This window comes from Pan paniscus, chromosome X (assembly GCF_029289425.2).
Source record: "Pan paniscus chromosome X, NHGRI_mPanPan1-v2.0_pri, whole genome shotgun sequence".
Lineage (NCBI taxonomy): Eukaryota > Metazoa > Chordata > Mammalia > Primates > Hominidae > Pan > Pan paniscus.
This window is the reverse complement of record NC_073272.2, coordinates 44,810,395-44,882,483: the sequence shown is the minus strand read 5'-3', so window position 1 is coordinate 44,882,483 and position 72,089 is coordinate 44,810,395. Positions and strand designations below refer to the sequence as shown.

Sequence of the window (72,089 nt, the reverse complement as noted above, 5' to 3'; positions counted from 1 at the left end):
CAGAGGGAGAAGGCCAACCTGCAGTGCCAGCCTAACAAAGATTTGGGGCAACCCTATGGTGGCACTCTGCAGTTAAAATAGCTCTTCAGAGTTGTTCCTTTTTGGGTAGAGAGGTCTGGACATTGCCATCTCCATTTGGATCAGGGTAGTGGGGGAAATTTGTGGCTACCTTTGGCTGACACATCTTTGACATCTCTCCCAGAAGCTGAGGCAAATCTTTCCCTGAGGTAGGATCTAGGTAGAGCATAAAGGGATCTCCCTCCTTAGTTATACATTTTTGTGGAACTAAATTGACGAATCTGGATGGAAATTAACAATATTGTTAAATTTATCACATTTAATGGAGCTCATATTGTAACTGGTCTAGGAACTAAGTTCATATAATTTTAGAATAAATAGTCTCAAGAATGCATAGACAAAAAGGAAGAAACAAAAAAACTGTGCCTAAAAGGGAACAATTAAGTTTTAGGTATATGGGTGAACTTTAGGTTACTATGATAAGAAACAAATAAATGAACATTGATACATTGGTATAAGGCCAGTTTTAAGAAACTATTCTAAATGATGACTTTAAAGCAAAATTAAAATATTTTTAATCTTTTCTGATAAATATGAGAGGATTATAAAGGTTCTTTTATTACTTTTAGTTATAGTAAGTCATGGGCAAATTAAACTGTTTTGATAGATTTGTTTTAAAAGATAGTTACATGTTTTCTTTCTTACTTTGTCACAGTGTAGAATATAATATAAAGTACTTTATATATACAGTACTTGATTTTATTTTCTTACAAAAGTGTCTGGTTAACTGGAACTTTTCTATACTTGTCTTATGGGGTCAGATAAATAATCATTACTGATACAAAAATTTTAGGACATGTAAATTTAAACATGGATGTTCAACTAAATTGATTTACAGTAACTAATATCCTTATGATTTTTTGCTATTGTTGTTCTTGTAAACTCCAAGCACAGTTTCAAATTATGTGAACCTAAGAATTACTTAACTTGTACCAGGTGAAATTTCAGGGTGTTATACTTTTCTGGGAAGTTTTTTTAATATCAACAGTGACTACACTGTTATTTAATTAACTTACAGCTAAATAAGGATCTTGAAATTATAATTTATTTATTTATTTAGAGACGGAGTTCTCTCTCCATCACCCAGGCTGGAGTGCAATGGCGCGATCTCGGCTCGCTGCAACCTCCGCCTCCCCAGTTCAAGTGATTCTCCTGCCTCAGTCTCCCAAGTAGCTGGGACTACAGGTGTGTGCTACCACGCCCGGCTGATTTTTATATTTTTAGTAGAGACGGGATTTCACCATGTTGGCCAAGCTGGTCTCGAACTCCTGACCTCAGGTGATCCACCTGCCTTGGCCTCCCAAAGTGCTGGGATTACAGGCGTGAGCCACTGCACCCGGCCAGCAATTATAATTTAAAGTCTTCTCTAAGTATTATATTGGTGTCATTAAAAAATAATCTTAGGTTATCTGGAAAATTGTTAAAGAAATCTAAGTGAATAAAGATGAAAACAGCAAAAGTAATTGGTCACCAAACAATAGTTTTCATTTATGTATTCTCATTTATATTTAAATATAGTTGACACTATAGAAAAAAATTCTTATGTGTTTAGAAAAGTTAAAAGCTACAGCTTACATTTTTAAATTAAGTTATAATCTGTTATTTTTTAGTGTGATTGTATATGAATTTTTTTTATTAACAAATTTTATATTTAAGTGAGAGAAGACACTGGTAGCTCAGAAGACAAAATAAAAGGGTCTTTAGAGTAATGTCTGTTCTAAATGTGAGACAATAAAAAGTTATCATTTGCTTTCAGCATATTCTACCCAGATGGCAAATGATTTTTGCCTCACCCACCCTGACTGTGCATTCTCAAAAGAGTCTGTTAATTTTTAGGTTTCTATCTACTTTTGGGAATTCCATGACTAGAGACAACTCTAAGCAAAGTGACATAAAGAACTAAATTCCTGAATGTTTATTATGAAACAATTCTGTTATGGTTGTTACATGGTGTTGCTACTCTCTGGAAGTTTCTTATCCTCACATTGTACTCCCATCTGAAAACTATTATGACATCACCTTCCTTCGAGTTCAGACCTCAAATTTAGAAAAATACAACCAAAAAGTAATCTAGAAATGATTTAAAGTGTACAGAAGGATGTGCATAGGTTATGGTTGAATACCATGCCACTTCATAGTAGAGGCCCAAGCATCTGTAGATTTTATTATCCATGGTGGGTCATGGAACCAAGCTAGTGACATCTTTATTTTACATTAGTCTGAGAAGGTGAAGGACAGTGACCCTGAGAGAAGGGAGACAAATGAAGAGAGCTCTATAATTATCTTCAGAGAATTTCTAGTCCATGACACAGAGAGGGGGATCACGAAGAGTCCACAGATGCACTGAATTTAAGAGGAGCTGAGAATCTTGGAGAACAAAGTGGCCTAGAGTTGGTAGGACAGAGTGCCAGAAAGGATAGGGCTGTAAGAGAACTCTAGGAAAAGAATTCCAGTGCAGAGTGTTCCCCACTGAGTATCAATTAGTACGTGTGTGAGAAAATTACCTGAGGATGGAGAAAGAATCAGATGAAAGGATTAGAGAAAAAAAATGCTCCCAAAGGGCCAGAAATAGTGCTTTACCTCAAGATTCATAGGATTTAAGCTGGGTGCAGTGGCTCATTCCTATAACCCAAGTGCTTTGGGGAGGTGGAGGTGGGAAGATTGCTTGAGGCCAGGAGTTCAAGACCAGATTGGGCAACATAGCAAGACCCTGTTGTTACTAATTAAGTAAAGAAATAAGTAAGTAAGCAAATAAATGAATAAATAAGTAACTAAGATTCATAGGGGGTTAAATACAGTACACAGAAGGGTCTAACCTCAATAATGGGCAGTAGTCCTAAACTGACCAGTGTTCCAGGCCCACCTAACAAATCTGAAAGCAGAATCTGAAATGACCAAAATGTTTCCAAGTAACTTAACTCTATGAAGAGAAAAATTTTCAAGAAGATTTATAGGAATACAAAGATATCCAGCACCCGGCAAGGTAAAATTAACAATTTATGACATCCAATAAAAAAAAGACAAGTCATACAAAGAAGGAAGAAAATAAGGTTGTATTCACATTACAATAGGACCCAAAAGAACAATGTGCTTAGGAATAAATTTAACAAAAGAAGTGCAAAACTTGTATTCTGAAAACTACAAAATATTGTTAAAAGAAGTTAAAGAAGACCTAAATAGATGAAAAAACTCTATGTTCATGGATAAAAAGACTTAATATTATTAACATAGACATACTTCCCAAATCGATTACAGATCCACACAATTACTAGCAACATTTCACCAGGCTTCTTTGCAGAAATTGAAGAGCTGATTCTAAAATCAATGAGGAAATTCACAGGGCCCAGTATAGCTAAAATAAATAAATAAATAAAAACTTGACAAATAAAAACAAATTTGGAGAATTCACACTTTCTGATTTCAAAACTTACCACAAAACTCCAGTAATCAAGACAGCATGGTACTGGCAAAAAGATAGAAATATAGATAAACTAAATAGAATTGAGGGTCCAGAAATAAACTCTCACATTTATGGTCAAAAGATGCCAAGACAATGCAATAGGGGAAAATAGTTCTTGAATAAATGGTGGTGGGATAATTGAATATTCACACATAAAAGAAGGAAGAAGAACACTCTCCTAAATCCACACAAGAAAATTAAATCTGGTCTTAGACCTAAATTAAAATTATACAACTTTTAGAAGAAAATATAGGAGCAAATCTTCATGACCTTAGGCTAGGCAAAAATTTTTAGACATGAAAACAAAAGTACAAGCAACAAAAGAAAACATAGATAAAATGGACATCATCAAAATGTAAAACTTTAGTCCCTGAAAGAATACTATGAAGAAAATGAAAAGGCAACCACAAATGGGAGGAAATATTTTCAAATCGTATATTTGATAATGGATTTGTATTCAGGATACTTACCATTCAATGATAAAAAGATAAATAACTCAATTGAAAAATGGACAAATTATATGAACAAATAGTTTTCTGAAAAGATACATAAATGGCCAACAAACACATGAAAAGATACTCAACATTATTAGCCATTAGGGAAATGCAAATCAAAACCACAATGAGATACTACTTTATACTTACTAGCATGGCTATAATAAAAAAGACAGATAACAAGAAGTCTTGGGTAGGATGCAAATATTGATCTCCACAAAAGATGAAGAATCATCAGAATGGTGACTACATGGGTAAATATGTAACACCTTTTCCTCATTATTTAAATCTCTTTAAAGGATAATTTACTCTTCAAAAATAATAAGAATGTAGCCTGAGATTTATAGCATAAATTAAAGCAAAATATATGAAAACCTAAGTACCAAGGTCAGCAGGGGAGAAATAGATGTGTACTACTCTGAAAGGTGGAAAGAAGTCAGACAAGCTAGCAACTTCAGGATCAAAGGAGTGATTAGTGGTGAATCGTGTGTGTGTGTGTGTGTGTGTGTGTGTGTGTGTGTGTGTTTGACACATATTTTCCAAACCGGGCACTGGAGAAGCCAGCAACTCAGAAACATCAATAGGCAAACACCAAGGGAAAACAACAACAACAACAACAACAAGAAATCCTACTTTCTATAGTCTATCTAGCCTAAGAGCCAGGAGAGGAGCAACCTAGATGGATAGATAGAAAATATTTATTATTAGAAAATAGCTCCTCTACCAAAATACCACAGAAAAAAATGTGGCTTAACCTCCAACACTGCCAGAAATGGTTAAATGAGCAAGTGTAGACTTCCTCTCATGTGAGAGTCTTCTCTGTCCCTGCGTCTTCAGAGATAAGAATGTTCTTTTCCTTATCTCTGAAGATAAGAGAGGGCACCTTTGGAATGTTGGTCTTATAACCTGCTTCAGGGACAGCTCAGAAAATCCTTCCTAGGTTTTATAATCTGCCTCAGGGGAGAAGGACAAGGGAAGGCTTGAGAGACCTTCCTGCTCCTGCTACTTTCTCAAATGCCAAGGTGCCACATTTTGGGGTAGTCCTGTGCCCCATAACGTTATTATATTGATGCAAATGAGGAAGAAAGGAGCAGACCTGATAACTTTGTAATATAGTGTTTTGACTGTAAGGATAAAGGCAAAAAGTACCGTGTACAAACACTGTGCTTTAGTTGGTAAACTTGTCTAGCATGGGATATGGATTAGCAATTCTGAAACTATGTAAGCACTACAGTGAACAAATAAGTGTACTGTAGAATAGGGATTGGCATACTATGGACTGTGGGCCAAATTTAGCTTATTTTTCTATGGCCCACAAAAAAACTTTTTTTTTCATTATTGAATGGCTAAAAAAATCAATAGAAAAATTATACTTTATAATACATGAAAATTATTAAAAAATTCAAAGCTGAGGAGTTGTGATAGAGACATTATGGCCCCCAAAGCCTAAAATATTTACTTTTACAGGAAAAACTATCTCTTTACATGAAAAGTTTGCTGACCCTTATAGTAGATAATAAGAGCCAGAATTCTCAGTGTCATGGAAATAAGTTATAAATAAGCAAAAAGGGAGGACCAGAATATACCCTGTGTTGCTGGATTAGAGTTGGAGACATCAGTATAAATTCATATTTAATATACATATAGATAGATACAGAAAGGTAGATAAATATGTATACATGGGTTAGCATACATACATATATTTCCCAGCTCTATTGAGAGGGCTGTATTGTATTAATTCAGCCCAGCTCCCATTCCTACTATCTGTATTAAATATAAAATTTGACTAAGCAAGAAATTCAATTAATAAATTTAGCACAAAAATATATTCAGATATTTTTCTAACAAAACCAGTTCCTTTATGATTGTTTCCTTCAAAAGCAGAATCTGAGAAAGAAAAATTGAACCAGACTTGGTCTAAGAAAAATATTTTAACCTAATATATTTCAAAATCTTTTGAAAAATAATTCACATCTCTCATAAAATGCTTAGGCAATTTCCTTTTTCATTTACTTTTCTTCTTCTTCAACTTTTATTTTAGGTTCGGGGGTACATATGCAGATTTGTTACATCGGTAAATTTTGTGTCACTGGGGTTTGGTATACAAATGATTTCATTACCCAGGTAGTGAGCCTAGTACCTGATAGGTAGATTTTCAACCCTCACCCTCCTCCTAACCTCCACCCTCAAGTACACCCTGGTGTCTATTGTTCCCCTCTTTGTGTTCATGTGAACTCAATGTTTACCTTCCAATTATAAGTGAGAATGTGCAGTATTTGGTTTTCTGTTCCTGTGTTAGTTTGCTTAGAATAATGGCCTCCAGCTCCATCCATATTGCTGCAAAGGACAGGATTGCTTTTTTTAATGGTTGTGTAGTATTCCATGGTGTATATGTACCATATTTTCTTTATCCATTTCACTACTGATGGGCATCTAGGTTGATTCCATGTATTTTCTATTGTGAACAGTGCTGCAGTGAACATATGAGTACATATGTCTTTTTGGTAAAACAATGTATATTCCTTTGGGTATATATCCAGTAATGGTATTGCTGGTTCAAATGATATTTCTTTTTGAAGTTCTTTGAGAATTCTCCAAACCGCTTTCTATAGTGGCTGAAATAATTTACATTCCTACCAGTATATAAGTGTATAAGTGTTCCTTTTTCTCCACAATCTCACCAATATCTGTTATTTTCTGACTTTTTAATAATAGCCATTCTGACTGGTGTGACATGGTATCTCATTGTAGTTTGATTTGAATTTCTCTAATGATTAGTGATGTGGAGAATTATTTTCATGTGTTTGTTGGCTGCATGTATGTCTTCTTTTGAGAAGTGTCTGTTCATGTACTTTGCCCATTTTTAATAGGGTTGTTTGTTTTTTTCTTACTGATTTAAGTTGCTTATAGATTATGGATATTAGACCTTCGTCATATGCATAGTTTGCAAATTTTTTTCCCATTCTGTAGGTTGTCTGTTTAGTCTGTTGAAAGTTTCTTTTGTTGTGCAGAAGCTGTTTAGTTTAATTAGGTCCAAATTGTCTATTTTTGTTTTTGTTGCAATTGCTTTTGGCATCTTCATCATGAAATCTTTGCCAAGTCCTATGTCCAGAATGATATTTCCTAGGTTTTTTTCCTAGGGTTTCTATAGTTTTAGGTCTTACATTTAAGTCTTCAATCCATCTTCAGTTAATTTTTGTATGTGGTGAAAGAAAGGGGTCCAGTTTTAATATTCTGCATATGGCTAGCTAGTTATCCCAGCATCAGTTATTGAATAGGGAGTCCTTTCCCCATTGTTTGTTATTGTCAACTTTGTAAAAAATCAAATGGTTGTAGATGTGCAGCTTTATTTCTGGGATTTATAACCTGTTCAATTGGTCTATGTGTCTATTTTTGTACCAATTCCGTGCTATTATGGTTACTGTGGCCTTGTAGTACAGTTTGAACTTGGATAATGTGATTCCTCCAGCTTTGTTCTTTTTGCTTAGGATTGCCTTTGCTATTTGAGCTATTTTTGGTTACATGTGAATTTTGAATAGTTTTTTTTCTAATTCTGTAAAATGACATTGGCAGTTTGATAGGAATAGCATTGAATCTATAACTTGCTTTGGGCAGCATGGCCATTTTAACAATGTTGATTCTTCCTATCCATGAGCATAGAAATTTTTCTCATTTGTTTGTGTCCTCTGATTTCTTTGAGTAGTGTTTTGTAATTTTTATTATAGAGATCATTGACTTCCCTGGTTAGCTGTATTCTTAGGTATTTTATTTTTTTGTGGCTATTGTGAATGGCACTGCATTCTTGATTTGGCTCTCAGATTGGACAATGTTGGTGTATAGAAATACTAATGATTTTTATGCAGATTTTGTATACTGAAACTTTACTGAAGTTGTTTATCAGTTCTAGGAGCCTTTGGGCAGAGACTATGGAGTCTTCTCTGTATAGAATCATATCATCTGCAAAAAGAGATAGTTTGACTTCATCTCTTCCTATCTGGATGCCTTTTATTTCTTTCTCTTGCCTTATTGCTCTGGCTATGACTTCCAGTACTATACTGAATAGAAGTGCTGAGACTGGATATTTTTTTCTTGTTCCAGTTCTAAGGAGGAATGTTTCTAGCTTTTGCCTATTCAGTATGATGTTGGCTGTGGGTTCATCATAGATGGCTCTTATTATTTTGAGGTATGTTCCTTCGATGCTGAGTTTGTTGAGGGTTTTTAACATGAAATGATGTTGAATTTTATTGAAAACCTTTTCTGCATTTATTGAGATGATCATGTGGGTTTTGTTTTTAGTCCCCTATATGTGATTAATCACATTTATTAACTTGTCTATGTTGAAACAACCTTTCATCTCAGAGATAAAGCCTACTTGTTCATAGTGGAATAGCTTTTGGATGTGCTGCTGGATTAGATTTGCTAGTATTTTGTCCAGGAGTTTTGCATTTATATTCATCAGGGATAGTGATCTGAAGTTTTCTTTTTTCATTGTGTTTCTGCCAGGTTTTGGTATCAGGATGATTCTGGCCTCATAGAATGCGTTCAACAGGAGTCCCTCCTCCTCAATTTTTTGGAATAGTTTCAGTAGGATTGGTACCAGCCCTTCTTTATGCCTCTGGTAGAATTTGGCTGTGAATCCATCTGTTCTGGGGCTTTTTCTGGTTGGTAGGTTTTTTTTATTACTGATTCAATTTTGGAACTGGTTATTGATCTTTTCAGGGTTTCAATTTTTTTTTTTCCTGGTTCAATCTTGGGAGACTGTATGTTACCAGGAATTTATTCATTTCTTGTAGGTTTTCTAGTTTGTGTTTTATGGAGGTGTTTGTAATAGCCTCTGAGGGCTTTTTTTTTTTTGTATTTCTGTAAGGTTGATGGTAATGTCCCCTTTGTCTTTTCTTATTGTGTTTATTTGGATCTCTCTTTTTTCCCTTATTCATGTACATGGCAGTCTATCAATCTTATTTATTGTTCCTAAGAACCAACTCTTAGTTTCATTGACCCTTTGTATGGGTTTTAATGTCTCAATTTCATTCACTTCATCTCCGACTTTGGTTATTTCTTTTCTTCTGCTATCTTTGGCTAGCTCTTGTTTTTCTAGTTCCTCTAGGTGTGACATGAGGTTTTTAATTTGATACGTTTCTAACTTCTTGATGTAGGTGGTTAGTGCTATAAACTTTCCTCTTAACTCTGCTTTAGCTATGGCCCAGAGATTCTGGTATGTTGTATCTTTGTTTTTATTAGTATCAAAGATTTTTTTAAAATTTCTGTGTTAATTTCATTGTTTACTGAAAAGTCATTCATAAACAGGTTGATTAATTTACATGTACTTGTATGGTTTTGAGAGATCTACTGGTATTGATTTCTATTTTTATTGCACTGTGGTCTGAGAGTGCGGTTGGCATGATTACAGTTTTTAAAAATTAGTTGAGAATTGCTTTATGGCCAAGTGTGCAGGCAATCTTAAAGTATGTGCTGTGTGCAGATGAGAATGTATACTCTATTGTTGTTGAGTGGTGTATTCTGTACATGTCTGTTAAGTCCATTTGGTCAGGCATTGAGTTTAGGTCCTGAATATTTTTGTTTGTTTTATTTCTTGTTGATCCAACACTGTCAATGGGGTGTTGAAGTCTCCCACTATTATTGTGTTGTTCACTAATAACAACACAATAATAGTAGGAAGGTTTTCTTAGGTCTCTAATAACTTATTTTATGAATATATGTGTTCCAGTATTGGTGCATATATATTTAGGATAGTTAAGACTTCTTGTTGAATTGAACCTTTTATCATTATGTAATGCCCTTCTTTGTCCTTTTTTATTGTTGTTGGTTTAATGTCTGTTTTATTTGATATAAGAATATCAACTCCTGCTCTTTTCTGTTTTCAATTTGCTTGATAGATCTTTCTACATCTGTTGAGCTTATGGATGTCATTGCATGTGAGATGGGTCTCTTGAAGACAGCATACAGTTGTGTCTTGTTTCTTTATCCAACTTGCCACTCCATGTCTTTTAAGTGGGGCATTCATCCCATCTACATTCAGGGTTGATATTAATATATCAAGATTTGAACCTGTCATCATGCTGTTAGCTGGTTGTTATGTGGACTTGATTGTACAGTTGCCTTTATAACATCAGTGGGCTATCTACATAAGTGTGTTTTTGTGGCGGCAGGTGTTCGTCTTTTTTTCTATGTGTAGCACTCCCTTAAGGACTTCTTGTAAGGCAGGCCTGGTGGTAAAGGACTCCCTTAGTATTTGCTTGTCTAAAAAGGATTTTATTTCTCCTTCAATTACGAAGCTTTGTTTGACTGGATAAGAAATTCTTGGTTAGAATTTTTTTTAATTATGCTGAATGTAGGCTCCCAATCTCTTCTGGCTTCTAGTGTTTTTGTTGAAAGGTCCACCGTTAGCCTGATGGGGTTTCCTTTGTAAGTGACCTGCTACTTCTCTCTAGCTGCCTTTAGGATTTTTTCTTTCACATTGACTTTGGAGAATCTGATGACTATGTGTCTTGGGTATGGTCATCTTTTGTGTTATCTCACAAGGGTTCTCTGAATTTCTTGAATTTGTATGTTGACCTCTCTAGCAAGGTTGGAAAGTTTTCCATGGACAATATCCTCAAATATGTTTTCTAAGCTGCTTGCTCTCTCTCTCCATCTTTTTCAGGAATGCCAATGAGTCATAGGTTTGATCTCTTTATAGAATGCCATATTTCTTGGAGGTTTTGTTCATTTTTAAAAATTATTTTTTCTTTATTTTTGTTTGCCTGCATTGATTCAAAGGGGCAGCCTTCAAGCTCTGAAATTCTTTCCTCAGCTTGGTCTATTCTGTTATTAATGCTTCCATTTTCATTCTGTAATGCCTGTAGTGAGTTTTTCACTTCAAGAAGTTCAGTTTGATTCTTTTTAAAAATCAAACTGGCTATGTTGTCTTTCAACTCTTGGACCATATTACTGTGTTCCTTGGATCGGGTTTCAACTTTCTCCTGTATGTTGATAAGCTTCCTTGCAATCCAGATTCTGAATTCTATGTCTGCCATTTCAGCCATTTCAGTCTGGCTAAGAACCATTGCTAGGGAACAAGTGTGGTCATTTTTTTGTCACGAGAAGACACTCTGGCTTTTTGAGTTGCCAGAGTTCTTGAACTGGCTCTTCCTCATCTGTGTGGGCTGATGCTCATTTCATCTTTGAAGCTACTGTTTTTTGGATGAAAATTTTTGCTTTCTTATTTTTTAATGTTCCTGAGGGTTTGACTATAGTATACTTTAGGTTTAGTTGTTTGGCTTCATTTCTAACTGCTTCCAGAGAGCCAAGTCTCAGCTCAGCACTCTGGCTATGTGCTCTATCCCTGAGGGGCTGGAAACAGGCCTGCAGCTTTATTCTCTTGCCCATTGAGTTAAGCACCTGATACATTGGAAGGGCCAAGGTGTTCCCAGTCTGCTGACAGTGATGCTCTGATGGGGGCTGCTGGCAAGAGTCCTCTGGAGGGATGGCAATAGACCCCTGCATGCATGCATGTCAGTGAGGCAGTGAGAGGTCCCCATGTGTATGCATGCCACCAGGGCAGTGGCAGGTCTCTGTGTGTGTGTGTGTGTGTGTGCATGCGTGCACTGGCAGGATGTGGAAGGGGTCCCTGTGTGCATGTGCCCTGGAAGAGATGATAGCGGGTCCTGTGGGGCTCCTGCATGTGCATGCTTGTGGGGTGGTGGGGATCCCTACCCATGTGTGTGCTGGTGAGGGAGCAGGGAGATGCTGTGGATAAGTGTGTGCTGGTGGGGAAGTGCTGCTGGTGGTGCAAAAAAATGCTGGCAGGGTGAAATGTGCAGGTGAGTGAGTGCTTGTGGGAGTCTATCTGTAAAAGCACATGGATGGTTAGGCGGGGTTTGCTGGCAAAAGAGCTGTGGCAGTGGCTGCTGGCAAACTGAGGCTGCCCTGCAAGCAGGTGCTGCAAGGCAAGGACCCTGGGAGAGGCCAGCAGACAGTGGGTTACTCAGGTCAGACTGCCTCCATCCCATGGGCAAGACAACCCTCCTCTGTTTGGATGCAGCTGGTAACAGACTAGAGCCACCTAGAAGAATATGGTGAGCCTTGAGTGATGAGTGCCCATGGTTGTGCTGCATTGCAGCCAGCCATTCCTGCACCAAACCCTCTGGACTCCACACAGGCTGGAGTTCTGTCTCTGCCAACTCTTAAGGCAGTTCTCTCTGCTGGACCAGATGTCCAAGGGGGTCATGGGGTCTCCTGGACCTGGGATCTTGGAAGTTCATGGCAAGAGTGGGCCACTCTATGCCTATTTCGCTTATCCCTTCTCTAGGCGCCACTTAGTGTCAGAAACATGTCCTGGTGCTTGGCAACCTTGTGCAGGGTTCCCAGCTTCCTTCACTTTCAGCCTGGGGCCTGCATCTTCCCTCTGTCCACACTCAATGACTTAGTTTTGAAGATCTATTTGGAGTGTGTTTGTCTACCTGATGATCTTGTCTCTCTTGGTGGGTGCATCTAGTAAGCCATCTTGGCTCTCTCCCTGCCCCACAATTTTCTGATAAACCTAAATGAGATTCACAACTGCTAGGAAATTCTTCATCTTACGTTTCCATATCAGTCCATCAGTCAGGGGGGTAAAGCTCTTTAACCAGAGGTCCTCTATCACTTGTTTGCTTGCACTTTTATTTTATCCTACTGAACAGTGATTTCCTAGCCATGTCTTTTTTTCATACAAATATTTTTAAGAGAGAAATCTTTGAATTGGCTTGCATAGAATCTTAGAGGAAGCATGATGTAGAACTTTGGCACATGCTTGTAAATTAAATAATTTTTCAAGTAGTGGAGATGCATGAACGAGGCAGTCAAAGAAGAGAGACTACGTACAAAAGAAATACAAGACCTAATATATTAACATGTCAGTATATCTACCACTTCCCCACTGCCCTCATGCCCTTGCTCCCAAGTGGAAAATTTTTCTCTTCTCTGAAATTTTCTACTTTCTTTTTTTTTCCATGGACAGGAATCATTACTCCTCTGAATGCATGGACCCTGTGGAAAGAAAATTAATTTATTTACATATTCCCAAGGAAGCCCAAATGCCTGCTGTTCATTTGCTGAATGAATACATTTTGTAAAAATGGTATAGATAGTGAAGATACTATATGGCTGTATGGCTCATCACAGAACGAACATTGAAGCAGCATATTTTCTAAGATTATACTTCCCCTCCTTCATACATGCTTTTCATGTACATTATTCAAAGAGAGGTAGGACGAGGAGTCCTTCTTTCAGTAGCCCAATCTTCTTGCAGGAGTTTCCCAGCTAATCAGAATTTCAAGGAACACCTACAATGCCTCTGCTCTTTGCTCTTTTGAAGAGTTTTAACTGCTTACATTATTCCTCCACCACAGAGAAAACTCTTAGATTATATTAGACGAAAGCATAATTTTAGACAGATATTTGAAAACAATTTTACCTCCACAAAAGAAAAAGAAAAACCTCAATGGTAGCCAGTAGAGGTAGCAGAAAAAGCATAATGCAACACTTCACCAATTTTATTAATCTATTCAATAAATATCTGTTGAGTACAGATGCTCTTCGACTCATGATCAGGTTATGTGCAGATAAACCACATCTTAAGTCAAGGAGTATAAAGAATGTGTATGGCTTTCATATCGTCGTAAAGTTGTAAAGTTGAAAAATTGTAAGTTGAACCCATTGTAAGTTGGGAACTGTCCATAATACTCTGTAATGTCCATAATACTCTGTGTGGGGAATCAAGCAAGAAAATAGTTCTGCCCTCAAAATACTTATGGCCCATTTCCACAATCTAAAATTGAAAAGCACGTATGATATTAATATTAAATAGTCCAATTAAATAAACTTCATCAGCATGAAAATACCAAAAGAACTGTATTTTTCTGGGCCAAATGTTGTACAAATATATCACTATTGTAAGGGACAAAAAGTAATAACTTTTCCTTACTCATTGCTAAATTCATGACTGTGTATTAGTCTGTTCTCACATTCCTATAAAGAACTACCTGAAACTGGGTAACTTATAAAGAAAAGAAGTTTAATTGACTCAAAGTTCTGCAGGCTGTACAGGTAGCATGGCTGGGAGCCCTCAGGTTACAATCATGGTGGAAGGTGAAGGGGAAGCAAGCGTTGTCCTCACATGGCAGATCAGGGAGAGAGAGAGAACAAAGGGGGAAGTGCTTCACTTTTTCAAACAACCAGATCTGATGAGAACTCACTCACTATTATGAAAACAGCAAAGAGAAAATCTGCCCCCATGATCCAATGACCTCCCACTAGATCTCTCTCACAACACTGAGGATTACAATTCAACATGTGATTTGGGTGGTGACGCAGAGCCAAACCTTATCATTCCCTTCCTGGCCCCTCTCAAATCTTATGTCCTTCTCACATTTCAGAACACAGTCGTGCCTTCCCAACAGTCCCTCAAAGTCTTAACTCATCCCAGCAATAACTCAAAAGTCCAACACCAAAATCTCATCTGAGACAAGGCAAGTCCCTTCCACCTATGAGCTTGTAAAATAAAAAACAAGTTAGTTACTTCCAAGATACAATGGGATACAGGTATTGCGTAAATTCTCCTGTTCCAAAAGGGAGAAATTGGCCAAAACAAAGGGGCTACAGGACCCATGCAAGTCCAAAACCCAACAGGGAAATCATTAAATCTTAAAGCTCTGAAATTATCTCCTTTGACTCTATGTCTCAAATCCAGGCCACACTGATAAAAGGGGTGGGCTCCTAAGGCTTTGGGCATCCATACCTCTGTGGTTTTGCAGGGTATAGCTCTCTCAGATGCTTTCATGGGCTAGCATTGAGTGCCTTCATCTTTTCCAGGTGCATGATGCAAGCTGTAGGTGGATTTACCATTCTGGGGTCAGGAGAACAGCGGCCCTCTCCTCACAGCTCCACTAGGCAGTGCCCCAGTGGGGACTTTGTGTGGGGGCTCCGACCCCACATTTCCCTTCCCCAGTGACCTAGTAGAGGTTGTCCATGAGGACTCTGCCCCTGCAGCAGACTTCTGCCTGGACATCCAGACTTTCAATATATGCTCTGAAATCTAGGCACAGGCTCCCAAGTTTCAACTCTTGCCCTTTGTGTACCCACAGGCCCAAGGCTACATGGAAGCCACCAAGTCTTGGGGCTTGCACCTTTGGAAGCAATGTCTTAAGCTGTACCTTGGCCCTTTTTAGCCATGGCTGGAGCTGGAGCTGCCATAATGCAGAATACCATGTTTGCCTGCACAGAGCAGAGGGGCCTGTGCATTTTTTTCTTCTAGGCCTCCAGGTCTGTGTTAAGAGGAATTAAGAGGAACCATTTTTTTCTTCTAGGAAACCATTTTTTTTCTTCTAGGCCTCCAGGCATGTGATGAGAGGATCTGCCATAAAAATCTCTGAAATGTCATAGAGGCATTTTCCCCATTGTCTTGGCTATTAACATTTGGTTCCTCTTTGCTTATGCAAATTTTTGCAGCAGGCTTGAATGCCTCCCCAGAAAATGTTTGTTTTTTTTTTTCTACCACGTGGTCAGGCTGCAAATTTTCCAAATTTTCATGCTCTGCTTTGCTTTTTAATAAAAATTCCAATTTCAGACCATCTTTTCACAAATGCACATGAATGTATGCTATTAGAAGGAGTCAAGTCACATCTTGAATGCTTTGCTGCTTATAAATTTCTCCCACCAGATACCCTAAATCATCTCTCTCAAGTTCAAATCTCCACAGATCCCTAGAGCAGGGCACAATGCCAGAAGTTTATTTGCTAAAGCATAGCAAAAGTGACTTTTTCTTCAGTTCCCAATAAGTTCCTCATGTCAATCTGAGACCTCAGCCTGGATTTTACTGTCTGTATCACTATCAGCATTTTGGTCACAACAATTTAACAAGTCTCTAGGAATACCAAACTCTCTTTCATCTTCCTGTCTTCTTCTGAGTCCTCCAAACTGTTCCAACCTCTGCTGGTTACCCAGTATCAAAGTCACTTCTACGTTTTCAGATATCTTTATAGCAATGCCCTACCTCTCTGGTACCAATTTTCTGTATTAATCCATTCTCACATTGCTATAACAAACTACCTGAGACAGGGTAATTTATAAAGAAAAGGGTTTTATTTGACTCACAGTTCTGCAGGCTGTACAGGTAGCATGGCTGGAAGGCCTCAGTAAACTTACAATCATGGCAGAAGGCAAATAAGAAGCAAGCACTGTCCTCATATGGTGGAGCAGGAGAGATAGTGAAGGGGGAATTGCTACACACTTTCAAGCAACTAGATCTCATGAGAACTCACTCACTATGACGAGAACAGCAAAGGGAAATGTATTAGTCCATTCTCACACTGCTATGAAGAAATACCTGAAACTGGGTAATTTATAAAGGAAAGAGGTTCTATTGACTCGTGGTTCTGCATGGCTGGGGAGACCTCAGTAAACTTATAATCATGGTAGAAGGGGAAGGAAACATGTCCTTCTTCACATGGTGACAGGAGAGAGAAATGCCAAGCAAAGCAGGGGAGAGCCCCTTAGAAAACCATTAGATCTCATGAGAGTTCACTCACTATCACAAGAACACCATAGGATAATGAATTTATTTAGTAAGAGTTTTACATGACACAAAGCCTTCAGAAATGAAAAACCAACCCCCAAGGAGGTACAAAAGCTTATAAACCATCTTTTAAAAAATAATTTTTATTTTTATATTTTTAGATACAAAATTTCTCTGCTGACTGAACCACAGTTACTGCTTCTATTCACATTTCATTGGCCCAGGCAGGTAGAGGACCGCAGCTAATTTCAAGGACAATGGGACAATGCAATTCTATCAGATACCTCAAAGGAGGAGAACTGAACTATTTGTTTACAGCCTTAATAATACACTTTCCAAAGCATATTTCAGAAAAGCTAGAAAACTGAAAGTCTCCTAAAACCATTAAAGTAATATCAGTGACAAGAAATTTGAAGAATTCAGTTTCAGGTGTCTTCAATGGGAAGTTTTAACAAATAGTCAACAAATAATTTTTTTTTTCATCTGTTACAAATTCATCACAATATAACTGGCTAGCCATATGCAAAGGATTAAAACTGGACCCCATAATTATACCATATACAAAAATTAACTCAAGATGGATTAAAGACTTAAATGTAAAACCCAAAACTATAGAAACCCTAGAAGAAAATCTAGGCAATATAATTCAGGACATAGGCACAGGCAAAGATTTCATGATGAAAACACCAAAAGCAATTGCAACAAAAGCAAAAATTGATGAATGAGATCTAATTAAACTAAAGAGCTTCTGCACAGCAAAAGAAACTATCAACAGAGAAATCAAACAACCTATAGAATGGGAGAAAATTTTTGCAAACTATGCATCCAACAAAGGTATAGTAGCCAGCATCTATAAGGAACTGAAACAAATTCACAAGAAAAACAAACAGCTCCATTAATATGTGGGCAAAGGACATGAACAGACAAAAGAAGACATACATGCCCCCAACAATCATATGACAAAAATGCTCAACATCACTGATTAAAGAATGCAAATCAAAACCACAATAAGATACCATGTCACAGCAGTCAGAATGGCTATTATAAAAAGTTAATAAATGACAAATGTTGGCAAGGTTGTGGAGAAAAAAAAGAACACTTATACACTGTTGGTAGTAGTTTAAATTAACTCAACCATTGTGGAAGACAGTGTGGTGATTCCTCAAAGACCTAAAGACAGAAATATCATTTGACCCAGCAATTCCATTACTGGGTATATACCCAAAGGAATATAAATTATCTTACCAGAAAGACACATGCACACAGAATTTTGTTGCAGCACTATTCACTATAGCAAAAACATGGAATCAACCTAAATACCTATCGATGATAGACTGGATAAAGAAAATGTGGTGCATATACACCATGGAATACTATGAAGCCATAAAAAGGAATGGAATCTTGTCCTTTGCAGAGGCATGGATGGAGCTGGAGGCCATTATCCTTAGCAAACTAATGCAGGAACAGAAAACCAAACACTACATGTTCTCACTTACAAGTGGGAGCTAAATGATAAGAACACATGGACATATAGAGGGGAACAACACACACTGGGGTCTATTGGAGGGTGGAGGGTGGGAGGAGGGAAAGGTTCAGGAAAAATAACTGATGAGTACTAGGCTTAATACCTGGGTGATGAAGTAATCTGTACAGCAAACCCCCATGACATAAGTTTACCTATATGACAAATCTGCACATGTACCCCTCAACTTCAATGTTAAAAAAATTATGCCAATAAAACAAATGGGGGAATATACTCTGAATTACCTTATAAGGCTAGTATAACCTTGATTTCTAAGATAATTCAAAGGAAATACAAGAAATAATAATTAAAGGTAAATCTTATTCATTAATATAGATACAAATATCCTGGACAAAATATTACATTCGATCAAACAATATTTGAAAATACACTACATCAGCCTATAGTGTTTATATCCCAGGAATGAAAGTACAGTAAAACATGAGAAACCAATTTATATAATCCACCACATTAACATATTAAAAAGGATATATATGTATATATACACACACATATATTGTATATATACTCACCTCGATAGATTTGGAAAAATCAATGCTATTTAACATCCATTATCTTTTTTTAATCATCTTTACTGAACAAGAGCAAATGCATTTTTGAAACATTTTTACTGAATAAGAGCAAACCTAAATCATACTCAATGGTAAATTCAGGTTCCAACTTTATCCTTGGTATCAGAAGTAAGACAAGGATATCTCCTATCATTACATCCATCCTTTATTTTATCAGATGCCTTGGTCAGTGAAACAGAACAAGAAAAAGAAATAAAAGCTATTGGTCTAGGAAAGGAAGAATCATACTATCATTTTTCATGGATGACACAATGTACATTTAGGAAATCAAGAAAAGGATTAGAAACAGCTGCAGTATGCAGCACTTGCAGAAAGAAATTAAAAGGGGTTAGTGAATCCAGCATCTTCAACTGAAATACCCAGGTTCTCACTTTGGGACTGACCAGGCAAACAACTCGACCCACAGAGAATGAAGAAAAGCAGGGAGCAGGGTGATGGCCCACCTGGGAGTGGCACAGAGCCAAAGGAACCCCCACCCAAGCCAAGGGAAGCAGTGACTGATAGTGCAACCCCACCTGAGAAACCACACTTTTCCCACAGATCTTTGCCACCTGCAGGTCAGGAGACCCCCTCAAGAGCTCATGCCACCAGGGCCTTGGGTCAGATACACAGAGCTGTGTGGAGTCTCAGCAGAGCAGCTGCTTAGGCATACACAAAGACACAGGAGTTTTACATACTCTGGCCCTGGGATCCCTGGCAAGGTGGGAAATCTGTCCATACATATCCCTAGAAAGGGGGCTGAATCCAGGGAGCCAAGCAGCATCTTTCTCTGGGCCCCACTTCCATGACATGTCATAAGTTAAGACCCACTGGCTTGGAATTCCAGCCAGCCAATGGGAACAAGCTGGAATCGCCTGAGATGGGCCTGAGTTCCCGGGGGAGGGGCAGCTGCCATCTCTGTGGTTTGGTAGTCTCAGCTGTTCCAGCCTGCTAGCTTTGGAGAATACAAATGGTCCAGATGAGGAAGAGGCCCTTACAATGCAGTACAGCTGTTTTGCCAGATTGTGGCCAGACTGCTTCTTTAAATGGGACCTCAATCCATTCCTCCTCACTGGGCAAGACCTCCCTGTGGGGGCTTCAGCCACTCCAGCCAGGGTTCTATGGACAGAGTTCTTATCTCTGGGACAGAGCTCCCAGCACGAGGGGCCGCCACTACCTGCAATTTGGCTACCTCAGCCATTCCAGCCTGCTGGCATTGGAGAATACAAATGGTCTGGATGAGGAAGGGTCCCCCAAAACATGGTACACTTGCTCTACCAAAAAGCAGCCAGACTGCTTCTTCAAGTGGGTTTCTGATCTTGTTCTTCCTGACTGGATGAGACCTCTCAATTGGGGTGTCCAGCCACCTCCTACAGGTGCGTTCAGGGTGGTGACAGATCAGTACACCCCTGGGACAAGGTTTCTAGAGGAAGGAGCTGGCTACCACCTTTGCAGTTTCACAGCCTTCACTGGTGAAACCTCCAGGTATGGGAAAAACCAAGGCAACTAGGGTCTGGAGTGAACTCCTAGCAAACAACAGCAGCCCTACAGTAGAGTGACCTGACAGTTAAAAAATAAACAAACAAACAGAAAACAACAATATCAACAAAAAAGACCCCACAGAAACCTCACTCAAAGGTCAACAACCTTAAAGAACAAAGGTAAATAAGTTCACAAAGATGAGAAAGAATCAATGCAAAAACACTGAAAAATAAAAAAGCCAGAGTGCTTCTTCTCCTCCAAATGATGACAACACCTCTCCAGCAAGGCTACAGAGCTGGGGTTGAGGCTAAAAAGACTGAATTGACAGAAGTAAGCTTCAGAAGGTGGGCAATAACAAACTTTGCTGAGCTAAAGGAGCATGTTGTAACCCAATGCAAAGAAGCCAAGAATCATGATAAAACAATACAGGAGCTGATAGCCAGAATAGCCAGTTAAGAGAAAAACATAACCGACTTGATAGAGCTGAAAAACATGAGAACTTCACAATGCAATCACAAGTTTCAATAGCAGAATAGATCAAGTGGAGGAAAGAGTCTTGGAGCTTGAAGACTATCTTTCTGAAATAGGACAAGCAGACAAAAATAATTTTAAAAAAATGAATGAAAAGGAATGAACAAAACCTCTGAGAAATATGGGATTATGTAAAGAGACCAAACCTACTACTCACTGGGGTACACCAAGGAGACTTGAAAAATGGAATCAAGTTGAACTTCCCCAACCTAGAAATACAGGCCAACATTCAAATTCAGGAAATACAGAGAACCCAAGTAAGAAACTCCATGAAAAGATCAATCCCAAGACAGATAATCTGCAGATTTTCCAAGGTCAAAATGAAAGAAAAAAAAATGTTAAGGCAATTCAGAAAGAAAGGCCAGGTCACCTACAAAGGGAAACCCATCAGACTAATAGCAGACCTCTCAGTGGAAGCCCTACAAGAAGACAGGGGGCCAATATTCAACATTCTTAAAGAAAAGTATTTCCAATGCAGAATTTAATATCTGGCAAAACTAATCTTCATAAGCAAAGGAGAAATAAGATCCTTTTCAGACAAGCAAATGTTTAGGAAATTCATCACCATTAGGCCTGCCTTGCAAAAGCTCCTGAAGGAAGCACTAAATATGGAAAGGAAAAACCATTACCAGCCACTACAAAAACACACTGAAGCACACAGACCAGTGACACAGTGAAGCAGCCACATAAGCAAGTTGGCAAAATAACCAGCTAGCATCAGGATGACAATTAAATTTACACATAACAATGCTAACCTTAAATGTAAATGTTCTAAATGCCCCAATTAAAAGACACAGAATGGCAAGCTGGATAAAGAGCCAAGACCCAGTGGTATACTGTCTTCAAGAGACCCATCTCACATGCAAAGACACACATAGGCTGAAAATAAAGAGATGAAGGAAAATTTACCAAGAAAATGGAAAACAGAAAAAAGCAGGGGTTGCAATCCTGGTTTTTGACAAAAGAGAATTTGAACCAACAAAGATCAAAAAAGACAAACAAGGGCATTACATAATGGTAAAGGGTTCAATTCAACAAGAAGAGCTAGCTATCCTAAATATGCACTCAATACAGGAGCATTCAGATTCATAAAGCAAGTTCTTAGAGACCTGCAAAGAGACTTTGACACCCACAAAATAATAGTGGAAAACTTCAACACCTCACTGACAATATCAGGCAGATCACTGAGAGAGAAAATTAACAAAGATATTCAGGACACAAACTTAGCTCTGGATCAAGTGGATCTGATAGATATCTACAGAACTCTCCACCCAAAAGCAACAGAATATACATTCTCATAGCCACATGGCATCTGCTGTGAAATTGATTGCATAATTGGAAGTAAAACACTCCTCGATGAATGCAAAAGAACTGAAATAACAGTCTTTCAGACAACACAATCAAATTAGAACTCAAGATTAAGAAATTCACACAAAACTACAAAACTGCATGGAAACTGAACAACCTGCTCCTGAATTACCACTGAGTAAATAAAGAAATTAAGACAGAAATCAAAAAGTTCTTTGAAACTAATGAGAACAAAGAGATGATGTACCAGAATATCTGGGACACAACTAAAGCAGTGTTAAGAGAAAAATTAATAGCGCTAAAATGCCCACATCAAAAAGCTAGAAAAGTCTCAAGTTAACAACCTCACATTTCAACTAAAACAGCTAGAGAACCAAGAGCAAACAAACCCCAAAGCTAGCAGAAGACAAGATCAGAACTGAACTGAGGTAGATAGAGACATAAAAAACTGTTCAAAAAATCAACAAATCCAGGAGCTGTTTTTTTTTTGAAAAAAAAAATCAATAAAATAGACCATTAGCTAGACTAATAAAGAAGAAATGAGAGAAGAATCAAATAAATGCAATCAGAAATGATAAAGGAGATATCACCACTGACCCCACAGAAATACAAACAAGCATTAGAGAATACTAAAAACACCTCTGTGCACATAAACTAGAACATCTAGAGGACATGGGTAAATTCCTGGACACATACAACCTCCCCAGACTGAACCAGGAAGAAATTAAATCCCTGAATAGACCAATAATGAGTTCTGAAATTAAAGCAGTAATAAATAGCCTACCAACCAAAAAAACAAAAACAAAAACAAACAAACAAACCAAAAAAGCCCAGGACCTGACATATTCACAGCTGAATTCTGTCAGAGGTACAAAGATGATCTGATACCATACCTACTGACATGATTTCAAAAAAATGAAAAGAAGGGACTCCTCCATAACTCATTCTATGAGGCCAGCATCATCCTGATATCAAAATATGTCACAGATATAACGAAAAAAGATTTTAGACCAATATCCTCGATGAATATTGATGCAAAAATCCTCAATAAAATACTGGCAAACTTAATCCAGCAGCACATCAAAAAGCTTATACACCATGATCAGGTTGGCTTCACCCCCAGGATGCCAAGTTGGTTCAACATATGCAAATGAATAAATGTGATTCATCACATTAAACAGAACTAAAGCAATAATCACATTATCTCAATAGATGCAGAAAAGGCCTTCAATAAAATTCAACCTATCTTCATGTTAAAAACTTTCAATAAACTAGGTATCGAAGGAACAGACCTCAAAATAATAAGACCCATATATGACAAACCCATAGCCAATATCATATTGAATGGGAAAAAGCTGGTATCATTCCCCTTGAAAACCAGCACAAGACAAATATACCCACTCTCACCACTCCTATTCAATATAGTATTGGAAGTTCTTGTCAGGGCAATCAGGCAAAAGAAGGAAATAAAGGGTATTCAAATGGGGAGAGTGGAAGTCAAATCTTCGTTTGCAGATGACATGATTCTATATGTAGAAAACCCCATCATCTCAGCCCAAAAGCTTCTTAAGCTAATAAGTAACTTCAGCAAAGTCTCAAGATACAAAATCAATGTTCAAAAATCGCTAACATTCCTATACACAAACAACAGGCAAGCAGAGAGCCAAATCATGAATGAATTCTCATCCACAATGGCTACAAAAAGAATAAAATACCTAGGAATACAGCTAACAAGGAAATTGAAGAACTTCTTCAAGGAGAACTACAAACCACTGCTCACAGAAATCAGAGAGGATACAGTCAAATGGAGAAACTATCCATGGTCATGGATAGGAAAAATCAATATTATGAAAATGGCCATACTGCCCAAAGTAATTTATAGATTCAATGTTATTCCCATTAAACTACCATCAACATTCTTCACAGAATTAGAAAAAAACTATTTAAAAATTCATATAGATCAAAAAATGAGCCCAAATAGCCAAGATAATCCTAAGCAATAAGAACAAAGCTGACGGCATCATGCTACCTGACTTCAAACTATACTGCAAGGTTACTATAACCCAAACAGCATGGTACTGGCACAAGAACAGATACATAGACCGATGGAACAGAATAGAGAACTCAGAAATAAAACTGCAAACTTACAACCATCTGATCTTTGCCCGTGACAAAAACAAGCAATGGGGAAAGTACTCCCTATTTAATAAATGGTGCTGAGAGAGCTGGCTAGCCATATGCAGAAAATTGAAACTGGACCCCTTCCTTACTCCATATACAAAAATTAATTCAAGATGGATTAAAGACTGAAATGTAAAACCCCAAACTATAAAAACCCTAGAAGAAAATCTAGGCAATATCATTCAGGACAGAAGAATGGGCAAACATTTCATAACCAACATGCCAAAAGCAATTGCAACAAAAGCAAAAATTGACAAATGGAATGTAATTAAACTAAAGAGCTTCTGCACAACAAAAGAAATTATCATCAGAGTGCAGAGACAACCTACAAAATGGGAGAAAATTTTTGCAATGTATCCATCTGACAAAGGTCTAATATCTAGAGTCTACAAGGAAATTAAATTTACAAGAAAAAAAAACAACCTCATTAAAAAGTGGGCAAAGGACACAAACAGACACTTCTCAAAAGAAGACATAAATGTGGCCAACGAACATTAAGAAAAGCTCAACATCACTGATCATTAAAGAAATGCAAATCAAAACCACAATGAGATACCATCTCACACTAGTCAGAATGGTGATTATTAAAAAGTCAAAAACAACAGATGCTGGAGAGGCTGTGGAGAAAAAGGAATGCTTTTACACTGTTGGTGGGAGTGTAAATTAGTTCAACTTTTTTTTTTTTTTTTTTTTTTGAGACAGAGTCTCGCTCTGTCACCCAAGCTGGAGCGCAGTGGCGATCTTGGCTCACTGCAAAGTCCGCCTCCTGGGTTCACGCCACTCTCCTGCCTCAGCCTCCTGAGTAACTGGGACTACAGGCACCTGACACCATGCCCGGCTAATTTTTTGTATTTTTAGTAGAGACAGGGTTTCACCGTGTTAGCAGGATTGTCTCAATCTCCTGATCTCGTGATCTGCCTGCCTTGGCCTCCCAAAGTGCTGGGATTACAGGCATGAGCCACCACACCTGGCCAATTAGTTCAACTATTGTGCAAAACTGTTGTGCAAAAACAGGGTGGCAATTCCTCAAAGACCTAGAGACAGAAATACCATTCGACCCAGCAATCCCATTACTGGGTATATACCCCAAGGAATATAAATCATTCTATTATAAAAATATATGCACGTATATGTTCATTGCAGCACTGTTCACAATAACAAAGACATGGAATCAACCTGAATGCCCAGAATTGATAGATTGGATAAAGAAAATGTGGTACATACACACCATGGAATACTATGCACCCATAAAAAGAAATGAGAGCATGTCCTTTGCAGGGACATGTATGGAATTGGAAGCCATTTTCCTCAGCAAACTAATGCAGGAACAGAAAACCAAACACCACATTTTCTTACTTATAAGTGGGAGCTGAATGACGAGATCACATGGACACATAATGAGGAACACCACCACTGGGGCCTGTCGAAGGTGGGAGTTATGGGGAGGGAGAGCATTAGGAAAAATAGTTTATGCATGCTAGGCTTAATACCTAGGTGATGGGATAATCTGTGCAGCAAACCACCATGGCATACGTTTACCTACGTAACAAACCTGCATATCCTGCACATGTACCCCAGAGCTTAAAGGTTGAAGGAAAAAACAAGAAAGAAAATCAAGAAGAATCTACAGCTAAATTATTAGAATTAAGAGTTTAGAAAGTTTGTAGAATACAAATGTATATAAAAAATTGCATTTCTATTTACCTGTGTAGGGAAGGGAAACTATCTTTTTCTTCTACCCTTCTGAGTTCTTGATTGTGGCGTCTGTAACAGAAGACAGAGAAAAGCATATAAAAGACAAAAGAGAAGCATACACATTTTAAAAATATAAGCTTTACATGCTGTGAGAGCTTTAATAAGGAAATGAAGACCCAAATAAGTGATTAAACCTGAGTGTTTTTAACACTGTATTTGATGAAGAGTGGAGAGTCACAAAGAAATATAAGACAAAGGGGGTATGAGCTAAGGGTAATAAAGTGGAGGACACAGCAAAAATTTAGTTCATATTTCCCTCTGTGTCCTTTTGTCTTCACAAATAAGAATGATTCTTTCCTTAGAATATAGGGAGGTGAAGGGGGAAAATAACCCCATAGCCTTTTTTTTTTTTTTTGAGACGGAGTCTTGCTCTGTCCACCAGGCTGGAGTGCAGTGGTGCGATCTCAGCTTGCTGCAGCCTTCGCCTTCTGGGTTCAAGTGATTCCCCTGCTTTAGACTCCCAAGTAGCTGGGGCTACAGGTGCATGCCACCACACCCAGTTAATTTTTCATATTTTTTAAATAGAGATGGGGTTTCACCATGTTGGCCAGGATGGTCTCGATCTCCTGACCTCGTGATCCGCCGGCCTTGGCCTCCCAAAGTGCTGGGATTATAGGCGTGAGCCACCATGCCTGGTCCCCCATAGTTTCTTAGTTGGAATGGACCCCTATAACAAAAAACAGATTAACGGGAGAAAAACAAATGGAAGTATGTCTTTAAATTACAGCTTATATAGCATCTTCAATAAAGAACAGTAAATTTTTAGAGAAGTGACAAGACAAACGAAAAGGACTTTGACAGTAACTTGGGGGAAGGCAAATAAATGGCAGTTAAAGGCGAATTAATAAAGCTTGTTAATGTAGATTTCTCTAGTACCATCTACAGGCCAATGAGGGTCTAAAGCTGTTCTGGCAGTTAACCCTTTTCTTCCTGGCAGAAGGCAAGGATGCCTTTAGTCTTTGTAAATGTTTATCCTGCTTTTAAGCAAATAGAGGGAGAGCAGAGAGCTTTCCTGCATCCGCTTCTTCTTAATCATCTTCAGCTCAACAATTCTTCATATTTTGGGGTGACATATTCTGTTCTTCCACAGAGGGTTCCTCTCACAGGAGGGTTTTGTGACCTGCTTCAGGAAACAGTCAGAAAGTCCATACCACATATGCCAGTTCTCAAGTTTTTTCAGCTTAAAATATTCAGTAAGACAAAATGTCAAATTTTGGAGTAACATGTCCTGAACTACATGATGAGCAATATTTAGATAATAAATATTATTACAGTAATATAATGGAATATCACTCAAAAATAAAAAGAATAAACTCCTGAAACATGAAACAACATTGCCGAATCTCAAAAATGTTATCCTGAGTGAAAGAAGCTAAATCCAAGAGTGCCATATTAGTTATATATTGCTGCATAATATTACCCAGACATTCAGTGACTTAAAGCAACATTTATTATCTCAGTTTCTCTGGGTCAGGAGTCTAGGAGCGGCTTAGCTGGATGGTTCTAGCTCAGTGTCTCTCATAAAGTTGCAATGAAGGTTCATCTAGAGCTTTCAGTCATCCGAGACATGATGGGGTGAAGGATCTGCTTCCATTTTTAATTACATATATGGCTATTGGCAGTAGGCTTCAGTTCCTTGCCACATGTGCCTCCCCATGGGGCTTCTCAGGGCATAGCTTCACCAAGAACAAGTGATCCAAGAGAGTGAGAGTGAAAGAGACTGAGATGGAAGCAACTGTGTTTTAATAACCTAATCTCAGGAGTGATATACAATCACTTCTGCTGTATGTGATTGGTCACACAGACCAACACTGGTACAATGTCGGAAGGGGCTACACAAAGATATGAATACCAGAAGCCAGGGATAATTTTGGATCATCTTGGATACTGGCGATCCCAAGGGCATAGTGTATGATTATATTTATATAAAATTCTTAAACAGGCAAAACTAATCTAAAGCTGGTGAAAGCTAACAGATTAGTGGTTGCACAGTGATAGTAGTTAAGGGTGAATGTTTGAAAAGGGGCATAAGAGAAGTTCTGAATTTCTATAGAATATTTATATAAAAATGGGATAGTGGTTACATGGGCGCATATACTTGTCAAAACTCATTGAATAAAACATTTAAAATGGATTCATCTTATTTACTTATTTATTTATTTTTTGAGACGAGGTCTTACTCTGTCGCCCAGGCTGGAGTGCAGTGGCACAATCTCAGCTCACTGCAACCTCCGCCTCCTGGGTTCAAGTGATTCTCTTGCCTCAGCCTCCTGAGTAGCTGGGATTACAGGCGCGTGCCACCACGCCGGGCTGATTTTTATATTTTTAGTAGACACAGGGTTTCACCATGTTGGCCAGGCTGGTGTTGAACTCCTGACCTCAGGTAATCCACCCACCTCAGCCTCCCAACATGCTGGGATTACAGGCTTGAGCCACCATGCCCAGCTGATGCATCTTATTATATAAATTATATCTCAAAAGTTGATTTTTTAAAAAATAGAAAATGGAATTCAAATAAAGATACCACTTATAATAGCATACAAATCAAAGCACTTAGAGATATAGAAAAATAGAATTCAAATAAAGATACTATTTACAGGCTAGGTGCAGTGGCTCACACCTGTAATCCCAGTACTTTGGGAGGCTGAGGTGAGATCAGGAGTTCAAGACTAGCCTGAACAACATGGTGAAACCTTGTCTCTACTAAAAATACAAAAAGTAGCTTGGGCGTGGTGGTGCATGCCTGTAGTCCCAGCTACTTGGGAGGCTGAGGTGGGAGGATCACTTGAACTCAGAAGGTAGAGGCTGCAGTGAGCCAAGATTGCACCACTGGACTCTCAGCCTGGGCAACAGAGTGAGACCCTGTCTCAAAATAATATATACTATTTACAATTGCATAAAAATCAAGGCACTCAGAAATATATTTGATAACCTAATCAGTAATCAAGGAAATAAACATTAAACATCACAATATTCAACAGATTAACACACACTGAAAGTCTGACAATTCAGACTGGTGATGACATGGAGCAACAGGAATTCCCAGGTACTGCTGGAGGGAGGATAAATTGGTCTAGCCACTTTTGAAACAATTTTGGCATTCTCTAGTAAAACTGAAATTGTATCCGACTACTGGTGATATACCTGAGAGAAATTCTTTCATGTGTGCACTTGAATACAGAGTATTTAAGCAGTATTGTTCATAAAGCCAATAACTGGAAACAATCTACATGTACTCAATAGTACACTAGACAAACAAATTGTGTTGCATCCAGAAAATACAAAAAGGAAAACCAGGGGAGAATGGCTATATCCAACTGTCACAAGCATTGTTAAGCTAAAGAAGACAGTCACAAAAGACACTAACAATATGACTTTATTCATGTAAAAGTTCAAAAGCAAGGCAAGCCAAACTATGTCATGCAGTTTGAATCCATACTTAAGTTGAAAATCTGTAAAGAAAATGAAGAAAATAATCATCACAGATGGCTAGACCATGGTTGTCACTGGGAGAATGAGAGAAGAATGTGATGGCAAGGGGGACCATAGTAGGGTACTTTGGTGTAGGCATTGTTTGATTATTATTATTAACACAGGTGGTAAAAATAACAGAACTCAGGTGTCCTACTAGTTTTAAACAAGTGTTTGATACTTAATTACTTTATAAACTTTATGTATTTTTCTTATTACCCTTGACTCCATCTCCCTTTTGTTTTTTTTCCAAGCAGTTAAATGAGGCACAAGGTGGTAACTAGCAGTGCATACTCACACAGACCTGCTGCTCCTGTTGCCACTGACATGCCCACAAAGTCTGAGCAGAGGTGGCTGTGCCCAGCCCTCATCTTCAAAATCACTGAGGCCTCCTCTAATAGCATCCTTGTGAGGTGCTGCCTCAGGGCCCTCAATCTTGGACTGTGATTTAGTGAGCATTTTCTGAACACAACATATTTTGTCTCCTAGGTTAAAGGGGGTGGCTTTAGATAAACAGATTATAAATTGTGACAGAAAGAGTGCCTAGGATTGCTAGAAGAGATAAGCCAGCAATGCCATGCTATCTGGCATCACCAACAAAAATGCTGGAACTAACATGGTTGATGTCTTATCACACCAATGTCCTTACATATTAACTCTTTCTTTCTCCTGTAATAGTGCCTCCTCATAATGAGGCTTATGCGTGAGTTCCTGGGAGCTGGACTGGAGGACTGAGTCAGGACTGAAATAACTGACTTTGTTTTTGGAAACAATCTACATGTACTCAATGGTACACTAGACAAACAAATTGTGTTGCATCCAGAAAGTATAGAAAGGTAAACGAAGGGAGAATGGCTATATCCAACTGTCACAAACAATGTTAAGCTAAAGAAGACGGTCACAAAAGATACCAACAATATGATTTTATTCTTGGATTGTGATAAGATTGTCCTTTTCCCTCAGATCCTGTCCACTGCCCTTGGCCATATTCTATCCATCTGACTCTTTTTCCCTGATGGAAAGTCCTTCCCAGGAGGCAAATCAAACTCTCACATAAGGAGATATTTCTCTGACTGCCTCCTCAGGATTCCAGACATTCCCAAGCATGTATAAATCCTAGAAAGAAAAGAGGAGCTGAGGACAAAACTTGGGTTCATTTTGCCAAGTTATAACAATTCTACTTGGACACTGTGATGGTGAGGTGCAGTGTTTATAGCCCACCTAGATTATTGTTTTTGATTGTAGCAGCCTATGGGGAAGGTTGCTGTAGAAGCAGACCTATATATTTTTTTCAGATTTCGTCAGAAATGAATACATACATGAGGGTCGTGGCAGAGAGACTTGAGGAAATATGGTATTATTAATGGAAATTTCTGAATGCATAGTGAAAGGCTTAATAAATAGACTAAATTTTTCCTGATGTTTAAAACATATTGTCTAAAATAATAATTTTGGCAAGTTCAATTTTGCAGTATTATCAAAGATAAAGTTTTGCCTTCAATTAAGCCAGGGTCACAAGTCAATCAGATTTCAAGTTAAAAAGGAAAAAATAGTCTATATTGGATCCACCCTGCCAGATTACTGAGGACCAAGGACATTGAAGTCCAGGCTGAGATGTGGTAACCCAGGAGTTTGGGCTAAGTGTGGGGGCTATGGTGCAGAAGACTAAAGCAGGCTGTCTAAGCTTGGGGAGGCGGTAAACCAAAAAGCTGTACTTTCTATCCTAATGAAATCAATTGGAAGGTACCTGGCATAGGGATGTCACTAAGTATACTGCTGAGTCTCTTTTAGCATTTCAGAGCATCGTTTTTCCAGTTACTGTGTGTTTTTCCTTCAAATCACACAGCTGTGTTTCTCTTTGAAGGCCCACTCTTGGGCTACTGGGTTTGCTTTGCCTCAACAGCAAAAAGTTTGAAGTGCCTGGGAGTTCACAAACTGCCCTTTTACCCCCACCCTAAAGCCAGTGACCCTTATTCCAGGACTGGCTGGTGCAGGAGTTATAAAGCCCAGCTACTTTCCTTGAAACAGCTCTAACTCTGAGCTGTGATTTACGCAGGATTAGGCTGAGGTAAGGACCTGGCCTAAAACCACACAATTGCTTGCTTCTTCCTCTTTCCTCTCCTGTTTTTCTCACTCTTTTACAAGATTCTCCTGGCAGCACTTCCTTCATAAACAACTTGCACCTGAATCCTCATCTTGCGGTCTGTTTCTGGGTAACTGACAATGATCATCAAAAATTTGTATATACAAATATATGGATAGTGGAAAGCCACTACTTCCACTCACAAAGAAACTTCAAGTATGCAGGTTCCCTTCTTTGAAATTCTTGTCCTAAAAGAGAAAATAAATGTTATTTAAAAAGAAAAGTTGGATGGATATTGAAATAAGCAAATTACATTTCATCTTATTGCATGTATGTTCAGGGTTGCTGAAAATCACATTTCATAACTGGATTAGTAGAGGAAGTAGAAGAAAAATAAGACTCAGTGCTTATCTATTAATAAATGCATATATACGAGGAACTGCTTGAAAACAATCAACTTCGAATCAGGTTCAAATTGGCTGCTGCTGAGAGTGGAAATGAAATTCACCCTCTGAGCCAGTGTACAAAATGTTCTACTTCTAGCTTGAATCATAAGAAAAAAGAAAAGGAAACTCTCTTTTCTTTTCCCTTTTAGAATTGGCTTAAAAGATAAAATACTGTTCTGCTAAGTAAATTCATAGATATACTGATCAGATTTCTGTTTATTTTCAATCCCTGTGCAACAACATTTGACATAAATTGACTTCATGTTCCGCTGCACAGCAAGATTTGTTGTTCATTCTGAATTAACATTATTCTGTAGCATGCATTGTTGCCATTCAGAAGCCAAATCAGGAAGTCAAAATGGCAACACTAATCAACTTTGAAGCTTTTTCAAATTGCATGTTTTGGAAACCCTATACATTTATAACATCATCCGAATTTGAAAAGGTAATCAAACTTCTTCATCATTTCTTGTTGGATACATGCTAGTTTGGCATTAGGACTGTACAATTTTTCTCAGAAAATTCCATTCTGAGAAATCTTTTTGTAGTGGCCATTTGAAAGATCTCTTTGCAGCCCATGGAACAAAAAATTACCTGTTTTAATGGAAACTCTTTCCTCTTAATGACAACATGGATGCTTATACAATGTTATTCCATCTCCTAGGTATACTTCAAGGACCAGGGTAATCCAGTCAGAATCTATACTCTGAGAATCTGGAATAGGAGCTAAGATAATTTTGTGTCAGTCTGTACTGAACTCTGAAAGAGAAAAGGTGTAAAATCTTGGGCACATGGCTGTTGTTAATTAATGCATTAGGTTCCTAGGGCTGCTGTAAGAAAAGTACCAAAAGCTTGGTGGCTTAAAACAATAGAAATTTATTCTCTCACAGTTCTGGAAGCCAGAAGTCTAAAGTCATGGCCCTGCTCTGAGTTTTCTCTCATCCTTCCTTGCTTCTCCTAGCTTCTGGTGTTTGCCAGCAGTCCTTGTCATTCCTTAACTCGTGGATGCAGTACTCTAGTTACAGGGCCATCTTCACCTTGTATATCTTCCCTCTGTGCATGTCTGCCTCCATATCCAAATTTCCCCCTTTTATAAAGATAGCAGTCATATTAGAATAGAGTCCACCCTAATTGCCTCGTCTTAACTAATTACATCTGCAAGGACTTTATTTCCAACATATCTTTATTGAGGGATACAATTCAAGCCATAACAGTTGGGTTCCCATGAAGCTGACCCTGAGATGAGGATACGACTGCAATCAAATCATTAAGTGCTCACAGGAAAAATCAGTAAGGCACTAATGGAAACAAGGCAGGATAAAGGAGGAAGCAAAAGTTCCATAGAAGGTTGGATTACTCAATTTTATCCTGCAACGGAACCCTGGAGTGTGAGTTACATTTTGGAGTTTTTCTGATTAGAGACAAGCAAACAGGGCATGCCTATGCTTTCAGCAATTATCATTGACTAAGGACTGCCTTGGGGGTGGTGGGGGAATGTAAATCCCCAGGCACTTTCATCTCTGCTACATCCCAGCAAATGGGACTCCAAGACTCTCTTGGCAGTCCTCTAAACAGAATTGTAGGTGTGAACTACAATTCCTATGCCCTAAAAGAGAAAATAAATGTTATTTAAAAAGAAAAGTTAGGCTGGGCGCAGTGGCTCACGCCTGTAATCTCAGCACTTTGAGAGGCTGAGGCGGGTGGATCACCTGAGGTCAGGAGTTCGAGACCAGCCTGGCCAACATGATGAAACCCCGTCTCTACTAAAAATACAAAAATTAGCTGGGCATGGTGGCACACACCTGTAGTCCCAGCTACTTGGGAGGCTGAGGCAGGAGAATTGCTTGAACCTGGGAGGCAGAGGTTGCAGTAAGCTGAGATTGTGCCATTGCACTCTAGCCTGGGCAATGGAGCAAGACTATGTCTCAAAAAAAGAAACAAAATTAGATGGATATCAAAATAAACAAATTCCATTTCATCTCATTGCATGATATGATTTTGCTTTGTGTCCCCACCCAAATCTCACCTCTAATTGTAATCCCCATGTGTCAAGAGAGGGACCTGGTGGGAGGTGATTGGATCATGGGGTCAGTTTCCCCCATGCTGTTCTCGTGATAATGAGGGAGTTCCTATGAGATCTGATGGTTTAAAAGTATTCGGCAGTCTCCTCCATTGCTCTGTCTGTCCTGCTGCCATGTAAGATGTGTCTTGCTTCCCATTCGCCTTCTGCCATGATTGTGTTTCCTGAGGTCTCTCCAACCGTGCAGAACTGTGAGCCAATTAAACCTCTTTCCTTTATAAATTACCCAATCTCAGGTAGTTCTTTACAGCAGTGTGAAAACAGACTAATACATTGCATGTATGTACATGGTTGCTGAAAATCACATTTCATGAACAGATTAGCAGAGAAAGTAGAAGAAAAATGAGACTCAGTGCCTGTCTATTAATAAATGCATACATACTAGTATCTGCTTGAAAACAATCAATTTCAAATCAGGTTCAAATTAGCTACCACTGAGACTGGAAATTAAATTCACCCTTTGAGCCAGTGTACAAAATGTATACTGGGGAGGGGAGGGAAAGGGATGCAGGTGGGCTAGCCCCCAAATTTGGGGCTTAGCTTAGGAGGGTTCTTGGCTTTTCTCAAGAAAGAATTCAATAATGAACCAGCAGTGAAAGACAGCACCTTTTATTGAACCAGTACTGCTTTTTGTGGAACAGGACTAATGCATAGGCAGTGTGCCCAGAGTTGGCACTTGTGGGCTATTGGCTAGCTGTATTTATATCTACTTTTAATTACATGCAAATTAAGGGGTGGGCTATGCCAAAATCTCTAGAAAAGGAGCATTAACTTCCAGGTAGTTGCCATTGAAAGGGGTGGTAACATCTGGGTCATTGTCATGGCATTTGTAAACTGTCATGGTGGTGATGGGAGTGTCTTATGCTAATGAGCAATGAGGGCAATTAGAGGTTGCTTTCAGCACCATTTGTTGGTTCCAGCAAGTTTCTTTGTTTCATCCGGTTGGGACTAGGAAATAAGTCCTCTGATCTTCTACCTCAAAAACATACCAAAGCTAGGGGATCCACAAAAGAGACAAATTGGAATTGGAAGGTATTTGGGCAGAACACTGATATCTGCTACAAGTCGCATGGCCACCTCTCAGCATGTGGACTGTGTAGCAGAAATAACAAGTCTGCAGAGAGAGAATAAGGAGGCCAACACAAGAAAGAAAACCCTATGACAGAGTCCTTTCTGGGTACCTGATGGCTTTCTTTCCCAACTATACTCTTTCTGAGGTTTTAATGTATTCTTTCCAATTATTTCCACAGTATCCCCCTATATTACCACAATAAATTCCTGCACCCTTCTACTTCTTCTTCCTAAGCTAATAACAGTTGTTTCTATGACTTGCAACCATACAACCCAACCACCAAATATGGCACTTTTCTTGGAATGGTTTGAATGCAGTCCTGCTTGGAAGGTCCTTTGGATTTAAACAAAGTAAAAATGTTAAAAAGATAAATGGAAAAAGGTAACAAAAATCTTTTTGAATAAATATCCCCTCTTTCACACTACTTATAAGGTTAGTTACCTGAATGTTCCAAACTCAGCTCATCACCTCTCTCTGGAAGTTTTTTTTTTTCTTTCTGTGAATGACACCACCATCCATTTACTCAGTTACCCAAGCTCATAAGTTTGTGTTATTTCCACTCCCCACACCCTATCAGATTCCAAGACTTGTGGAATAATCTCTCTGTTCTCTCAATTTTCAGTGCTGTCTCCCTGTTTCAAAACCTCTTTACTTACCTTTTTGTGTTATTATTCAAGCAGGTTCCAAACAGCCTTTCTGCTTCCTGTCTCACCTAATTTACTCTGCACACCACTACTGTTCTTCTTCACCCAGGCATATATCCATTCATTCCTCAACTATTTACTGAGCACCCATGCTACAGGTAGAAGTGAAAAATATAAATATGGATATGATATTGATAGAAATGGCATTTACTATTGTGCCTTGCATTGTTCTAAGTTCTTTACATGTTTTAGCTTATTACATTATCTTTAAATAATTATGAACAAGGTACAATTTTTGTCTATACTTTAGAAATTAAAAGAGAAAACGGGCGTAGAAAAAGTAAATAATTTATCTAAGCTTGCAGCTTCTCTCACAAGAGGTTCAGTGAGATAATTAAGCCCTATAGAAAACGACTGGAGTGACTATTTCCTCAATTCTTCCAAGAACGTATAACTAACACCATTCTAGTAACATAGGAAATAAATTAATGCATTGTATAGAACAATTGTTTTGGAGTGTTAGTGCTTAATTCTCTGGTGGAACCCTATTAAGAGCAGTCATGTCATGGGACTAGCAAATGATAGTTTTGGTCTCAGTCTGTTGACTCTGTGCCCATGCTCTCAGCCACTATGAATTGCTGAGACATGCAATAGTGGACAATGTTCCTTGTCACAGCTGTATAGCACCCAATTCCTTCCTATTGTTGAGATTCTCTCATTTCGTATGGAGCCTTGTCTTGCATTTAGAAAGCTGAAATTGTCCTCCCTCTCTCTGCCCCATGGTAGCCAGGCATATACCAGTAATTCAGATTCCATCATGGGGGTCTGCAATTTGAGATGGGAAAGAGTAACTCAGTGACACAGGGAATGTTAGGGAGTCCTCACAGTCACTGAGGCCATGTCAGCAACATTGTAACACAGTAGTGGTGTCCACTACATGAATAACAGCATGCCAGCCAGAGAATGTTACAAGGATATGATTTGTCCTCCTGTTCTTGGCCCTTTGATACTCTCTTTGTTTCTGTTCAACTGTACTGCAGGGTGAAAAATACATACAGTCTCATCAGATCTGATAAGAAGTTTGCCTAAAATATTCAAGATTATCAAGAAGACTATTTGAAACATGGATTTATGCCTAAAATTGTAAATGCTGGTTCACCTCAACCTAAGATTACGTATTTTGTGTTCATTTTTTATGTAAGCTCGGCCCTCTGTATCTGTGGGTAATGCACCCATGAATTCAAACAACCACAGATAGAATTTTTTTTTAATTGGGTCCGTAAAGACATTTTTTCTTGTCATTATTTTATAAGCAATATAATAAAACAACTGTTTTTATAGCACATTATATTAGGTATTATAAGCAATCTACAGATGATTTAAAGTATGTGGGGAGATGTGCATAGGTTACACATAAATACTAAGGCATTTTACATCAGGGACTTGAGCATCCATGAATTTTGGTATTTAAAGGAAGTCCTGGAGCCAATCGCCCATGGACAGTGAGGGAGGACTGTATATATACATATATACAGTTATGTACAACATAACATTTCAGGCAACAATAGTTTTGCATATATTGATGATGATCCCATAATATTATAATACCATATTTTTACTGTACCTTTTCTAGGCTTAGATACACAAGTGTTTACCATTTTGTAGCAATTTCCTACAGTATTCACTAAAGTAATGTACTGTATAGGTTCATAGCCTAGAAGCAACATGCTATACCATATAGCCTAGGTGTCTAGTAGGCTATCCCATCCAGGTTTGTGTAAGTGCACTCTCTGATGTTTGCACGACAACAAAATTGCCTAACAATGCATTTCTGAGAACATATCCTCCTCATTAAGTGATGCATGACTATATATACATTATATAGGATGAAAGGAAGCATTATTTGTAGTTTAGCATTATTACACATTAACTCTTTAAAGACAGAGCAGCTTGTTTCTAAACATGTGCCTCTTAGAGTTGTGAGGATTATATTTATATCTATCTATATCTTTATATCTATATAGCTGTATATAGATACGTAAATGTTAGAGTGTGGTGAGTGACTATTTATAATTGTATAAATAAATCCATGTTTCATATATTTTATATACATATATGTATAATAAATACACTAAAGAAACAGATGCACTGGGGAAGGGGACATATGCTTTTCTTTTTAACTGACATTGTAGAGGTCTCTAAGCTTTTTTGATCAAACATCCTAAATTTATCGTTTAAAATCTCTCATGGTATCTTCTAGGGTTTTAAAAATTTCATTTCGTTATATTTAAACATTTCACATCTTTGGAATTTATTTTGGCTAAAGGAGTGAAGGAGGGATCCCTCTACTGTTTTCTCTCCCCACCACCTTATTTTCTAAGGCCAAACCAACTCTATGAATTGTCAGTAATCCATCCTCAGCCTCATGTTATAAAAAGTATCTTCAAAATATTCTGTAAGACATTTGTTATAGATCACTTATTTGCTAAAAAAAAAATTGTGTGGTTAAGGGAACATGAGGTTTCAGCTTGCTTGGATTTAAATCAAGAGTCTCAGAGATGGTTTACATGGATTTTGCAGTGCAGTCTGACAAGACTGGCCTGATAGTCTTGCAGTAAAGCCCCACGTGCCACAGGCTTCTTGAGTGATGACTTGGCACTTGCTCTTCTTCTCCTGACAAAGATTAACAGCTACAAATTGGTTGCCGTCCCCCACCCCCAGCCTCTTTCTGCCATGCTGACCACCTGTTTTTTCTGGGACTTTTTTTGTTCAAGGCTGCCTCCCTTGCCTCTCTGTGTTGGAGTGGCTTCAAGGAGGCACTCTCAGTCCAGCCCAGCCTTATATTAGAACTTTCTTTGTTAAGTGAGGGATTTTTCTGCCACTTCTTTTTGGAGAGCTCTGTGCTCTATTCAAGTTCCAGAGTTCAAACTTCAGTTTTAATAACCAGTAGTTTTGTGATCTTGGGCAAGTTACTTACCATCTCTATGCCTCTGTTTCATTGCTTGTAAATAGGGAAAATAATATTACCTATCTCACAGGGTTGTCAGGATTAAATTAGTTACCACTTAGAATATTTCTTGGTATATGGTATATCATTGATACTTAACAATGCTCTTTAATATGTGGAGAATTTTAGGTCTATCTTGGAATCTATCCCTGTTTAGGTTTCAGTTCCACTGCATTTGGCTGGTATTTGTAGGGGGCAAGGCCCTTGGCCCACTGAAGTTTCCCTAAAAATCACTGGCATAAGGCATATTGATTAATAGGAGAATAGGTATACATATTTATTTAACGTGTATACAAAGGAGCCTTCAGAATGAAGATCCAATCCCCCAGTGAAGTACAGAAGCTTATATAAGCTTATCTTTTAAAATGTATTCATTTATTTTTAGAGATGGGGTTTTGCTCTGTCACTCAGACTGTAATGCAGTGACGTGATCATAGCTCATTATAGCCTCCAACTTGTAGGTCAAGCTATCCTCCTGCTCAGCCTCCCAGGTAGCTGGGACTACAGGCACATGCCACCATGCCTGGCTATTTCTTTTATCTTTTTTGTAGAGACAGGGTCAGACTATGTTGCCCAGGCTGGTCTTGAACTGGCCTTAAGCAATCTCACCTCGACCTCCCAAAGTGCTTAGATTACAGGGGTGAGCCACCACATCAGGCCCTTATATACCATCTTAAAGTTACAGAAAGAATGGGAGCTTGGATCCTTGCAAAACAAGAGAAATTCTATTGAGGAGCAGTAAAGGATTACTAGAGAGAATGAATGGTTGGGGAACAGAGATTACCTGGTAAGTGGTTCTCTTTAGAATGTGAATGAGTCTAAGAGACAGACATTATCTTATAGAGTCTGTTCAGGTGTGGTTACATTCTTGGTCTTTTTTTCTGCAATAGGTAATGAGATAACAGGGAGGGGAAGAAAAATCCATTGTTTTCCTTGGTGAGTTCAGACTTTAGGCAGATAAAGGAACTTCAGAGAACAACTTTATCCTATACTTTTTTTTTTTTTTTTTTGAGACGGAGTTTCACTCTTGTCGTCCAGGCTGGAGTGCAATGGCGCGATCTCGGCTCACCACAACCTCTGCCTCCCAGGTTCAAGTGATTCTCCTGCCTCAGCCTCCCAAGTAGCTGGGATTACAGGCATGCGCCAACACGCCCGACTAATTTTGTATTTTTAGTAGAGATGGGGTTACTTCATGTTGGTCAGGCTGTTCTAGAACTCCCGACCTCAAGTGATCCGCCCGCCTCGGCCTCCCAAAGTGCTGGGATTACAGGCATGAGCCACCGTGCCCGGCATATCCTATGCTTTAAGAGAGACTATTATGGGAAGTGAGGAAAGTCAGAGGGACCTTAAAGCTTCTTCAGTTCACCGTAACCAAATGTCATATTTTGAGGTATCAGTTTTTGAGCTCCAACATATTCTTTTTGGTTATAGTTTGTTGTGTGGCTCCTTCCTTATTTCATTAAAAATAAAACTTTCTTCCATTTATATTTTTTCTTTTGAAGGTCTATGGTGATTGATTTAATATGGGAAGAATATCTCTTCACCTCAGTTTTTCAATGTAACCTAAAGAGATCATTTTATTGTAGGGGAGGAAAAAAATATTTTTACCACTATGCTTCATAGTTCTTAGTTGGGATAGACCCCCGTAACAAAAGACAGATTAACAAGAGAAAAACAAAAAAGTTTATTAACATGTATGTCTTATGTATACATTGGGAGATACTGAGAGCAAAAAGTAAATCTCAAAAAAATGGCTTTGAATTCAGGCTTAAATACTATCTTCAGTTGAAACAAAGAAAGAAGGGTGTGGAGGGGAAGCAGTTAATGGGAATGTGACTAGAAAAAACATGGTAAACAAGGGTAACATTTTTTATGCAAATTTAAGCAGGTACCTTCTCCACTGATAAGAGTTTCTAGTGATTTAGAGTAAGCCTTCTCTTTCTGGTATGGAGTGGGAGACACCCTTACAAATGGAGTTTTTTTTTAATAGATGTGAATTTCTCTTACAAAAGGGTAACTTCTCTGTTTTTAGAGCTTCTCCTGTGTCTGTAGTTTCTTAGAATAATCAACTGAAAATAGTCCTTATGCCAAAGAGGCATATTTTGGGGTGGCATATTCTGGACTCCTACACTATACATATATAACACATTTATAGTTATAAGAAGAAAATATATCATTTCTCTCTTTCTCTGCTTGAATTATTTTCAATATTTGCTTGAATATTTCTTAAAAACACATTCATTTATCCGGAAACAATTCAGATACCTTGAGGTGTTTTTCTTTGTTGTTCCTCTATTGTATTGTTTTTATTTTAGAAATCTCTAAACACTCATTTTATAGAAATGCTATCCAATTTGAAGAGTTGGGGAAGAGTGTGATATAATCGTCTTTCATTTTCAATAATTAACTGCAAACTAATAGGTACAGTTTTATTTGGGTAAATTTTAAAACCCTTTTCTCCTGCAATTGTACAAATAGAAATCTATAGGCAAGAGCCATTAATCTTTATTTTCCTAATATTGTTTTGTGTAAATGCAGCAGTTGTCCTTTCAGATTATTTCCCTTTGAGCTTACATTGTGTTTCTCCATACAAGACAGGGCTAATTTCTCAAAATATGCCTTATAGAGTTGTCGTGAAGATCAAATCAGACCAAATCATGTAATGATTAAAAAACAATAACACTTAGAACCATGCTTGGTGCCTGGCATGCAGTAAGCACTCAGTTAATGTTTGCTATTATTGTTATCCTCTTTTGTCCTACAGGAGGAAGTTTCTCCCTTTAGAATGTCTTCCTAAACATTGAGTTGTGGTCATTTATATCACACACAGAGCTCCCTTCTGCCTTCTATCTCCTTCCCATTTTCAGACACCCACAAAGAAACCCCACAGGGATTCAACAGCATCCTTTTGTGGCCCTTTTACTAAATTTAAGTTTTGTGTTTTATCCCTGCTTCCTTGTCTTCCTTTATTCAGATTAGAAAACACTTGGTGAAATCATTTGTAAACTGTACTTGAAATGCAGGGTTCGGATGCCCCTGTGATCCACACTTTTAGAGGTAAAAATGGTTCAGTGCAGCTGTTTGTTTGAACTTGTTGAATATCTATGGGTGGAACCTCCGTTTCTGATTATTTTATGTCTGAATAACACCTGGCTTAATGTTTTGAAGGCGTAGCATTGAGCCTTGGCAGACGTCCATTTGAGGTTTTGTTGTTGTTGTTATTGTTAGCTATGTGACCCAGGTGAGGTACCTAAAAGCTCAGTGCCTCAGCTTCCTTATCTGGATAGTAGGGATAACTAACAATAATGACTATCCTACTGGATGAAGGTGAAGATTAAAGGAGTTAAGTAATAGCACATTCTAAAGATAAAATATATTATTATGTTGTATTATTTTATTATTGTTAAATAAAAATTATTCATGACACTTGTTAAAGAACAGTGAGGCAGACTATATTCAGAACTGTTGCAATAGGTATAGGGACCACTGTAATGGGGTTTTGCATTTGGGGAGAGAGATTGGGCTCAACTTCAAATATAACAAGGAAAAAGGGAATTTACAACCCAGGATGAGGGGTGGAAAAAAGGCATTTCATGCAAATGAACTTTAAAAGCAAGCAGGAGTAGCTATTCTTATTTCAGACAAAACAAACTTTAAAGTAACAGCAGTTAAAAAAAGACAAGGAGGGATATTATATAATGGTAAAAGGCCTTGTCCAACAGGAAAATATCATAATCCTAAACATATATGCACGTAACACTGGAGCGCCCAAATTTATAAAACAATTACTAGTAGACCTAAGAAATGAGATAGACAGCAACAGATTAATAGTGGGGGATTTCAATACCCCACTGACAGCACTAGACAGGTCATCAAGACAGAAAATCAATAAAGAAACAATGGGTTTAAACTATACCTTGAAACAAATGGACGTTAACAAATATATACAGAACATTTCATCCAATAACTGCAGAATACACATTCTATTCAACAGCACATGGAACTTTCTCCAAGATAGACCATACGATAGGCCACAAAATGAGCCTGATAGATTTAAGAAAATTGAAATTATACCAAGCACTCTCTCAGAGCACAGTGGAATAAAACTGGAAATCAACTCCAAAGGGAACCTTCAAAACCATGCAAATACATGGAAATTAAATAACCTGCTCCTGAATGATCACTGGGTCAAAAACAAAATCAAGATGCAAACTAAAAAATTCTTCGAACTGAACGACAGTAGTGACACAACCTATCAAAACTTTTGGGATACACCAAAGGCGGTGCTAAGAGGAAAGTTCATAGCCCTAAATGCCTGCATCAAAAAGACTGAAAGAGCACAAACTGACAGTCTAAGGTCACACCTCAAGGATCTAGAGAAACAAGAACAAACCAAACCCAAACCTAGCAGAATAAAGGAAATAACCAAATCAGAGCAGAACTAAATGAAATTGAAACAAACAAAAAAACCCCAAAAGATTAATGAAACAAAATGCTCATTCTTTGAACAGATAAATAAAATTGATAGACAATTAGCAAGCTTAACCAAGAAAAGAAGAGAGAAAATCCAAATAACCTCAATAATAAATGAAATGGGAGCTTTTACAACTGACACCACAGAAATCCAAAAGATCATCCAAGGCTACTATGAACACCTTTACACACATAAACTTGAAAACCTAGAAGAGATGGATACATTCCTGGAAAAATACAACCCTCCCAGCTTAAATCAGGAAGAATTAGATACCCTGAACACAACAATAACAAGCAGCAAGATTGGAATGGTAATTAAACAATTATCAACAAAAAAAGTCCAGGACCAGACAGATTCACAGCAGAATTCTACCAGACATTCAAAGAAGAATTGGTACCAATCTTTTTGACACTATTCCACAAGATAGAGTAAGAGGGAACCCTTACTAATTCATTCTATGAAGCCAGCATAACCCTAATACCAAAACCAGGAAAGGACATAACCAAAAAAGAAAAGTGCAGATTGATATCCCTGATGAACATAGACACTAAAATCCCTAACAAAATACTAGCTAACTGAATCCAACAACATATCAAAAAGATAATCCACCATCATTAACTGGGTTTCATACCAGAGATGCAGGGATGGTGATGGTTTAACATACACAAGTCAATAAATGTGATACACCTAGGCAAAAATTTACATTTTGACAACATCTGCATTTTACCAATAATCTTTAAGGCTGTTTTTATTTCTGAAAGATTAAAGTCACATGAACTAAAAAGTACCATAGCTTTTATCTTCCCTTTAAAAAATATTTCATCCAAGCCCTTATCCTTCTTTAAGTCAATTAATTAGAGCTCTTTTTTATAGACATCACACACACAACACATGTATAACCACACAGACAGGCAGAAGAAGATCCAGTAGCTATAAAATTTTTCCTTTGCCAATCTCCTAATTGCATTATTGGCTTCTGGGTGGAGCTCTTTAAGAGCAAGGCTAGGAAAGCATGTAGTTTCTAGGGTCTAATAAACAAGTGTAGCTGGAAGACAAAAACAGATTTTGGGAGGGATCTATACACCTCTAATTCCTGGCACTCCATAAGGAAAACAGGTGTCTCTAAAAATTGAATCTGTGGTGCCTTTTCTGTTTTTCCCAAGAGTCCCAGGCCATCAGAAATTATCTTAGAACCTCTCATGCATTCAGTAAGAGTGGCAAGGCAAAATGGAATTCAGTCGACTGAGAAAAAAACCTTTTCCCAGCAAAACAAGATCCAAGAAGAGAAAACCATAAAGTCCTTTTAAATATACCCATAACTTGGATATCCACTTTTAATTAAGCTGAGCGCTCTTTAAGAAAATCCTTTTAAGTCCCTTATTACCCGACTTTAGCCATGCCAAGTGGCCAATATTTCTGGCTTTTGAACTTTACCAAAGGTAACCTCCCAACTACTCCAAGAAAGGAAAATACAAGGTGGTTCATGGAGGGGAAGAGAATCGACAAATGGCAAAGGTCACACAGATATCAAACCAGAAAGGACTCATTCCCTAAGCCAGGATTGAACCTGGGACACCACTGTAAATGGTGGAGGCTGAAACAAAGCATTGCCATGTGGTTACAGGTCACACTCCCAATAATTTAAAACAAGATGGAGGCCTTCAGCAAAGTTTGCTACTGACCAGTTTGCTGGGCTTGAACAGTGGACCTATGTAATCCTAGGCCTACATCCCATCCTAAGGTACCCCTCTTTCCGACAGAACCATAAAGAAAAATATGCAAAACACACCAGATTGAGTATAGCTTAAGACCAACCTCAAAAATCCTTTTTTTTTTTTAAATATAATTAAAACTTTACAGAGAATATAAACAGTGATAGTTGGGATCCTGGCCTAGTCAAACGTCTTCTAAAAGGAAAATAAAAAAGCCTGTCACATAAAAGTTAATGCCTGGCCTAGTGGAGAAAAGAAAAAAACAGCTTAAAGTGCAGAGTTGGAAAGTGTATTAGTCTTGTTTTCACACTGCTGATGAAGACATATCCAAGACTGGGAAGAAAAATAGGCTTAATGGATTCACAGTTCTATGTGGTTGGGGAGGCCTTACAATCATGGCAGAAAGTGAAAAGCACCTCTTACATGGTGGCGGCAAGAGAAAATGAGAATCAGGTGAAAGGAGTTTCCCCTTTTAAAACCATCAGATGTTGTGAGACTTATTTACTACCATGAGGCCAGTATGGGAGAAACTGCCCTCATGATTCAATTATCTCCCACAGGGTCCCACCCACAACACTTGGGTATTATGGGAACTACAATTCAAGATGAGATTTTCGTGGGGCACAGCCAAATCATATCAGAAAGATGCCTGGGGAAAGAACTGCTTGTTCTTATGTAAATGGTTTCTTCCAACAGGGAGAAAAACTTAATTGCTGTTTCTTCCCTGGGGCTCAGAGCTGGACCCCTCAGCTAGGGGAGGGGAGGCCAGGTGAGGGGAAGACATCATGGACGTGTGGTGGGGAACACTGGCCAGCCTGCCACGTGGGGGCCTTGGGCCATGTGCTCCAGCCCCACCTGGGAGGGGAGGGGAGCAGGGAGTCATGCCTGCAGCCATTGGGGTGGGGGTGAAACACCCCCAATATTGTGAAAGAAAGGATAGGTGCCAGTACAGTCTCAAAAAAAGAAGGAAAATGCCATAGAAATTCTGGATTGGACCGAGACTGACACTGCTGACCCCTGAGAGCAACGAGGTGGGGCACAGTTTACCCTCAGAAGAAGTCCAAGGACAAAAAGTCTCAGAAACAAAAGGGACAAACATTTTTTGGTCTGCATTTTACTCACCTTTCCTCATGTACCAGTATGGGTCACCAAAATGATCCAGGATCTTTCGCTCCTTAGTTCAGCTAAAATCCAGGTTCTTGTCACAGGACCAGGAAAAATTAGGCATACGGACACATTGAAAGGTGAGGAGAGCGGAATTTATTAAAAGAAAGCTCTGAGCAAAAAGAAACCAAAAGGGGTCCTTCCAACACGCATCCACCTCACAGATTGAATGCCAGGCCACCACACACACAACCTGAAGAGGCCACGCTCCTCCCCACTGCATAAGGAACGAATCCCCAGTGGCTCCACCCCATTCTTCCAGTGAGCAGGCCGGCCCCCAGTCCATTGTGGGCATGTCCAGACAAGGGCCTGGGCAGGTTCTCTCATGTGCATAAAAGCATCTGATGTAAACACTTGTGGGGTGGTTGGGAGATTCTCCAGGGATCCTCCCTTAGCTGCCTCCTGCAAGTATCACCAGGACTAAGAAGTTTCCCATAATTTCAGACAAGTTTCCTTTGAAGATTGAAAATACACTGCGTATTGTTTTGGTTCATAGGAGGCCGTGTCTTACAGTGGCTAAGTATATGAACTTTGGAGAAAAAAAATGACTTGGATTTTAATTCTGGTTATGTCACTTTCTAATTATGTGACTTTGGGCATTGCTATGGTTTGAATGTTTGTGTGCCCTCCAAAGTTTATGTTGAAACATAATCCCCAATGTAACAGTGTTAAGATGTTTGGCCTTTGAAAGTTTCTTAGGCCATGAGAGCTTTGCCTTCATGAATGGATTAGTGCCTTGTAAAAGGACTGGAAGGAACAAGCTAGGTCCTTTTGCATTTTGCTCTCTGCCACATGTGGCTTCAGCAAGAAGGCACCATCTTGGACACAGAGAGAGCAACACTCACCTAACACTGAATCTGCTGGCATCTTGATCTTGGACTTCCCAGCCTCCAGAATTGTGAGAAATAAATTTTTATTATTTATAGATTACCCAGTCTGTGGTATTTTGTTATAGCAAGATTAATGGACTATGACAGGCATGTTAACTCTCAGATCCTCAGTTTTCTCAGGTAGAATCTTTGAACCTAGTACCTACCATATAAGAATGTTGTAAAGACTAAATTAGATGATGCTTGGAAAAGACCTCACATAGGTGCTCAGTGTATTAGCACTGGAGTCTCTTCCTTGTACTTTGAAATGTACCTGCTATGGTTTGAATGTTTGTTCCCTCCAAAACTCATATGGCAATTTAACTGCCACTGTTACAGTATTAAGAGATGAAACTTTAAAGAAGTGATTAGGGCATGTGAGCTCTGCCCTCGTAAGTAGGACTAATACCTTTCATACAAGGGCAAGTTTGGCCCTCTTCTTTCTCTTTTCCCTTCTTCCATGTGATGGTGCAGCAAGAAGACCCTTGCCAAATGGTGGCACATTGTTATTGGACTTCCCAGCCTCCAGAACTGGGAGCCAATACATTTCTATTTGCTATAAATTACTCAGTCTATTAGTCTGTGGTTTTCTACTATAGCAACACAAACAGACTAAGACAATCACTTGTACATATCATGATGCAATATGTGAGAAATGCATCCAACTGTATCAATATGACACAGCAATTAGGACTAAGAGCTAAGATCATCTGTGTCAACATGACTTAGTTATTTGTTCCAAAAAAAACCTTTCCCAGGGATGATAAAACTGCAAACCAATAAATAGTTTCAGTCTTTGCTTCAGGAAATTCCTACAAGTCACTTTATCTGAGACAACAGCCTGCTCTCCTGAAAAACAATTTATATATTAAACGGTTTATTTACCAAGGCGTGCTTCAAGACCTTGTGTCTACCAATCTTAAACCATTATGTTACAAACTGCTCAGTCTTGATCAGGATACCACACTGAAATCCACACCTTAAACCAGACCCCAGATCCTTTAAATATCCTCTTTTGATCTTCTGATTTTTCTTTTTTTTTTTTTTTTTTTTGAGACAGAGCCTCGCTTTATTGCCCAGGCTGGAGTGCAGTGGTGCACTCTCAGCTCACTGCAACCTCCACCTTCCAAACTCAAGAGATTCTCACGCCTCAGGCTCCCAAGTAGCTGGGATTATAGGTGTGTGCCACCATGCCAGGCTAATTTTTATATTTTTAGTAGACATGGGGTTTCACCCTCTTGGCCAGGCTGGTCTTGAACTCCTGGTCTCAAGTGATCCATCCGCCTTGGCCTCCCAAAGTGCTGGGATTACAGGCATGAGCCACTGCAACTGGCCTGATCTGATTCTGATCTGGCCCCTGGATACTTTTCTGGCCTCATCTCCTATGATGCCTTACTTGCTAATTGGAGCCACACTGACATACTTGTTGCATTTCAAATGCTCCAGGAATACTCACACCACTGGATTTTATATTTGTTTGTCCCATGTATATCCACATGATTCACTCTCTTATTTCATTCACATCTTTGTAAAAATGTCTCATTAGCAGAGTGACTTTTCCTAAGCACTTCATGTAAAATTAACCCTCCAAGTACTGTTTATTCCTAATTTGTGTTTCTCTATAGCACTTATAACCTATTGTATAGCTTTATGTGTGTGTATATACATGTTTGTCTATCTTCCTCTCACTAGAATGCAAGCATCATTAGAGAAGTGACTTTACTTTTGTTTGTCATTATATCCCTAATACCTAAACAGTGCCTGAAACATAGTGATTAATATTATTTGATGAATATTTGATATATATTTATTGTGAATAAATATTTGATGAATATTCATTATATGGTTTGGCTGTGTCTCCACCCAATCTCATCTTGAACTGTAGTTCCCATAATTCCCACGTGTCATGGGAGGGACCTGGTGGGAGGTAATTTAATCATGGGGGCAGTTATCCTCATGCTGGTCTTCTCATGATAGTGAGTGAGTTCTCACAAGATTTGGTGGTTTTACAAGGGGCTTTCCCCACTTTTGCTCAGCACTTCTCCTTGCTGCCACCATGTGAAGAAGGATGTGTTTGCTTCCCCTTCTGCCATGATTCTAAGTTTCCTGAGGCCTCCCCAGCCGTGCTGAACTGGAGTCAATTAAAACTCTTTCCTTTATAAATTACCAAGAGTTGGGTATGTCTTTATTAGCAGTGTGAGAACAGACTAACACAATTCATCAAGTAAATATTTGACAAATAAAGAAATGAGGGACAAGTGAAAGTATAAAAAGACATGATAGAGTCTCAGTTGTTGACACTTGCTAGAAGCAGCCATTTCATCCAATCCAAACTTGGATGCCCTGTTGATGTTTCTGGCATGAATCAGACTGTTTAGAGCAGTGCTATCCAAAATTGATCATGTCATTTCTTGCTTAAACCCTTCAATAGTTTTCTATTGGTCAGGAGTTGGTAAACTATCACCTGAGGGCCAGATCCATTCTGATGCCTGTATCTTGTACACAGAGTTTTATTGGATCACAGCCATGCTCATTCATTTATGTATTATCTATGATTATTTTCTTGCTATAACAGCACAATCGAGTAGTTGCAACAGAGACCATATGGACCACAAAGCCTAAAATATTTATAATCTTGTCTTTTACAAAAAAAAAAAAAAATTCTGACCCCTGCTATTGGCTAAATTAAGTACAATGTTCTTCGGACCTGTCTCATACCTGGAAGAACAGCAGTATGGGACTTAGCTAAGAGTTTGGAATTATGTAGGTTCTGTAGCGGTCAAAGGAAAACTTTCCCATTGCTGTCTGAAGTTTTGCTGAAAATCACTGACAAAAGGCAGATTAATAGGAGAAAAGACTTATATATTTATTTGATCATAGTTTTTTACATGACATGGGAGCCATCAGAATAAAGACCCAAAGATACAGGGAAAACTGTCCATTTTTATGCTTAGGTTCAACAAAGTATGGATAGCTTTGTAGAAATATAATTGGACAAAAGGTATGATCTAATGCCAACAGACTGAGTGGGGAAACCCAGCACGTCCTTTCTGTCTGGATTCTTCTTGGCCTCTTTGAGCAACATTCTTTCCTTCTGGGTGTGGGACAGAACCCTCTCTTGATTAGGGCTCTTATGACCTACAATTAAACAAGGTAAGTCAGATAATTTCTTTTTTTTATTTTTATTTTTATTATTATACTTTAAGTTCTAGGGTACATGTGCACATTGTGCAGGTTTGTTACATATGTATACATGTGCCATGTTGGTGTGCTGCACGCATTAACTCGTCATTTACATTAGGTATATCTCTTAATGCTAACCCTCCCCCCTCCCCCCACCCCACGACAGGCCCCAGTGTGTGATGTTTCCCATCCTGTGTCCAAGTGTTCTCATTGTTCAGTTCCCACCTATGAGTGAGAACATGTGGTATTTGTTTCTGTCCTTGCGATAGTTTTCTGAGAATGATGGTTTCCAGCTTCATATGTGTCCCTACAAAGGACATGAACTCATCCTTTTTTATGGCTGCATAGTATTCCATGGTGTATATGTGCCACATTTTCTTAATCCAGTCTATCATTAATGGACAGTTGGGTTAGTTCCAAGTCTTTGCTATTGTGAATAGTACCGCAATAAACCTACATGTGCATGTGTCTTGATAGCAGCATGATTTATAATCCTTTGGGTACATACCTAGTAATGGGATGGCTGGGTCAAATGGTATTTCTAGTTCTAGATCCTTGAGGAATCGCCACACTGTCTTCCACAATGGTTGAACTAGTTTACAGTCCCACCAACAGTGTAAATGTGTTCCTATTTCTCCACATCCTCTCCAGCACCTGTTGTTTCCTGACATTTTAATGATCACCATTCTAACTGGTGTGAGATGGTATCTCATTGTGGTTTTGATTTGCATTTCTCTGATGGCCAGTGATGATGAGCATTTTTTCATGTGTCTGTTGGCTACATAAATGTCTTCTTTTGAGAAATGTCTGTTCATATCCTTCACCCACTTTTTGATGTGGTTGTTTGATTTTTTCTTGTAAATTTGTTTAAGTTCTTTGTAGATTCTGGATATTAGCCCTTTGTCAGATGGGTAGATTGCAAAAATTTTCTCCCATTCTGTAGGTTGCCTGTTCACTCTGATGGTAGTTTCTTTTGCTGTGCAGAAGCTCTTTAGTTTAATTAGATCCCATTTGTCAATTTTGGCTTTTGTTGCCATTGCTTTTGGTGTTTTAGACATGAAGTCCTTGCCCATGCCTATGTCCTGAATGGTATTGCCTAGATTTTCTTCTAGGGTTTTTATGGTTTTAGGTGTAACATTTAAGTCTTTAATCCATCTTGAATTAATTTTAGTATAAGGTGTAAGGAAGGGATCCAGTTTCAGCTTTGTACATATGGCTAGCCAGTTTTCCCAGCACCATTTATTAAATAGGGAATCCTTTCCCCATTTCTTGTTTTTGAAAAGATCAACAAAACTGATAGACTGCTAGCAATAAATAAACTTCTAATAAAGAAGAAAAGAGAGAAGAATCAAATAGATGCAGTAAAAAATGATAAAGGGGGTAGAATTGGATAATTTCTTTATAGACAGTTTTTACACACAAAGGAAGAGGTGGGTGGTGGTGGGGAATTAGAGTAATAATTTTAGGTTTTATGGCTGGTTCTGGGGAAAAGGGGTTCTGACTTCTATGGCCCAGCTTAGAGAAGAGGAATTCTAGTTTCTATGGCTACTTCAGGGGAAAATGAAGGCCAGAGCAAGAGAGTAAGAGAAGCAAGAAAGATGCTTCTGAGGACTTCATTTTGGGGTATCATTTTCTGAGACCCTGAAGTTCAAATGTCAACTCAGACAATTGTTAGCTGTGAGAACTTGTATGAGTTACTTGCCTTTCTGAGCCTCATTTTCTTCATCCGGAAAATGAGGATCCTAACGGTGCTTACCTCAGTTGTTGTTAGAATTAAATGATTGTCTTTAAGGTTCTTACCAGTCTTCCATATAGTAGGCACACATGCAATTTAATCTATAATTTTTATTGCTGACTCTCTGGCTACTTCATGCCCTATGCTTCATTTATTATTCACACTCAACTGCTGAGAGTTCCTGTACATTGCAAGTTGCTTTTTGCTTCTCTAAGTTGCCTCCTAATTTCCTTTGCTTGGAACACATAATTAAAACTTTACTTGGCTTTGCAGACCTCCATTAAGGCTCCTTCTCTCAGAAAACTTCCCTGAAAGCCAAGGGTGGAGTCATTGGTCCACTGCGGTACCATAGTGGTCTTGCAGTCAGACCCCTCTCTTAGGACTGAACGGATCAAGTTGAAATGATGTAAGTTCTGTCTCCCACACTAATAGCTCTTAGTGATGGTGGTGGAAGGAGGAGAGGGGAGTTCTTACCCGTTTTTCTATTCCCAGTACCTGGCACAGTGCCTCTAATGTAGCTAATGTTTTTTACTATCTTAGTTACTCTAAGGAGGATATATTCCCTTTTGTTCATTCCCTTTTGTTCGGATGCTGCTTATAGCTGTTTCAGATTGAAAAGAAAGTATTGATGCTGGCTTACATTTCCTGTAAAAAAGTGAGGAGGGAGCTGCTTCAGCTCAGAGTCTGCTCTGATAGGCTCAGTTGGCTCAGGGCAAACTGCAAGCACAGAGCAGTTAATTTCCTATACAGGTACCTGTCATAGCCATGGTGGAATGAAATGAGCCATGCATTATTTTCTGATGACATTTGGTGGCTTCAGTCACACCTGTCACTTATTAACTATGTAGTTTGTTACTTCTCTCAGCCTCAGTTTCCTTGAAAAGCTGAGGAAAATTCTCCTCTCACTGACTTAGTATGAGGTTACATGATATAAGTTTAGTAAAAGTTCTTGGTAAATTGGTCTACACAGATTAAGCACAATTATACTTAAGTCATTTAAGTGAGCCCATTGTCCTGGTTTATTGTATGGGAGCAAAAATGGGACTAGCATGGGTTTGTTTATAAATTAGTCCATTTGGTAAAGACAAGGCTGGTCCTATATGGTTGGCCCAGTCCATCAGAGTAGTATAGGCCATAAGTACTTGTGTGCTAAATATGTTAACACAAAATAATATTTGACCCAATGATGTAATACTCTTGAAAATATTCCTTCACAGAAGACATAGCCTAATTATCTAGAAATTCCTTTGAGGTGTTTTATTTTAGAGGTTTAGTTATCTCTATGGCCCAAAAGCATGATGACAATTCTGTTTCTAATATTTTTCTCTGCCATATAACCAACTACAAACTTTGCAACTTACAACAATAGGTATTTATTGTCTCACAGTTTCTGTGGGTCAGAAATCTATGTATGGCTTACCTGGGTCCTTTGCTTAGTGTCTCACAAAGCTGCAATCAAGGTGTCAACCAGGACTGAGTTCTCATCAGAGGCTCAACTGGGGAAGGATAAGCTCCCAAGTTCCCTTAGGTCATTGGTAGCATTCTTTCTCCTGAGGCTATAAGATTCATGACAGCTTGCCTCTTCAAAGCCAGAGAGAGAGAGAGAGACAGAAAATGAGATTGAACAACAGAGAGAGAGAGAAAAAGAGAGAGGGAAAGAGGGAGGGAGATTCTAATAAGGACACAGGATCACCTACATTCCATTATCTTTGTTACATTAGATTGCTTAAAAGAAAGCCACAGGTCCTGCCCACACTCAAGGGGAGAAGATTACACAAAGGCATGAATACCAGGAGGTAGGAATCTTTGGAGCCACCTTAAAGTCTGTTTACCACACTGTGCAACTCCAAAAGTATCTTATTCCTTCATTTAACACTAGCATGTGTGTCTGTGTGTGTCTGTATGCATGTGTTTCCAGAGTGGTGGTATGCTCTATGAAAAAAGAGACTTTTGTTTCTTTTGTTCATAATCGTATCTTCAGCACCTAGAACAATGCCTGGGATTATAAAAGATGCTCAATATATACTTGTAGAAGGAATGAATTAATAAACAAATGAATTAATGAGCCCAATATATGCATGACACTGACAATTGTTTTGGACCATGTCACTACATTATATATTTAATTTGAAGCATTTTGTATACAGAAATAGCATAAACCATTATCCTTTTAGTGATAATAAATTCTAAAAGCATTTGACAAGAGTTATGGGATTATTTTGAATTCAGTAAAGACATGTAGCTATTACATTTCTGAAGCCCAGTGATTTTTATGATGTAAAATTTATGACTAAGTCACCTTTCTAAAACTAATTATGAGAAAATAGAACTTTCAAAAGAGTTGGAGAATTCTAACACGATTTAAAAATCACTTGACCCTGCCTTTTCTCCATCAAATCTCTTTTCTTTTTTGCATGGGACAAATTTTCATCTTAGCCTTTGAAGAGTTATGCCCTGCAGTAACTTGTAATGACTACCATCTGTTAAGGAGAAATCTTTAACATTATAGAATTATAGAATTGTTATAGCTTTAGGGTTCCTTGATCCTGAATACTGAAAAATAGCACCTCATGAATTCAGCAGATGTTTTTCTTGTTTATAGTCAATTTCCTATGTCAAGAAGCCAGTCCTTGTTCTATCCTCACAGAAAGAAAACATTCCATATTCCATAGTGGAGTATGAAAGAAAAAAAGAAAAGGAGGCAGAATGTTTTGGATGCCAAACAGCACATGGAGAGCTTTGTAAGCCAGGATATCTTGGAACATCAGTGATGGGATGCCTTCTCGCAGCTGCTGGAGCCCCTCTGATGAAAAGTCTTTATGGAAAAAAAAAAAAGGCAATCAACATTTTGCAAAGGATGACATTTTCTATTAAATTATCTCCACTTTTTATGTAACAGCTGCAACAGCTTTATGTGGCTTTTCCTAATGATACCTCATCTGACAAGTACATGAAGCATCAGAATAGTTTATCAATGGCTCCCTCTAAATTCACAATGTTTCAGAGTAATGACTCCCACTTCGCCTGAAAGTTCCCAGTTCTGCCCCAACAATCCCAGATGCCTGTATTTATTGGTGCCTATAACAATACAAAATATTAAAATTGGCCACTGAATATGAAGGGCAGACTATGTTAGTGGCTTCCCAATATCCCTCTAAAGCACAGAATGTCATTCTTCAAAAAAGCTCGGAGGTGGGATGGTCATTGAAGATTTAGAACAGTGCTTATACACCCACTCCATAAATACTCACTGAATGAATGATCGATTAACTTCTCTAGGTTTCGTGTTAATTAAAAAGAAGGTAGTTTCATAGCTTTCATGTTTTAGCAAATTGGTATTAAATTTAATGGTTGTAAATCCGTGTGTTTTCTAAATGCACTCAACTTGTGCCTATGTCCTTTCTCTATAGTAAATTGTTACTTTTTTGCACATGTGTTTAATACAGTAAATTATATACGTTATTGATAAAGAACATAATCTCTTGAAGAAATTTTCCAGATTAATCTAGATCAAGCATTTTGGGCCATGGGATTTGATGGCTCATGTATTAAAGTGCTAGTTTTGAATATTAAAGGTGTGCTTCAAACCTCCTAACTTTTGTTAGGCTTTAATATTCAGAAGAAACTGTAATTATTTAGATACACATTAGATAGATTCTTAAATCAATTTCATAAACTTTAAAGTTCTGTTTTTTCTGACTCCGTGTGGGCCTAGGCTAATGTGTGTGTTTGTGTCTTAGTTTTTAACAAAAAATTTTTTAAAGTTAAAATTAAAAATAGAAAAAATACTTATAAAGATATAAGACAATATTTCTGTACAGCTGTACAATGTGTTTGTGTTTTAAGCTAAATACTATCACAGAGTCAAAAATTTAAAAAAATTAAAAAGTTTATAAAGTAAAAAAGTTATAGTAAGCTAAGGTTAATTATAGAGGAAACTTTTTTTTATAAATTTAGTGTAGCCTAAGTATATAGTGTTTATAAAGTGTACAGTAGTGTACAGTAATGTCCTAGGCCTTCACATTCACTCACCACTCACTCACTGACTCACCCAGAGCAACTTCCAGTCCTGCAAACTCCATTCATGATAAATGCCCTATACAGGTGTACAATTTTTTATCTTTTATACTGACTTTTTAGTATACCTTTTCTGTGTTTAGCTCTGTTTAGATACACAAATACCATTGTGTTGCAGTTGCCTACCTTATTACAGTAACATGCTGTACAGGTTTGTAGTCTAGGAGCAATAGGCTATACCATATGGCCTATGTGTGTAGTAGGCTATTACCATGAAGGTTTGTGTAAATACTCCATGATGTTTACACAGTGATTAAATTGCCTAACAACACATTGCTCAGAACGCACCCACATTGTTAAGCATGTATTCCTGTCATTAAGTGATACATGACTGTAATAAGTGATTTGTTTCCACAGAGCATTTTGGAACAAATGGGAAAAACAAACACACACACAAAAGTAATGACCAACATGAAGGATTTCACAATTAAAAATATAACAAATTTAAAAAGACTTTTTCATTAGCATTATTATAGCCTAAAAGTTACTTTAGAAAAGCCTTCTCTATCCCTGTTGATACCAGGTACCTCTGTTATATTTTCCCAAATCATTTTATACTTTCCTTCCAAGGTACTTATTTATTATACATCTTGATTATATATTTACATGATTTATTGGTCAATTTAGAGGAAGTTACATAAGAACAGGGACAGTGTTTTGCTCACCAGTGATTGCCAGTACATACCACAGTTTTGGGCACAAAATGGAGTGTCAGTAAATATTTCTTGAATGAATGAAAGAAAAGAACATTGCTGGAAGTTCAGCTAGCTGATTTATTTTTAATATCTGCATAGAGTTTAGTTGCTTGGGTGTATTTACTGATCTCATCTTGTATAGATTTATTTTTGCCAATTTTTTTGCCATTTTAAATAACCCAATTTGCCTATAAAATGTGTATGTCAAACTGATAGCAAAAGAGTTTATAAAACATAATGAAGTAGCCCAAAGGCATGCTGGAAAACAGCAGAGAAAATGTCAGTCAGTCTTAAGATAATTGATGCATTAATCCCATGTATATGAGACTAGATATCTAAATTCTAGGACTTAACATTTTCTTTTTTAAAAAATGATTTGGTATCAAAGTCACAAAATTAAAATGTTCTTGATGTTTACATGCCCTTAATTTGTGGATAATCTGGCTTAAAATATTTAAGACAAGCATATATTTATACAAGACATTATTTTTATTATATTTATTCGAAAGAAAAACTTTTCTCTGTCAGTTTATTAAAATCTTGCCTTTCTCAGGCTGCTGAGACACACTAATATGGCAAAGCTGCCCTGAGAAATAGCATCATTTTTGGGTTTTGGTAGAAATGAAAGCAGTGCTTCAAAGCAGCCTAATTCAGAGCCCAAATAGTAGTGGCCTCTACTTTAAAAATATTATATTACAAGCCTGTATCTAATTGACAATATTATCTATTACTATGTTGGAGAATAAATGATATGAGATAAAGCTGACCACAAAATATGTTAGTATGCTCAAAATTAAATAGTAATTTAGAAACAAGTAGTGTTTGTTTCAGTTTTGGTGCAGACTAGGCTTCCCTTGAATGGCAAAGTACCATGATAGTGAAAACCGAGGTCAACTTAACACCAACTACAAAGTTAAAATGGAAAGTAAATGTCTGATTCTTTTCAAAAGGTGAATCACAGAAACATAATAAAGTTTGTATATGCATGGAAAAAGAGACTCACATTATGAAACATAAGGAAGGATGGTACTGATGACAAAGCGGGTGGCCAGTGTGGTCAAGCCTGTTGTGATCCCTGGAGGAGGCAGCACTGTTAAGAATTTCCAGCGACCCTGTCTGTATCCAGGACAGTACTAGTAGATAATGAGTAAAGACGTGGATGGACTTCAAAGGAGGAAACAAAGAAAAGAGGGGGGTTGCTTTTGTGCCAATATGTAAACCTGAGTATTTGGGATATTCTTTGATCATCTCTTTTTCTTTACCCCCTGACCCAGTCACTTATCATGTAAATCAATCGATGTTGGTGGCTACATATTGCTTCACCTTTGCTACTTCACCTCAACCAGGAAATGATGCGGAAGACACGCTTTTGGCAGTGTTGCTAATAGAATTGGGATGGTAGTGATTTCAAGGTACCTTTCTCAGGGTCCCTTACATCCTCTGGGGATGACAAAAACTGTTCTATATGGGGGAGGGAGGGGGATTGAGGACTCATCAACAATCTGCACAACAGTGTTTTTTTTTTGTTTTTTGTTTTTTTGCCAGGTATAAAATGAGAGGGCTGGATTTAATAATCTGTAAAATCTCTTTCAACTGACACACTGCATGTCTGGTCTCTTATTCTACTACTCCATTTCCCAATGTATCAGTAAAACTAGAGTGCTTACCATGTGCTTAAAACATGCTGGGCTTTCCTGTATGTTTGCCTTTGCCCCAACTATCTCTTACACTAGAAAAGCCCTCTCCATACCACCACCTCTCACACTTACATTTTAAGGTCCGTCTCAAAATCCTTATAATATCTGTCATGGGGATATTTTCTTCCACTCCTCCTCTCTCTTAACTCTTAAGTGTTTTTTTCTTTCCAGTTTCTGTGACTCAACTGGTCTGTTTATTAAGGAAAAACAACCAACAATGAGTTAACATTTTTCCAAGTGAGATAATAACATGATATGTCCCCATGTCTCAGGGATTCTCCTTTCCTCCTACCCACACATTATGAACCCTTTTAATTGAATGAGACTAACCTTCATTTTTCTCTTTACAAAGGCCTTCTTCCTTTCTTGTTTTCGTGCCAAGTCTTGTCTAATCCAGGCCATTAATGAGTTTTTCACTTTTATTAGCTTTTGGCTTATCTCTGTAGAGAGAAAGGATCCATTTCTTCATTCTTATTATCTCTAAACTTTTTATTCACATAGCCTACCCATGTGCCAACCGGTAAAGTCAACAATTCTTCAGTCTTAATTTTAATTACATTAAATTAGTTTCATCAAAAGATCTATTGTGCATACCTGCCAGGCACTGTATCTTAGGGATGAACAAGATAAGGTCCTCTCCCGCTGGTAATTTATGTTCTTAAGGACAAGTTCAAACTAACCAACAACTCTCTTTTACAATGCGGTAAGTTTTTCAGTAAAGGGGAAGCAAATAATTTTGCCTGGCCAAGATGGGGTCTTATAATAAGGCAGGACCTCTGAGAGGGATGCACATGAATTTCACTAGTGGGGAATGAGGGAAAGGGCCTTCCTGGAAAAAGAAAGAAGGAAAAACTCAGAGCTTTGACAATATGCATTCTGTTCGATGAAAAACAAATAGTCTATTTCATCTACCCGTGTCATATTGTGTGTGTGAATGGATGGAGATGAGGTTAGAAAGATAGACTGAGAGGTAGTTATGAAGAGCCTTGATATTAAATCATGATCTAGTTCGGCCAGATTGATTTGCTGATTTTGTACAGATCCCAGAGTACATATTATAATGGAGAGTCTTTTGATCATCTGATACCAGTGACCTGAACCTGTTCTTCACTTTTTCTAGGGAGTGAATAACTCTGGGGCTCTACAAACAAGCCAGGTATGTGTATTTGTGTAAGAAAAGTTCATTTTATTACATTTACGTTTTTTAAAAACATTTTATTTTGAAAGCAAATTCATGGGAAATTTCAAAGAGTACAAAGGGTCCCATGTACCCCTGCACAGCTTCCCCCAATGGGGACATCATATAGATGTATAGCACAATATCAAACCAGAAAATGGACATTGGTACATTGCTGTTAACAAAAAAATACAGACCTTTTACAATTTTCACCATTTTTAAAATCTGTCTTTATTTATGTGTATGTGTGTATGCATATATATTTCTATATGATTTTTGTATATATTGGTATAACTAGCAACACAATCAAAACACAGAACTGTTCCATCACCACAAAAGAACTCCCTCACACTACCTTCTTGAATTTGCACCCATAGCCCACCCAACTCCTATCCTTGTCCCCTGACAACCACTACTCTGTTATTCATTTTGATAGTTTTGTCATTTCAAGGATGGTCTATAAATGGAATTATACATATGCAACCTTTGAGATATTCTTCACTGAGCATAATGCCTGTAAAGTCCAATTGGGTTGCATATATCTTTAGTTCATTCCTCTTTATTGCTGTGTAGTATTCCAGTGTATGCATGTACCACAGTTTTTTTCAACCGTTCTCTCACTGAAGGACATTTGAGTTGTTTGTAGCATTTTACTACTATGAATAAAGCCACTGTGAATATTCATGTATAGGTTTTTGTGTGAACACACATTTTCGTTTCTCTGAGATCATGTCCAACAGTGTGATTGCTATGTCACGTAAGCACATGTTTACTTTTGTAAGAAACTACCAAACTATTTTCTAGAGTGCCTGTACCATTTGACATTCCAACCAGCAATGTATGGGAGATCTAGTTTCTTCACATCCTTGTTAGCATTTAGTATTAGCATTAGTTTTTAATTTTAGCTTTCTAAAAGTTGTGTAGTGATATTTCATTGTGATTTTAATTTGCATTTACCTAACAGATAATGATTTTGAACACTTCCTGTGTTTATATCCATCTGTGTCTTCTCTTTGTAGAATATTTTTCGTGTTTTTTCCCATTTTGCAATTGAAATCTATATTTATTTGTAAAAAAGCAAACTCTTGAGTTTTGAGCGTTATTTATATATTTTAGATATAAGACCTTTTTCAGATATAAGATTTACAAATATTTTCTTCCAGTCAATAGCTTGTCTTTTCATGTTCACAATAGGGTCTTTTGCAGTACTGTTTTTACAAAACAGTAAAAAAGTTTTTAATATTGATGAAGTCCAATTTATACATTTTTTAAAGTGGAATATATTTTTGGTGTCTTGTCTAAGCACTAGCTTTTTGCCTAGTATTATGTCCCAAAGATATGTTTTCTTCTAAAAATTTTATAGTTTTATCTTTTACATTTAAATTCATAATCCATTTTGAATTAATTTTTGTGTACAGTGTGATACAGAATTAGATCAAGGTGGGTTTTTTTTTTGTTTTTTTTTTTTTGTTTTTTGCCTATGGATGTCCTATTGTTCCAGCACAATTTGTTGAAAAAACTATCCTTCCTTCTTGGAATTGCTTTTAAACTTTTGTCAAAAAGCAATTGAGTATATTTATGTTGGTCTATTTCTGGGTTCTGTTTTCTGTTGCATTGATCTATGTGTCTACTCCTTCTCCAATAACACACTATCTTGATTGCTGTAGCTATATAGTAAGTCATAACCTCAGGTTTCTCTCACTTAAATCTTTGTCAAAATTGCATTAGCTATTCTAGTTCCTTTGCCTCTTTATATAAACTTTAGACTATACTTATCTATATTTGAAAAAAAAAAAACTTTCCTGAAACTTTGATAGGAATTGCAATAAACCTACAGATCAAGTTGGGGAAAACTGACATTTTTACTATGGTGAATCTTTTAATCCATGAACATAATATGTCTCTCCATTCATTTAGATCTTCTTTGCCTTCTTTCCTCAGTATTTTGTACCTTCAGTGCACAGATCCTGTATGTGTTCTGTTAGATATCCTTTTTGTTTTTTCATTCAATTATAAATGATTGTGGTTTTAATTTTGGTTTCCATGAGTTTGTTGTTAGTATATAGGAATACAATTGATTTTTGTGTGTTCAGCCTATATCTAGTGACTTTCCCAAAGTCACTTATCAGTTTTAGGAGATTTTGTGTAGCCTTGATTTTATTTTGTAGATTTTTGTAGATTACTTGGTGTTTTCTACACAGACAATGGTGTCATTGGAAAATAGGATTAATTTCTTTCTATCCAATCTGCATGCCTTCATTTCCTTTTCTTGTCTGATTGCAATAGCTAGATCTTTCTATATGATATTGAATATGAGTGGTAGAGTTAACAACCTTGCCTTGTTTTCAATCTTTGGGGGAAATCAATCTTTCGCCTTTAAGTACAATATTAGCTATAGTTTCTTGTTGTTTATGTTTTGTAGATTTTCCTCACCAACCTGAAAAAGTTCCCCTTTTTTCCTACTTTGCTGAAAGTTTCAAAAAAAAAATAAATGGATATTGAATTTTATCAAATATTTTTCTGCATTGATTGATATGACCAATGTTATTTTTCTTTTTTACCCAGTTGATATAGTATATTGCATTTATTAATTTTTCAAATAATAAATCAGCCTTGCATTTCTAGAATAAACTTCATCTGTTTGTGGCTTCTATTCTTCTTATACAGTGCTGGGTTCAATTTGTTAAGGTATTTTTGAAGATTTTGGACTCAAGTGTGTGAAAAGGTTTTGCTTCTATGTTAAGGTACTTTTGAAGATTTTTGCCTCAAGTTTGTGAAAAGTTTTTGCTTCTATGTTCATGACAGATTTTTATCTATAGTTTTCTACATCTACTTTTAAAGCATCAAGAGACTCTCAGAGGTGGTTTCCACAGCCATATTCCCCAAAACTGCCTTCCATTTTAAGAATGTAGATTCTAAAAGGGCTTAATTTTTTCAACTTATTGGCCTCCATTTCAACCTTCCACACCACCACCAAGGTAGGAAGGATAGTGGAGAACTTAATTTCCACTTGGAAATCTCAGCTAGAAATTTATATCAACCTTCTCTATCTGGTTCCTTACTTTTCCTGATGATTTGAAATGTTCTAAGAAAGGGAATTACAGACTTGAAAAGCCAGTGTTTATATCTTCTTATCTATCACCAGCACTGCATTGATATTTGTGGTAACAGGTTAAATTGGCATTGTTACATCAAAAATTTAAATGGATTTGAAATATAATCAAACAATGAAATATGATTACACAATGATAAAATTATTTACTGTATTCCTCAATTTATCCTATGTCTTCACTGATATTAATAGCATCACATATATCACATAAGACAATATAGAATTCATCAATTTGTCCAGATAGATATTAACTCAGTCTGGTTTTTTTTGCATTATTGTAATTTCAGTATAAAAGTAAGTCCCTTATTTTACATTTATTTATACAGAATTCCAGAAGGCTTTGGATACGTGCTTATGCAGGGCTGAAAATTGTACCTTCTGAAAGTTTTCTTCTATATTTTCAGTTTTATGTTTATCTTATTTATTTTATTTACATAATCTATATAACACCTTCTCCTGTTTTTAAAGGATCCAATAATAGCCTCTCAAATTATTTTGTGACTGTGTTCAGCAGAATACAATCATAGAACGTCAAGGTTGTAAAATGGCCATTTGACTCAAGTGAAATCTCCGACTCAGTCTGGTTAAGTAACTTGCTCTAGGTTAAACACAGAATCAGCATTAGAATCTAACTGGATACCAGATTTCCTATCTCTCAGCACAGTATAAAACTTGTAGCCGACAGTTTGACCTTAACCAGTTGCAGACTATAAGCGTATAGCAAAATCTGAATTTTTAGTACAAATGTACTGGATTTGGCCTAGTTTAATTTTAGGGAGTGTGAGACTCATTTGGAAGGCAGACAAGACTCGGATTTTGGGGGTCAGAAGTGAAGCTCCAGACTCTATTTCAAAAGACCTTTTATGATTCTGATACTGGTTACTTGATGAGTTACTTGTACAAAGTGACTAACTCTTGTTTTCCTGTTACTCCCATCCCTACTAATTGAGAGCAGCAAAACTCTTACCCCTTCTTGCTGCTTACCAACTTTTAATATGCATGGATCCCTATGGCCTCTGCTGCTGTTTATTTATCAACTAGGAGCCCCTCTTAAATCAGGAAGGAGAGGAAGGAGAGAAGATTCCCCTTTAGTTGCTCAAAGTAAAGTGGGTTCAGTTGCTGGCGTAGATTGTAAAAATTTCAACTTCAGTCTGAAGAAGCTAATTGAAGGGACAAAACTGAGTTCCTAGGAATGTCTCTGAGAAAATGTAGACATAAGAGGAAAGGTTCATTAGCAGACTGATATTAGAATTACAAAGTATCTTGAAAATAGGAAACTTGTGAAAATCACTTTGCTTCAAAGTTGTCAGTTTCAGAACTATTTCTTTATTCATCTTTGTATCCCTCATTGTGTTTTACACCCAGCAGACACTCCAGAATTGTTGTTGAAGAAATATTCAATAATGGATTCCTCTATTTAACTCTGAAAACATCACTTTATATACTGCAGTAAAGTGAATGCGATTTTATTATTTTCCATCAACTTCATCATTTGTTATTTTAAAAATCTCTTGGGAGATTATACGTAGTATGTGGTGGCTTTGGAATTCACTTTTTAAACATACAACGTTTTACTTGTGTGGGCTTGTAAAACTTACTTCATTACTCCATGTGTTATTTTCCAAATCTTTACAATGAAGAGGACAATATGATTACCTCCCAGGGCTGTTGGAAGGATAAATGATACAATGCACATAAAGTACTTGGAGTGATACCTGGCACAGAGAGTGTATGTGCTAAATAAATGTGTACAGGTGAGGTAAATTATCTAAAGTCAATAGTCAAGTCATTTACCAAATAGATGTTATGTGCCAAGTACTGTGCTCATTGAGAGTACAGTTTTTCAAATTTTCTTAGCTCCTAGCACCCTTAGTGTCTCAATTGATTTTTCATGGCAACACTAGGCCAAGGAAATATGCAATAGTGCTTATTAAGTGCTTAGGTCCAGGTACCTTAATAGTCATAGTTCATACTGTATCATTCTATTTTCCTTGAGAATTTAAATTACCCCGGGACACCCCTTGTGACTTCTCTGCAGCACTTTTGGGCACTTAGGCATACAGTTTGGGAACCATGGCATTAGAAGGACGAGAATAAAATAAAACATGCCTTCTTTTCGAAAGGAGTTTTTACATCTAACACTATAGAACATACAAACACCTTACGAACATATTATAAATGCTTTACTAGAAGCATCATCAAAATCTATGGGGGACATAAAGGGAATGGGGTATGGAAGAAGTCATAAAAGAAGCATTATGTGACTAATTATTCAAGATTGAGTAGAAGATAACCTGACAGAGGAGAAAAGGAGAGGCAGAGAGAGAAAACAGTGTAAGTAAGACCCCTGACATATTAAAGCTTGTAGAAATCCAGAATATGCTTTGTTGGTAATGATTGTCAAAATAAAAAATTAGGATTGGGAATAAGGATAATGTAGATGATTGTGGCAGCCATGAAAGTGCACATACGGATCACCCTACAGAAGAGAACCTGCGTGAGGAGAGCCATTGCCTGACACTCCAGTTGCCACACCTTCAGGTCCCCTGCAGTATTCCACCCTTGCCAGGCTGTTGCTACTTGATGACAGAGCGTGGCCTGGGGCTGGGGGCAGGTAGAGTTGGGTCATTCCAGCCTAATATGAAATCTCTTTTGATGGGCAGCCTGTGCTCTGGGTCTCCCCATCAACCTGGCTGAGACTTTCTCAGAGCTGCGCTGCTGGCTGAGGCTCTCCCTACCCACCCTTCCTTCCTTTCTCTCTCCTTCCACAGGGGTCAGCCCTGCCTTCTGGTCTGAAGGCCCCCCCAACCACTCCTGCTCCCTCCCCCTTTATCCTGCTCAGAAATTCCCCCCAGGACATCTCTCACGCTTCTAATTCTGTTTTGGCACTTGCTTTCTGGAGAAACTGAACTGATACAGTGCTACAACTGATGAGTTTTTGTTTGTTTTTAAGACAGCTTTAGTTGAAATAAATAAATTGAACCATGGTATCCCAGAACCAAAGTTGAGATGTTGGCAAGAAGGATCCCATTTTAGAAGTACTCTTAGTTTGAGTTGTGTTATGAAACAGATATTGACAGCCATGTAACTGTGTAATGAGAAATGGGTTTCAGAGGCTTCCCTAGAACACATGGAGGGAAATCGTCTCTTACTTAATTCAGGGAAAGTATTTTGATGAAAATAGCCTTAGATTTTTTCTATTAAGAGCATCTGGGTTACTTGGCTTCTATCTGGAGCTAGTCTCTCCTTGCTTGCTTGTCACAATGGACAGTGTTGTGATTGATGCAAAGAGGCAATCAGTCACTGCTAGAGGATGTCAACTTTATTTCATGGCAAAAGTCATAGAAATTTATGGAGATGGTTACATAAAGCAGGAAATAACACAGCATGCTCTCAGACAGAGGTACAACATCCTAGCACCACCATCCGGCCTGCCATTCTGGAGACTGGCTTTGTGCCAGCCTGCTCACCAGATGCAATTTACATGTGCATTGACTTCCAATGCACCCTTAGAACTGCCAGGAAATTCTATTTTTTTCCAAATCGATTTATTCTCCCGTTCTTTTAGATGATTATTCTTAGGCCCTTTTCTCTTTCCACAAACCACCAATATCTCCTGCCTTTTCTTGTTCGCAATAGATGGTTTTGCTTTTTATTTCACTGAGGAAATAGAAACATTCAAAAGTAAACATTGATATCTTTCCACCAAATTCATCTTCAGTTTCCTATATCTGTGTCTTTCTTCTACATCTTCCTTGTGTCACAAAAACTAGCTATTTATCATCTCGTATAAGGCCAAACCCTCTACTTGTGCATGTATTCTCATTCTTTACTACTTATTCAAAAACAGGGGTCCTGGATGTGTCCTCCTTTCTCTTGCATCATCAGTTTTTCCCTCTCCATCTCCACTGGATCAGTCTTCTCAGCATGCAGATATACCATGTTTCTCTGTCTTAGTTGCCCATACCATTTTTTATGGCCATTTATAACAAAACTCCCAGGTAGACTTTTCTTATTTACTCTCTTCACTTCTCTTATTTTCACTTGAGCTCACTCTGATCAGACTTTCATCCCCATCAGTCCCCCAAAACTTTTTTGTCAAGGTCAACAATGACTTTTCTATTGCCAAATCCAATGATCATTTCTCAGTTTTCATCTTATTGGATTCGCCATCTGCATACAATGGAGGTGGTTACTCTCTCCTATGTAAAATACTTTTTTCACTTTGCTTTTGGGATGTTATTCTCCTCCTTCTCTGATGGTGTTAAATAAAATAATGCCTCTACAGGAACTTTCTATTCCTTTCATATGATGAAATGCATCATGACATATTACATATATATTTATCTGTTATTTGTCTGTCTCTTCGGATTCTAAAATGTAAACTTCCTGAGAGCAGCAATTCGTGCATTATATACTGCTGTGTTCCCAGCACTTAGAGCAGTTCCTGCCATGTATTCAATGCCAAATAAATATTTGCTGAATAAATTGATGAAAATAACTCTAATATGATCATGAAGGTTTTCTTCAAGTCTGAGTCAAGTGGATGACACTTCTTTAGGGCCATCCCCTCAGCAGTCCCAGCTTTATTCCTGACTGAGGTTCATTTCTGTACTATATGAAAAAAAGCAAAAGTCATATTGGCATGCTTAGGATTCAGAGAGCCAGAAATTTTTTGCTTAAAATATACATAAAAGTCTCATTTTATAAAGGAATGAGTTTTGGAAGTCAGCCGTAGAGATGAAAATTCCCTATAGTCAAAAATATCCTTGAAAGACCCTTAAATCAACCATAAGGTATGGTACATCTGGTTCTGAATGTACAATTTTTTATATTAATTGATATGCACACAAGACTTTGCAAGCCATTGAGCTATACTAAAAAAAGGAATAAAATGAAAGTCAGTGTCCATATGTCTGACATCTAAACCAATTTTTCTTGAAAAGAAATAGCAAATCACTCACTGCAAATAAGAGATGGGTAGAAATTTCTGATGTTTTTGTGCTTCCTGCAGGCTTTATTTCATTGTATTATAATATTAAGCCTCTATCGGCGTACTGCATAGTATTAGATTTGCTTATTGTTGTGAGGATTAAACAAGATACATTTGGATAAGCAATTAGCACAAGGTCTGACCCATAGTAGAAACTCAGAAAATGTTTGTTAGATTTTAATCAAAGTCTTATTGGATCAGAGCTGTAGGGAAACAAAGAGAAGAACCTAAAATCCTTGCTAATGAGTTCCTGCTGCAACCCCAATGAACAGATATTATTTGTCATCTCGGGTACAGGCTTCATGGAACCACCTTTTGGGTGGAATTGAAGAGGGAGGGGCTTTATATTGGAATGTAGTTAATTGCCTGAATTGAATTATTCCACTTGTCATGAATAAAAAGTAGCATTTGAAATAATTAAACCAACTGAACTAGAAAAATATTTTGATTTATTAAAATTATCTTTCTCAATGACGTAAACCGTTGAGCCAGAAATAATTAATTCATGCCCTACCTCCCCTATACAAGCCCCACTCTGACAGCTTGAAATTAGAAAAGGAGAAATACGAGTTTGAACAGGGGTGCTGATGGCACTATGCAAGGCTAGGGTCTAGTCAAAGATGCAGTTAGTATTATGTTGTTCCCATTCAAAGAAGGTGATCTTCAGCTTGTTTTTTAATATTCCTCTGACATATTTTTAATTACTGGTTAGCCCTGGTTAACTACGGTCTGCGGAATTTCTTCACAACCCTCTGTTCCTTGGATGTTATTGCTTTTCTGTGTTTTTCTCATTTCTGGAAACTGTCTTTAGGCAGAGGTTCAGTACAAAGTTCATAAGTGGAAAATTACTGCTTTCCCAATAACAGATAAGACAACTAAGATTGTTGTTGTTATTGTTTTTAGGAGATGAGGTCTTGCTATGTTGTCCAGGCTGTAGTGTAGTGGCTATTCACAGACATGATCATCAGTACACTGCGGCCTCGAACTCCTGAGTTCAAGTACTCCTCCTTCCTTAGCCTCCTTAGTATCTGGGACCACAGGCATGTACCACCCCATCTGGCCAGGTTTTGAACACTTACTATGCCTGAAGCTCAGGACGTTGCAATTGTTCTCTCATTTTATCTCTATGTAAACTTGTGGCCATGAATCTCAAAGGATGGTTCTCAGATCAGCAGCATCAGCATCACTTGGGAGTTTGTTAGAAATGCCCGTTCTCAGGCCCCATTGTAGAACTACTGAATCAGACACTCTGGGGTGGGGCTTGACCATCTGTATTTCAACAAGCTCTCTATGTGATTTTGACACCGGCTATGTTGGCATAGGCAATACTATCATTGCCATTATATACGCAAGGGAAGGAGGCATGTTACACTGAACAAAAATATGGTAAAGCCATAGCTCTGGTAAGGTATAAATCCAGGTTGCAAGCTTGCACAGTCTGATTCCAGACAAAATAACTTTAGCAATGTTATTAAACTGGTTCCTTGATGTCCAGTCCTTAAAATATCCTACGCTTGGAGGATAGGATTTGTGACAATGTTATTTTGTTTTAGCCCCAAATGCTCAAATTAATATTCATCTATTTGGGTCAGTTCCTGGAAATAGACTCTAAGGTGGAGATTTACCTGCAGGAAGTTTACAAGGGAGTACCTGTGGCATCAACACTGTAGGGTGTGAGAGAAGTTACCAGAGGCACATTGTCCCAGGAGACAGGGAATTACCCTGGGCCAGGGTGACTACAAGAAATTCTAAATTTCTGGGAGAGGATCTTAGCAAAGAGCCTTCAGCTGACAATACTTCCAGCAGCTGGGGGAATGAGTGCTTCAGTCCTGAAGCAGGAAAGCTGGAAGATTCAGGTGGCACACCATAGTATCCACCACTACATTGCCTCCCCACAGTGAGCCTTTTTTTTTTTTTAAGCATTTGGTATAGCTGCTTAATGTGATGGAAGCATTTCAATACGTCAGGGAGAATTCAAGTTGGCCTCAGCTAGCCTTTCTGCAGTGTTTTCAGAAAGAAACAACCAAAGCTTGGCAAGGTTGATACTTATAAGTGAGAGTTGATGCTACCGAAGTGAACTGAAATGGGGCTGAAGACTTTGGTGACAATGACAACAAGGGAAAATGAACAGTAGGATTAAAATAAAAAAGAAAAACAAATATGGAATGAATGAAGAGCAGAGAGAAATCATGTGGGACTATAGAGTTCTGGAAAGCAGGAGGTCTCTCAAAGTCAAATGTTTCTCAGAGGCCCCCAAACAAGCTGTTGTTATAAGCAGGTGGGAAGTCATCTGGGACACTTGCAGGGTGGTGCCAGCAGGGTAGCAGCAGTTGAATAAAGAATGGAAGTAAACAAATCAAAGACTGCCCTTTAACTTAAGGGATAACCCACTATTTGCAAAGACTTGCTTTTTTGTTTTCTTACATGACAAAGACTTGTATTATTATGGCTAGAAACCTCTCATCAATAGGGCATAATAAGCCAGTGTAAAGAAAATGTCTTGGCAAATAATTTTGTCTCATCATTTAGTTCTGTCATTAAGCCAGTGTCCTAGGACTACCTCATCATAATGTGTAAGGAAGTGGGTTTGTCTTCTTTTCCTTCTCCTCCTTTCCTGCACCTTCTTTTTTTTCTTCTCCTCCTTCCTCTCCTCCTTCTTTCTTCTTCTTTCTTTCTTTTTTCTTCTTTTCTTCTTTCTTCTTCTTTCTCCTCCTCCTCCTCTTTGTTCTTCTCCCTCTTGTTCTTCCTTCTTCTTCTCCCTCTTCTTCTTTCTTCTTCTCCTTTTTATCATTGCCATTTGAGGCTAAGGCCCCAAAACGATATAGGTTAACATGATATACCAACTTATTTCTTACATTTAGAACTCCTAAATCTGAATTCAGAGAGAATTTAGGTGACAGATTTATTTATATAAATTTAAGAAAATAAAAATTACGTATGTGAGGAATTTTAGTAATATCTAGTAAATTGAACACATGCATTTATTGCTATTTTTTCTTCAAAGCCACCAAGCTGTCAGTAAAAAGGAAATAGGAGTTATTTCACAAGAAGATGAAGACAATAGAGAGGAAATGACACTGAAGAAGTGCAAACCGGAAAGCAAATTAGGCAAGTGGAAACTGTCCTAACAGATCAGAGAAAACTGATATCTTAGACTGTAGTACAGGAAACACAGAAACAAATGGAGTCCATCAGCAGAAGCTCAAAAACGCTAAGGAATAGTATCAGATGGAAAGTAGGTTTAATAAAAGAGGAGACTTGATTGATTGGTTGCATAAGCAGCACTTAAATGAATTTCACATCCTCTCCCTGATCCGTGATGAAGACCAGATATTTTATTCTGTGAAGAACTTAAACCAGTAAGACTCTGCCCTCAGGGACACCAGACATTGTGGAAGATTGGTCACAAATGCAAAATTTGGGAGAGGGGAGAAAAATACGAACATCTGAACTTAGACCCTTCTTAACTCGCTTTCCAACTCAACTCTGAGAAATATGGCTCAGAGAAACCAAGGAAAAGAAAGGAAAGGAAAGGAAATGAAGAAGGAAGGAAGGAAGGAAAGAAGAAAGAAAGAAAGAAAGAAAGAAAGAAAGAAAGAAAGAAAGAAAGAAAGAAAGAAAAGAGAGAAAAGAGAGAAAAGAAAGAGAAAGATTAAGTCCAGGAACATTAAAAAAAAGTTTTATAGTTTTACAAGAAATGAAATACAAGCATGGGAACTACATAGCTCAATTATGTTAAATTTGTAATAATAACACAACATAGAATGTTTATCTTTCCAAAGAATACAGAGAATGAAAAAATACCAATTGGGAGGTATGTGTTTGAAAGTTGAGGTATGTGGGAGATCAGAATGTTCCCCCAAATCATGAAGGATTGTTGAATTTAAGGATAGATACAGGAAAGCTCTCTGCCCTCCCTTTGTTTTCCTAAAATTAATACATAGATGTACAAAGACTAAAGATATCCTTACCCTTTCTCTACCAGGGAGAACAAAGGTTAACCACTGAAGACAGCTTGAATGCTTGTTGGCTTGCAGATGGTACTAGAGAAATCTACATTAACACTCTTTAATAATTAGCCTTTATCTGCTATTATTATTATTATTTTTTTGCCTTCCCAAAAGTTGCTGCCCCCAGAGACTCGATGTCCTTTTCCATTATCTTGGCACTTCTCAAAAATTTACCGTTTTTTGTTGAAGATACTATATAAGCTGGAATTCAAAGCTACCTCTTTGAGAACCACTCAATCCCTGGTGTCTCCCATGTATATATGAAATATACATGTGAATATACTTCTGTTTGTTTTTCTCTTATTTATTTTTGAGACAGGGTCTTGCTCTGTTACCTAAGCTGGAGTGCAGTGATGCAACCTCAGCTCACTGCAACCTCTGCCTCCTGGGATCAACTGATCCTCCCACCTCAGGTTCCTGAGTAGCTGGGACTGCAGGTGCACAGCACCACG

The 72,089-nt window shown here is 37.9% G+C and overlaps 1 long non-coding RNA gene across 1 annotated transcript; it reads right to left on the bottom strand.

Moving 5' to 3' along the window:
* Positions 1-12,904: 12,904 nt before the first annotated feature.
* LOC134729802 (uncharacterized) lies at positions 12,905-46,256 on the bottom strand. Its single transcript, XR_010111252.1, has 5 exons — positions 46,048-46,256; positions 31,694-31,738; positions 26,476-26,603; positions 25,886-25,945; positions 12,905-13,059 (listed from the first exon to the last, which is right to left on the bottom strand). It is a non-coding gene; the product is annotated as an uncharacterized LOC134729802 (long non-coding RNA).
* Positions 46,257-72,089: the final 25,833 nt, after the last annotated feature.